At 44.2% G+C, this 72,089-nt stretch overlaps 1 long non-coding RNA gene across 2 annotated transcripts; it reads right to left on the bottom strand.

The window, feature by feature from the left end:
* Positions 1-20,545: 20,545 nt before the first annotated feature.
* LOC119453938 (uncharacterized) lies at positions 20,546-46,072 on the bottom strand. Of its 2 annotated transcripts, XR_007465046.1 has the most exons (4): positions 45,896-46,072; positions 44,554-44,582; positions 39,790-39,989; positions 20,546-21,309 (listed from the first exon to the last, which is right to left on the bottom strand). It is a non-coding gene; the product is annotated as an uncharacterized LOC119453938 (long non-coding RNA). The 2 variants fall into 2 exon arrangements; XR_005192508.2 differs by lacking the exon at positions 20,546-21,309 and having other exon boundaries at positions 39,788-39,989.
* Positions 46,073-72,089: the final 26,017 nt, after the last annotated feature.

The raw sequence follows: 72,089 nt of genomic DNA, 5'->3' as shown, positions 1-72,089 counted from the left end.
GTGGCAGCGGCGGTGGTGGTGGCGGCGTCACGCTGAAAAGTGGGCCGATCCTGGCGATAGTGCAGAAAGGGTCCAAGCTCATTAGCACTTACCAGGCAGAAAAGAGAGAAAATGAAAGAGAGAGCTAAAGAATAAAGAGAGAAAGAAAGACGAGAGAGAGAGAGAGAGAAGTAGAAAATCACCACGAAGGTCAGAGAAATAGAGAGAGAAAGGAAGAAAGAGATATAGAGAGAAAGGAGGAGAGAAGGAAAGAAAAATAAAGAGAGAGGGCAAGAAAGAAAATCACCACAAAGGTCAGATAGACACATGACAAGCGCTTGCCCCCATTTTCCCGACAGGGGAAGGGCTAGTGATTTTTTTTGGCTAAAATTTACAACACTTTCAGTTTTTTTTCGCAACAATTATAATTTCATTATGAGGCAAGCCGCTGGGGGGGAGATTAAAATTATGGGGTTTTACGTGCCAAAACCACGATCTGATTATGAGGCACGCCGTAGTGGGGCACTCCGGAAATTTGGACCACATGGGGTTCTTTAACGTGCACCAGATTAATTTTGACCACCTTGCGTTCTTTACCGTGCACCCAACGCAGGGTGTCCGAGCGGTTTTGTATTGCCCCCATCGTAACGCGGCCGCGCAGCCGGGATCCAACCCGCGACCGGGATCCAACACAGCTCAGCGGCACAACGCCATGACCACTAAACTTTCGCCGCGGTGCTTAGTTATGATATTACTGTAAGAGGACAGTGCGATAGCAATGGAGCACACTGGTGATCCCTGTTTAAAGGAAAGTAAGAACGCGAAATCTGAAAGAACGATAAGTAAAGAAAGAAGCGTGGTCACGTGGCATTGTGCTGCCGACTGGTGTCTCGACTGTGCGATGTGGTCAATCACCTTTCGGTGTACTTTCGCGCCTTTCTCCTCCCGGCGAGTGCTGTAGCGCTGAAATGTACGGCATTGTGCGCTCTTTGTCAGCAAGGCGGGAAACTGCATCGGCAATGAACACTGATCCAGCTTTGTACAGAAGTGACGCCGCACAGTGCTTGTGTTGCTTTATAGGTGGATAGTCAAATGATGCTGTCGTCTCTACGCCATTTCTGATTCGAAGCTTAGCTTTTCCGTTCCTTCGCCCAGCCTTCCGTGCAGTCTCCGCGTGGTCTCTTGTACACAATGTCCTGCTGTTTTCGAAGAAAATACGCTTTTGTGACGTATGTCGGGTGTTCAGCAATAGGGTCCCTGGCGAAAATTTCCTGCTGATTTCCTGCTGGGAGCTGCTGGTTTGTACTGGTATCTGATGGAACCAGCAAGTAATCTGCTGGTTGTGCTGGTTCCAGCACGGTGCTTACTGGTTTTCTATTGATCCCAGTGGGCTGCGTGCTGATCGTTCCAGCAAGGTGCTTACTGATTTTCTGCTGGTCCTAACAGGCAATCTGTTGGCTGTGCTGGTTCCAGCAGGGTGCTTACTGATTTTTTGTTGGTCTTGGCAGACTGCCTGCAGGCTTGCTGCTGGTCCCAGCAGAGGTACGAAAGATGCCTTTAGGTTCATGCGGACATCAGCTTGTTGCTTGGAAATGTTTGCAACATCGGTGACTTACAAGTCGGCCGACTGCTTGCAACCCTGTGCTGAAACCAGCAGCTATCAGTTTCAGCCACTGGTTCCATCACCTGCTGGTTCCCGTAGCTGCTGGGAATGTGCTAATAAACCAGCACTACTGGAACCAGCAAAAACCAGAGGAAACCAGCAGAAAATTTTCACCTGGGGTGCGCGAATTCTTCCGTTAAAAGAAAGAAAATGTATCACTTTCTTTGGAACGAAGCACGCAAGACAGGCCGTTGCCGTCAAACGAGTGATTGTGAACTGGTTACCAAACGTAGGAGCCAGAATATGTGAGTGTAATTGAGTCACGTGGATTTGTCTGATCTTCCTGCTTGGGCTGGCCTTCAGACGGTCTTGTGGCTTCGTTTATTGCGCTTTATCCGGGCCTAAATTGGCCTAAATTTCAAAGCAATTTCTACTTTTCTTTAACGCAGAAGGCAATAAGACTCTGCAAGCATGCATAATGGCTGCTAATTGCACTGGTTCCGCTTGTCCATGTCTCCATGGCGTAATGGCTTCAATATCGAGCTTCTGTTTTACAGGTACTGTGTTCGAATCCTGCCATCGGAGAATCTCAATGATGTACGAAACATGCATGGAGAGGGAACAACACATCAATTGATAAAAACATTTCCCGCATGCCACCGCACTTCCCTAGAAAATAATACACAAGCGAGGCAATCACCGGAGACTATATATTTCTAAAGTACATCTTAAGATACAACAAAACTGACCACAACTCTTGCAAATGCGGAAAACCTGCAAAAAATCGATGATCAGTTCACAGACGGCCGCTAACAAGAAACGAAACTCCTGACACGCAAATTTCCAAACACCACAGAATACAAACCTGAAATAATCAAACACCAGGGTACATGCCAAGCCCTTGAAGAACTCGTAAAAAAATCAACCAGATTGATCAAGCCTACCTGGCCCAATCTTTGCTCCACGGCAGCCAGCATTCGGTAAAGCTACTGAACGGAAACCTATCAGTCAGGGATAATAGCCTATCCTCAGTTCAAAGCTCTCTCAGTGGCACCAGCAAGACAGCCATAAATGTATATGAGAAAGTATTAAAGAAGTTCGAAACTTTATTGGGAATCAACCTTTCTATAGCTCTGTTTGGCCCAAGAGAGGAATAACTGAGGATGCTTCAACGCCCAGTTTACCACGCTGCAGGAGCAATAAAAGCAGCACAGGCTCTTTGTGACCGCTTGTCAAGGGTACGGCCTGACGCCTCATTTGACGTCCTATGGCAGCGGACGAACTCAAGAGCAACAGACTCAGGTCTAAATGAACCTCGTGTTCCCAAAGTTTCACAGCCGCCCAGAAGGCTTCCATTCGCATACAAACCTGAGGAGCCTGCAGCGTTTGACAGCAAGTCCTCACAGAGAAAAGTGTTTTTTCCCACGATCGATCGTATTACCACCGATATCCGACGGTGATTTGAACAGCCTGGCAATCAGCAGCTGAACAGCCTTGAGCGCATTTTGACTGACGCTGCTGAAAGCCGAAACTTCGCGGCAAGCGACCTAAATGAGCTTTTAGGTGCACACGCTGCAGATTTTGACATCAGCAGGCTTTCAGCGCAGCTCGCTTCTCCCAACGCTCCTGCGTGACGGGGGTCCACCCGCAAGTGAACGCATTTTACAAATTCTGCTAGGGAAGTCTGCAGATATGCGTAAGATGATGGACCAGGTTGTCCAGTACCTGCAACTCGTGTTTTCTGCACCTGCGTCAACTGTTTCAGGAGAGCGATCTTTCAGTGCTCTTATGAGAGTAAAACATTTTTGCCCAATCGAATGACGCAGCGGAGGCTGACACACCTTCTGCTCCTTCACCTGCAGAAGAAGACAGCTGCGGAACTGCACTTGGATACCGTTATGAAAGAGTTCGTGTCTACAACTGCAGAACGAACAGCTACCTTTGGCCTTCTTTGACAACCTCTCCCGCGCAACGCCCTAGCTTGTCATGCTGCAGCCATGAAGCTCGTCAATCTGCGATAATAGCTTTGTACGTAGTGCCTACTTTCTTGCCTACTTGCATCACATCTGAGTACTTGTGTCAGTTCCCATTTCCTTCACTGCGGGATAGAATGCAGAAATATTAAAAATGATTTTTCGCCGCTTTGGAACCCGTTTTGTCGTTTGCGTGGTCTGCGCCAGTTATCAGTGTATTTTTAAAGTGCATACCAATGCAGAATGAGCGAGGATACAAATATGCCAAATTTATTTGGGGGAAAATGAATTCAAAGAGTAATAATTGATGTCAACAAAATTATACGAATTACGAAAATACTAAAATGTAATGTAAATAAATACGAATTGAACACTGAGAAAAAAACCATAAAACAACATACAAAGACGACAATACATGCCCCCCCCCCCCCGCCCCATCCCAAAAACGTTCCGGGGTCCATGTGCCGTACAACCCATTCCACAAAGTCAAGAGTGGTCGGCTCAAAATTCACATGACCAAGTGCCGCAGGGAACACGCTCCGCGCCGCCTTAAGCCTTGCCCTTCCACCAAGGATCACATGGCGCCCGCCAACGCTGAAGACTACCAGAGGCACCTCGCCACCTGCCCGGACCGGTCGTCGACATTCTGCACAGCGACCAGGGACGATCCGGACCCACCCTTTGACCTCCGCGACCTCTGAGTCGCGCTTCTGCAGCGTCGACTACTCGATGAACAAGGCAGTGTCCCATCCCTGGCTCTGGGCCTCGGCGAAGCACGTTTCCTGCGCTGCCTGCAGAGCCCGTGAGATGCAACGAGGAGGTGACGATACCTGGATCCAGGCGTTCTTCATGCTGCGGTCTTCTTGCTCCCTGTCCGCCCTCGACGGCGCACTAGTGAGTGCTGGTGCTCGACGAGCTGAGGCGTTCGCGCAACCAGCATCTCATCGTTTGAGCACTGCAGCGAAGCAGCTGCTTCTCTTGCATCTCCTGGAAATCAGGTTGCTGCTGCATCGTGAGAGCAGCTAAGTCTTCCGGGAGGTTTGCCGTGATGTGGGATGGCGAGCTACTGGAGCCGCTGCTTGTCGAGCCGGATGACAGCTTGCGCTTCACCTTCCTTGTCCTGTCGCAGCTACGAAGTAGCGACGGTTGGCATAACCGGAAGCTCTGACGGAATAGACGAAGCTTCGGGAGCACTGGTTCGGGCAGCCAGGTTCTGATGGCAGACGTGGAAATTTTCACCACGAGGAGAACGTGCCGCTCGTGGCTGGCCAACGCACCCGTAAGGCAGCCAGCAGGCTCGTGAACACAAGCCGCGAGCCTTGCTACAACCTCGTCTTTCTTTTTCGTTGTCAGTCACTAAAATAGAAACGGGCAGAATTACAGAACATTAAAAGCCAACGCATCTTGCAAGTGCCTCCGAGTGGGTGCTAAATGCTGTTGTAATAAGGTTTTTGGCAGTTAATCACATACTCAATCAAATGAAATTGAGGGTAGGAAATAATTTTTTTTCGCGCAGCCACGTGCCACGAAAGCAGATGTAAAGGGGCGGTATCAAAAGCTTTCGTCCGCCTTTTTTAAGCGAAGCATTATAGGCTCACAAATTTCGGCGGCAGCGGCGGTGGTGGTGGCGGCGTCACGCTGAAAAGTGGGCCGATCCTGGCGATAGTGCAGAAAGGGTCCAAGCTCATTAGCACTTACCAGGCACAAAGAGAGAAAATGAAAGAGAGAGCATGAAAGAAATAAAGAGAGAAAGAACGAGAGTGAGAGAGAAAGATAGAACACCACGAAGGTCAGAGAAATAGAGAGAGAAGGAAGAAAGAGATATAGAGGAAAGGAGGAGAGAAGGAAAGAAAATAAAGAGAGAGGGCAAGAAAGAAAATCACCACAAAGGTCAGATACACATGACAAGCTTCGCTTGCCCCCATTTTCCCGACAGGGGAAGGGCTGGTGATTTTTTTTTGCTAGAAATTCCAACATTTGAGTTTTTTTTGCGCAACAATTATAATTTCATTATGAGGCAAGCCGCTGGGGGGAGATTAAAATTATGGGGTTTTACGTGCCAAAACCACGATCTGATTATGAGGCACGCCGTAGTGGGGGACATGACATGACAAGAACTTTATTTCAGTCCTGAGGAACTAAGATCTACGCGAGCCGAAGGCTCCCCCAGATTAAGTCGGTGGCTCCACCCACGATGGGACCGGGAGACCAAGTAACGTCGCGATGTCGTGGGCCCTCTGGACAGCCTGGTGTTGGATTTGAAGATTGCTGCTCTTGAGGAATTCCTCCCATTGCTCGTAGTGGGGGACTCCAGTAATTTGGACCACATGGGGTTCTTTATCGTGCACCCAGATTAATTTTGACCACCTTGCGTTCTTTACCATGCACCCAACGCAGGGTGACCGAGCGGTTTTGTATTCCGCCCCCATCGTAACGCGGCCGCGCAGCCGGGATCCAACCTGCGACCGGGATCCAACACAGCTCAGCGGAACAACGCCATGACCACTAAACTTTCGCCGTGGTGCTTAGTTATGATATTACTGTAAGAGGACAGTGCGATAGCAATGGAGCACACTGGTGATCCCTGTTTAAAGGAAAGTAAGAACGCGAAATCTGAAAGAACGATAAGTAAAGAAAGAAGCGTGGTCACGTGGCATTGTGCTGCCGACTGGTGTCTCGACTGTGCGATGTGGTCAATCACCCTTAGGTGTACTTTCGCGCTATTCTCCTCCCGGCGAATGCTGTAGCGCTGAAATGTACGCCATTGTGCGCTCTTTGTCAGCAAGGCAGGAAACTGCATAGGCAATGAACACTTGAACCAGCTTTGTACAGAAGTGGCGCCGCACAGTGCTTGTGTTGCTTTATAGGTGGATAGCGAAATGATGCTATCGTCTCTACGCCATTTCTGATTCGAAGCTTAGCTTTTCCGTTCCTTCGCCCAGCCTTCTGTGCAGTCTCCGCGTGGTCTCTTCTACACAATGTCCTGCTGTTTTCGAAGAAAATACGCTTTTGTGACGTATATGTTCGGGTGTTCAGCAATAGGGCGAAAATTTCCTGCTGATTTCCTGCTGGGAGCTGCTGGTTTCTACTGGTTTCTGATGGAACCAGCAAGTAATCTGCAGGTTGTGGTGGTTCCAGCACGGTGCTTACTGGTTTTCTATTGGTCTCAGTGGGCTGCCTGCTGATCGTCACAGCAAGGTGCTTACTGGTTTTCTGCTGGTCCTAACAGGCAACCTGTTGGCTGTGCTGGTTCCAGCAGGGTGCCTACTCGTTTTTTGTTGGTCTTGGCAGGCTGCCTGCGGGCTTGCTTCTGGTCCCAGCAGAGGTACGAAACATGCATTTAGGTTCATGCGGGCATCAGCTTGTTGCTTGGAAATGTTTGCAACATCGGTGACATACAAGTCGGCCGACTGCCTGCAACGCTGTGCTGAAACCAGCAGCTATCAGTTTCAGCCACTGGTTCCATCACCTGCTGGTGCCCGTAGCTGCTGGGAATATGCTAATAAACCAGCACTACTGGAACCAGTAAAAAACCAGAGGAAACCAGCAGAAAATTTTCACCTGGGGTGCGCGAATTCTTCTGTTAAAAGAAAAAGTATCGCTTTCTTTGGAACGAAGCACGCAAGACAGGCTGTTGCCGTCAAACGAGTGATTGTGAACTGGTTACCAAACGTAGGAGCCAGAATACGTGAGTATAATTGAGTCCATGGATTGTCTGATCTTCCTGCTTGGGCTGGCCTTTCAGACGTCTTGTGGCTTCGTTTATTGCGCTTTATCCGGGCCTAAATTGGCCTAAATTTCAAAGCAATTTGCACTTTTCTTTAATGCAGAAGGCAATAAGACTCTGCAAGCATGCATAATGGCTGCTAATTGCACTGGTTCCGCTTGTCCATGTCTCCATGCCGTAATGGCTTCAATATCGAACTTCTGTTTTCCAGGTACTGTGTTCGAATTCTGCCATCGGAGAATCTCAATGATGTTTTTTTAACTATTTACAACGCAGTAATATCTTAAAAAATGATAACTTTGCAAAGAAGAGATTTAAAGTGAGAAGGACGAAGTTTAGGCAAATCCCTGTACTTACCCAAATTGCCATGCTTGCGGCTTCCGCAGACACTAGCGCCACAGTTGCCTTAAGTCATTGTACGAAGCTCTGTGGTTTTACACAGGTCAGGGCAACTCACTGCCTTTCTTTGCTTGTAAACACGTTGAATACTGGAGCATGCTCTTCTCCTCTGCCAATCTGTGTTTTGTTTGTATGTTTTCAGCTAAAGTACTGGTTCAAGTGACTGTTATCTTGGTATTGCAGGTCTCCAAAGGCTGTGCTTTTGCTGTTTTGTCAAACATCGTGCACGTCTGAGACAAGGCAGCGAGGGATTCCCACTCGAGATACAGCTTTTTGCCCATTTCATACAGGTTTGGCTCAGCCTTCCCTTCAGGGGCCTGGCATACCGGTTAAACTTAGACCCCAGGACACTGAGCCAGAGCTTCAGGACTGTACTAAACATTGTGTAGCATCTGTCCAAACACTGGTTCCCAAGCCGTGCAGTATGTGAAACCTGGTTGGGGGAGGAGCTGAAGCATTTTCCTGAGCTTCGAGCAATCATTGACCGCACTGAAGTACCTGTGGTAAGCCAAGTATTAGTAAGCTTTTTTTGCCTAAAAATATTCCTTAAGAGAATTCATAATAAAGGCGCATTTTATTTTTTAGCACACAAAATTTTACGAGCTAGTTGTATGGAGTACTTATAAGTAAAACACTACTGAAGTACCTTCTTGCTGTTAATCCACATGGTGACGTAATGTTTTTATCAAAGCCATCTGCATGAAGAGTTTCTGATAAACAGTTCACATTGTCAAGTGGTGATTTAACACCAAACGTTATTGCATAGTACCTGCATGCAATACATTGCATGAACTAGGTGGCAGTCTGTGCACATGAGTTCTTCTCTTTTGTCCTTGTTAGTTTGCTCTGATTCATTAGTTGTCAGCACATTAAATACTCCACTTTACTACTCTGTTGTTGCACGCATTCCCAAAAACACAAATGTTGTGGCTGACACAGCATAGCCTAAGCTGCATTTGCACCAGGAAACTCACTTTAAGTAACAAAACAGAAATGATGATTTCCGAGCATTTATGGACTACATGGAAAGTAGAGACCTAGTTCTGCCATACCAGAGGTTTCTGCTATTCAAAGACTTTTATGCAAGAAATGTTAAACCATAACACCCAACTTTGTCAAGAGCAGAGTGCAGCTGCCAGGGCAGGAGGTCATGTCAATGAGGATTTCTTCGCCCCGTATAATCGTTTAACGTGCAATCAGCCCCTTAAAGAAATGGCATATTTTGATTGATACAGTGGGGCACACACTGATTGATGCCTACGACAAAATGGCAACTCTTGTTGCTACCCTGACGACCCTCTCTCCATCACAGTTCAAGATGGGCAAGAATGTTGACTCAACAATGCTTGTATGCTTTATGGAGAGAGCGTGTTGACTCATGGTCAAAATCTGACTATACTGCTGAAGTTACACCACCATAGAAAGTTTTGACTAATATTACGAAATTGGAAAGAAAATTTAATATTTTGTTTAGATTCATCAGTACCACCCTGGTGCCTGTAAGTTTGCGCATTTCAGAAAAATTGCATTTCTGAATCTATGTCGTTCAATGTAACACTTGGTACAGTTATGCCTAGTTCACAAGAAAAAAAATTCACCGACGATTACAATACTCCCCAATGCGAAATTTCAGCGCAGCTGTATATGTGCTTTCTTTCGCGATATAGTGGCTGGTGCCGAAAATCTGTCAAGCGGCATGTTGCAAACGCACCGACGTGTGGCGCTACTGCCGCACTAATCTGGAGATCGCGAGAGGACAAGCATCCTGACGCGTGGACGCGATTCACAGCAGCCGCCGCCACAAACCTACTAGACGACACGCACTCCTCTAGCGCCATCTCGTATAGCAATCGTCGCCGCACTACGCTTTTCGTATACCCTGCTCGGCTTTCAGCCTCATGGTTCCGCTGCACCCTCCTCTCTGCTTTCCTCCTAGCGTCGTTATTACCCCGCTGCAATCTTCGTTTGCCTTCATCTTTCGCTGTGCTCGGTCGCTCGCGGTTTCGACGGGCGCCTAAGAGCCGCGCTCTAAAGATGCAAAGTTGCCTTCGTTTATGGAGATGCAAGCTGCTGCCACGATGGCACGCAAGTATAAACTTATGTCGCCACCTGCCGGCAGCTTCAGATAGCAGTCGTTCACGCAGGGTTCCCATGTCTTTCGGAGGAGCGTGCAACATAAAGCAACCCTCCCTGACTGGCTGCATTCTGCAGCTGCTACTTAGGCTGGATATGAAACTAGGTCCATCCAACTGTATTTAATGGTGACCTTTCACTACGTTTGGATGCAGCAGTATGCATAAAATTGTTTGCATAGTTAATAGAAAAATATATGGCACATTCTTTGAAGAAGCAGTCAAGTAACGCTTTCTCATCTTTTTCAGTGAAGGCCTCACCCACTGCTATGGAATCTCGGTTGGAGTAGCACTACTAATGTTCACTTGCGTCCAAAAGTCACGGCCAAAACACAATGACACAGCATGACTGGATGCCCGTCTCAACCTGCACATGCAGCAGATGCTGTTAAAATTCATGAACTGTTTTCTAGCTTTCAACATGCTACTAGAGAAGCCATAACAGAACCAAAAACAGGAAAAGTGGGAAAAACACAGTATCATAGGCATCAGGTTTTGTATAGTGTATGCAACTTAGAGTATACGTAACCAGAATTGCAAGAGACATTACCCTGCCATGCACGTGCACCTGGGGTCTTGCATGTGGCCGTCTTCGGTTATTTACACACAGCACTCGTAGATGGACCCTTGCCTTTGCTAAGGGCTAACATGCGTGCCTGTACATTATACATATTTGTGTGTATGAAATCATGCTCACCAACTATATTGATTCTATAGCTATTCTAATGGGGACGTCCCTGTTCCACTCATAGGAGGGGCCATATGAGCCTTCACGCCATCTGTCATATTGCTCATGCACCTCTAAGTCCCCAGCTATATGTAGAGTGATTATAATTTGCCCCTCCTGACCTTCCACGTATGCCCCCATGGGAAATGTCGGATATATGGGTACGTATCTCTATTTCCGGAATTTCTAAAAATTGTGAATACCTCTCGTGGGCCTCAGACATCTAACCCTTGAATATACTTAGAAGAAGTATGGCTCCTCGGTGAATGTTTATACGGACGAATCGATCTCATCGTATGTGTCTGGTGCAGCTTTCGCCATGTGTGCGCATCAAGTCATTTGACCGGTTTCTTCGGCGCAGCAAGATGACACCAGCCTCTACGGAACTAGTGGCAATCAGAGAGGCAGTTCCCTATATTTCGCGACAGCCTGCTCAAATATGGACAGACTTAACTCAAGCAAAATTGGCTCTGCAGCTACTTAGAGTCGTGATAAAAGAAAGCTCTTATAGAGTGTTGGCCCTTCAAACTGCTGAGCTATACACTCTAGCAGACGAAAACGGCCACCACATTAGGTTTCAGTGGATTCCAAGTCAATGTGGTGTACACGGCAACGAACTCGCCCATACCGAAGCGAAGAAAGCACTCGAAGAAGCAGAGTCACTGCTTGCAATTCTTTTTTCAAGAGCGGACACCAACTGCCTTCTCTCAAGTGTATTCCGAAAAGCGACAGAAAAGCACTGCAGCAATCAGATAACCGCCACAGACGACTCCAAAGATTGGACCGTAGCATAAAATTGAGGCTACTACCAAAAATTTAACTCAGCTGTGCCAGCCTTCTGCACAGACTTAGGCAAGGGAAGCACTTGCGCTCGGATACGTGCTCCTCATGCGACCCAAGTCTCCAGACTGTGAGTTGTGCAATGCGAATGAGACTATATGTCGGTCAGTGTGGTTGGCTAGTCATATTTGTTTATAATGGCGTGTTGATTAGTATTCAGTTGAGTTCGATGATGGCACTATCCTTCGGGCTAGGAAATTTGGCTTTCTTCACTAACAAGGGTCATTGAAATCGGTAGTTGGCTAGAGTTAGCCTGTAGAAAGAGTAAAAAATGACAACAGATGTCCCCGATTCATGCTAAGCATTTCAACAGTTATATAGGCCCTTTGTTCAAATACTTTACATGGTAGTACATCCTGTATTGCCTCTTTATTGTCAAGAGAATACTGAGCGTGGGTGGGGCCAGTATAATGAAACGTGATCCGTTACCGAGGAGGCCCCTATGCAGAGGAAAATAACCTCGGAGCGACATTTTTGTCTTTATAGTTGCATGCTCTATGTGGTATACCTCCTATACCTGTCAAAAGGAAACCGTAGATGTGCCAAGTGCCCGTACCTCTGCACTGTAAGCGCTAATGAAAGGTGTATTGTCTGAATAGGTCACCACACTAAGTGTACACTCACTGTAGAATAATTATTTGGGCTATTTTGCTCACTCACACATATCTACTCAGTCTCGTCAGTACTCACTCATAGTGTTACTCGCACCCACACACAATCATGAACAATCACTCAGGTTCATTTATACACTGGCTTTCATTCAGCACCCACTAGCACTTACAGTCACGGACACTCATATTTACCAGCAATAACTCAAGTTTGTAATCGCGTGCAGCAATTCGCCCAAATTTATTTGCAGGAACGTGATTGACTACTCGAACTGTCACCAACTTTCACTGATACATTAACCAGCACTACCTCTCCTTCATAATCCTGTCTACTGAAGCTAACCACCATTCATTCCCATTATTACCCGCTACCAATCACACCTTCTGTCACTCGCTCACTTAATCCAATGTCTGTGAAATCGGGGTGTGGCGAGCATGAGTGCGTGTGCTCATGAGTCAGCATGCCGCAACCTATGATTTGTGCCTGGTGCTACGCTGTGGCCAAGTGTCAACGTTCGTGTAAGCTAGCGAGCGGAAACTGGTGTAATGCAGACGCCATGACTGCTCGATTCGTCTTCGCGTCCGGTGCCAGCTGGAAACTCGTTTCGGACTATCATGTGCGCACGTTAGCTCCCGGAGGAGACCTTACAGAGAGTTCGAGAAGGGTTTTCTATACTGTCGCCGGCCTGCCGCAGCTGCGTTTTATTGCCGGCAGCGCGCCGCGCGTGCTTTTCCTGCTAGTGTGTACACGCCTTTAGTCTCACCTGGAATAAAGTATTCTCTCTCTATTTTTTTTTTGCTATGCGCACAAGTGGAAATACTTCACTCACATCCAGTATGCTAACAAGATCGAGAACTTAGAGAAACCACCTCACAAAACAAAGCAAGTGGAAGGGTTATCCACCTGATAGTAGCATAAAATTTCTACACTTAGTCTTATAACTCGGAGATAACTAGCCTAGGAGAAACTGTGTACCGACAGGAAGCAGTTCCTAATTGCTCTTAATTCTCAAGACATGCCGAAGTAAGCTCGAGTTCGTTGTATGTGCATGTAGAAGAGCGGTACGAAAATGCTTTCATTCAAAAGTATGTTGCAGTGCATTGTCCTCACGAGCAACGCTAGACTTGCATGCTGTTTTTGTGCCATCAAGCCTACTTCGCGATTTAGAGTGTAAATGGACGTACGAAATGAAAAGCCAGGGGTGACACGAGCATGTTTTTGAGCTGTAAAACATGAATCTCTTCCAACTGGTCCAGTAGTCCATTCTCGTTGGCACTACTGTAGTGCACAGGAATATTGGGCAATGTTTCTAGCAGAGCGAGAAATACGCACTGGAAAAAAAACTAACCATCCCAAAAAGTGCTACAAACCAGTTAACTGATTATATAGTCTCAGGTTCTCGAATGATTCGTGATGTATACATGATCCACATACATGTAAATGGTATCTGCCTCATCTTAGCACCGTTAATTTTCCAAGCACCAAAGAAAATGATGAAATCTGTTAGTGTCCAGTAAACAACAGGTTGGCTTCTTGTCACGAAAGGACTCGGCGAGACGCAAATGTCAGAGATCTTTGCTGCATAGCAATGCAGAGGAGCCTTTTTGGCAAAGGCCCCATCTCGTACAAGCCTTTTGTATGAGTAATTGTCATGCTACGTTTTGAAGCTCTTGCTTCTGAATTCTTGGCAAGGGCTTTTTGACAGCGTGAGACTGTCCAAGACAGTGCATGACTGTTGTCCTGAAGGTCAGTTCGCAGCATTAATTACACCTGGTCAAGCTTACTGTCGCGCAGTACTTGTTGCGCCCTGGCATTTAAGGAGTCATCAATAGGAATTGCCATACAACAGAGACGGACTCGTGTACTCTAAATTCATAGTGCAGGACTGTAGTCCCATTCAGGCAAGTTGAGATCAGGCCAGAACAGAGCAACCGGTACCGTCTCACAGATGACTCCCAGTGGTTCTTAGCACATGTAAACGTATAACAAATATGTTTCAATTATATTTTATTCCAGTGCACACACACAGTTTCAAAAAAGAAAAAGCATGAGTGGAGGAATATGCATTGATTAATCCAGGACGGTGGCGGTAGATTCACTTCACACGTCACTGTGTGTGTGTTTGGCACACGATGGCAAGCATTTATATTGCACAGCAGCTGGAAGGCACTCTGCAAATTTTCCGTCCTCGATGTTGTCAGACAGTTTGCCTTGCTGCTGTGAAAGTGGGCTCTGCATCCTTTCCACCTGTCTCAGATACTTTCTTTCAGTGATAATACAAGTGACTCCACCTTTGTGTCGTACGCTAACTAGCTTCATTGATTGTCTCCCAGTAGATACATCAGGGAGGTCAACTTAGGTCTACTTGCCAGGTCTGCTGTCACATTTGGGTCTCGTTGTATGCGTCTGGTGCGCAACGTTGCTTCAGAGGTGAAAAATATTTCCCAATTCTTCGCTCTTCAGTACAGTTCAAGGGTTGACTGCTGCATCTAAGCTGCTACTTTAACCATGCTGCTGCAGTCATGGTACAAAGAAAAACTGTTGTGTTGAAGCCAGGTGGCAAGCATACATCAGATTCCATAACCAAGTTAGAATACGGGATGGGATAGAAAACAGTTTATGCAACATTTTATTAGAAAACAAACAAGTCCTTTACTGATACACAACGATTCCTTAATGATACACTTTAATGATACAGAAATGATTCTAGGGGTTGAAGGAGTCATGAACTGAGCAGAGTGTTCATTAAAATTTCTTTCCTAGAATCCTGGTTCCACTTACACAAAAGCAATTTTCCTGGGACATTTTCAACCTGTACATTGTACAATATAGATAGTCTAGTGAAAATCCATGTTACCCAACTCGTGCCCTAATTCTTGCACATAGTTGTGACCATCTGAGAAGCCTCAGTAAAATTCTATGAAATAAACCGGGGACGTTATCGACCACTGAATATCTGCGTAGTTTCTGGAGTAAATCAGACTGTGCACTATGATGAAGTCAGTGGGTAGCTTCTTTCCAATGGAAATAGTGAAAAGGACTTTTAGAAAAAGTTATACTAATGACAATCGGAATTCACAGCTCTATGCACACTTTTTGCAGATTCACAATCTTAACAGGTGGTAGTGGCTTGGTTCAGGCTGTCATATAAGGTCATGTGAGCAGAGATATGTATGCCAGTCACTGTCTTTAGAGGGTTGTTAGCAATGAGCATTGGCGCTCTTGAACTACTGGCTGAATCCAGAGCCATTTAAGGACTTGGAAATTCTTCAACCGCAATAAATATTTGTCGTGTTGCCACATGATTCATTGGTCACCTCCGTTACATGACATTGGGGCAGTGGTAATTTGCTCTCACAAAAGAAAACATCTAGCCTGCAAAAGTATAAGGAAGCGCAATTCCCCATGGTCACCCTGAGAAAGAATCTGCCATTTCAGAACCGGCACCAGGAATAACGCATTACCAGAGATAATTTTTTCAATGTCTTTACCATTGAGTTGCCAAAGAAGCTCCACTTTTGCAACCATAGCAATCTGAAACAGTCCAGTCCAGTACAGTTGTACATTATTTCTGTGGAATATTAGTCAAAGCTTATTGAGCTGCACAAGCTCGACACGTACAATATCTTCGAATTTTTAAACTGTTTGCTTGTTATGGCATCCCAAATGTGCTTCAGTCAGACAGCCAACGTTAGTTTAGTTCTACTGAATTTAAACAATCCTTGAGGGTATGGGGAGTGAAACTAAACTATTCGCAAAGCTACAGCGAGACTGAGAGAGCTGCTTAAATTGCGCACAACAAGCTACGGGTGTCACGCAATACTGCAGAAGCCTTCTTGAGACACACAACAACTCTTGGGCCTGAAGGATACCCTCTGCAGGGTTTTAAAGGTTCCCAAGGCAAAATTTCAAGGATATTGCAGGACTTTCCAGGTTTTTCAAGGACTCAAAGTGGCATCCAAAGTAGGATTTTTTCACTCAACATTTCCAAGAATGGCTAGGTTTATTGCACTAACAATAAAAAATGTATATCACAATTACCATAAAATGTCTAGCCTTCATAACTACTCAAGATCACAACACAAAATGAATGCTTACAACAGTGGCTGAGATTTCTCCTGTATAGGCTGGGTAAAGTTCGCTAAAAATATTCAAAACATTCAGCATAGGATTATTGCACTAAAATAAAAAAGAAAGAAATGTCGATTGCAATGATGTTAATAATGCCTAGCCTTGATTACTATGCAAGTTCACAACAATGCCAAAAAAAAGTTTACGAAACACAATGAGTGCTCCCAACAGCTACTCTGACTTCTCCAGTATTAACTGGGCAAGTTTACCGTACATTTCCAAACCATTCAGTGTAGTCTTGCTACACATCCATTATAATATAACCAATAGATGTATATTGCAATTTTGTAAAACGTGTTTTGTCTTGATCATTTCTCAAGTCCGCAATATAAAAGGTAACACAACGAACACTCAGAACAGCTGCTCAGGCTTCTGGAGTATGAGCTGGGCTGGCTCATCAAACATTTCTAAAACAGTCAGTATAGGTAATGTTATTGCACTTTTATTATCATAAATAATATTATAACAAACTTCCACGCAAAGGCACTGAGCATCAGTTAAAGTTGCTACACTATAGCTTCTTTAGCTTCACCTCGCGCGAAAGAGTGAAAGTGGGAGAAGGCATTCCAACGCGAGGAGTGAAACGTACGATAGGGTGAGGAAAGGAGTGTAAACACTGCCAGCCGAGCCAGCACCGAAGCTCAGCACAGGTCTGGCTCGGCTGATATATATATATATATAGGTCAGCCGAGCCAGCTGAATATACATAAGAAGTAGGTTATATATATTCATTTTACTTTGTAAAAGTGACAAAAAGCTTTTTCATTTCGTTTCACTAGGCCGAATTTGTGTTCTGCAGAGTATGTCACACTCAGAAAACTGGTATGTTTGGGGGTAATTCTTACACATAACCTAAACGGAACCTTGTATAAATTGCATCTGTGTCACAGTACAACAAAGTCTATTTTCTGGGAAGCTTTGGAAACCTCCCTCCTTAAGTAAAGTTAAATGCCTGCAGACCTCTTTTTTAGCCTGCCTCATAGTATGCAAATATGGTCGCTGCACCAGAAGCATTTAACCTGAAAATGAGAGAAATAAAAGATATAGCATTGCGACTCATGTGCTCAACAAGTCAAGCTTACAATCCTTCGTACTAGGGCAGATATAGTCATTTGCTCAGTGCTTAACTGTGTCGAGACTGAAGTTCTTAGACTGACTTTCCCATTGCTACTTCAACTTTTTCGTGTTGGCAATGGTGACCATCAATCCTGCTAAGTTTGACATAGTGTTCTGTTGTGATACTGGGACAAAAATTTTGCAAGTGTTTTCTTACCAATTACTGCATGCATTTCCCACTTGCTAGGAAGTCCCTCCATTGTAAGTATTGTAACATTTTATAGCATGATTTCAATATGATTTTGATAGTGCTGGTGTTACAAATTGTTACTTCTGAATGTGAAGCACCTTCAATCCTTTAAGTGCCATGCCCAAGTAAACTGGTCTGGCTGCCGATGCACACGCCTGAGTATGGCCAGCACAATTTGTGAATGTGAAACATCCATAGACTGGTTGCGCCATCTACTCAGCAGTTTGTTAAAGTAAACTGTTACAGTAGATATTATATTTTTTAAGACATATGGAGCAACATAGTGATGCCATCTACTGCCTTTCATCAGCATCTTACTTTTCATCTGTTGACTTGAGGTCGGGGTACTGGCAGATTCCTCTGCACCAAGCAGACAAAGAGAAAGCGGCATTTGTAACACCAAACGGTCTTTTTGAATTTAATGTGATGCCGTTCGGGCTCTGTAATGCATCTGCGACTTTCGAGTGCTTCATGGACAAAATCCTGCGTGGTCTGAAGTGGGAAGTGTGCATGTGCTATCTAGACGATGTAGTCATTTTCGGGCGCACGTTCGGTGAGCACAACGCACGTCTCGAACTTGTGTTAGACTGCTTGGAAAAAGCTGGTTTGGTGCTCAACTCGAAGAAATTCCCTTTTGGAGAGCGCCAAACACTGGTTTTGGGTCATCTAGTGGACAAGGACGGCATACGACCCGATCTAGCGAACACTGCTGCTGTTGAAGCCTTCAAGCAACCTCGCTCTGTAAAAGAGCTACGCAGTTTTCTGGGCCTTTGCTCATACTTCCGCCGGTTTATTCGTGGGTTTGCCAACATTGCGTATCCGCTGACATGCCTCCTCCAGAAGGGCATTCCCTTCGAGTGGACCCCTGAATGTGAGGCCAGTTTTCATGAGCTGAAGTTTCTTTTGACGTCCCACCCCATTCTCCGCCACTTCGACCATGCGGCTCCCACAAAAGTTCATACGGATGCAAGCGGTATTGGCATCGGCGCAGTCCTTGTTCAACGCGTCGACACCAAAGAACACATCGTCGCCTATGCGAGTCGCTCCTTAAGCAAGTCTGAGCGCAAATATACAGTCACAGAGCAAGAATGTCTTGCAGTGATTTTCGCAGTACAGCGCTTCCAGTCATACCTGTATGGGCGCAACTTCACTGTGGTGACAGACCATCATTCTCTATGCTGGCTGGTTCATCTTCTTGATCCATCTCGCCGGCTTGTGCGTTGGACACTTCGCTTACAGGAGTATGATTTTACCGTTTCTTATAAAAGCGGCCGACGGCACGCCGACTGCCTCTCGCACATGCCACTTCCAATGAAGGACTGCGATGCGGACAACTTCGACTGCTATATCGCATCACTGGAGCCAGGATTTCCTGATATTCATACCTTCAAGGTGGAGCAACAAAAAGACAGAACTTTAGAGCCACTGCTCATTACCGCAAGGAAATCAGCACCATCCTCTTGCTTCTGCGTTCGTGATGGGGTATTGTACAAAAAGAACAATTCTACTACAGGCCCACGATATCTCCTGGTGGTCCCAGAGAGCCTCCGTGTATCCATCTTGCGCGCTATGGATGACGATCCAATGTCTGGTCATTTGGGATCTGCGCGAATGCTCTACCGCGTACAAGAAAGGTTCTACTGGCCTAAAATGCGTCAGACGACCGACCAGTACGTGTCCAGCTACAACGAGTGTCAACATCACAAGTGTCCGATGAGCGCTTCTCCTGGTTGACTACATCCAGTGCCACCCCCAAGCACTCTGTTCGAGCAAGTCAGCATCGACATTATCGGTCCTTTCCCGCAGTCATCTGATGGGAATCGCTGGATTGTCATGTGTGCCGATCACTTGATGCGCTACTGTGAGACAGCTGCTATATCATCGGCTACTGCAACTGAAGTGTGTATTTTTCTGCTGCGTTTCGTCATTCTCCAACACGGACCTCCCAGAGTCATCATCAGCGATTGTGGCCGGCAGTTTACTGCAGACGTGGTTGAAGAGATGCTTCGTCTATATCCTTGAGATTTTCGACATTCCACGCCGTATCATCCCCAAACATATGGCCTAACAGAACGCACCAGCCGAACACTTACTAACATGCTGTCCATGTATGTTGCGTCAGATCATAAGAATTGGGACCGCGTGCTACCTTTCATTACTTACGCGTTTATTAAATCACAGCGCGAAACTACGGGCTACAGTCCCTTCTTTCTTCTGTATGCTCATGTGCCTTGTTATACGCTAGACACTATCTTCGCGTTTTCAAGCCACGATAATCTTAGTATATCCGAGACCCTCTCTCTTGCTGAAGAGGCCCGATGACTTGCTTCTTTATGCACTCTTGTTTCCCAAGACCGCTCGAAGGAATGCTATGACCGCGGACACGTGATATATGACCCTGGTGACCTAGTCTGGCTGTGGAAACCAACAAGAAAACGTGGTTTAAGTGAAAAACTGCTGGCCCACTATGTTGTACCGTATGTTATTACTGATTGTATCAGTGAACTGGCCTACCGCATAGCACGCCTCACATCAAATGGCCGACGGTCAGCAAAGACTGAACTTTCGCATGTTGCCCATTTAAAGCCCTTTGTCCCTAGACAACTTGTTTGATATGCCCGGCGGGATTCGTTTGCGTGGAAGGCAATGTGACACTCGATCTTAGGTGCATTCTGGGTTTACGCCTCAACAGGATGTGGGGCATCCAAGAGGTGGGAAGGAAGACGACGAAGTGCGGCTTGCTAGCCGAATCTCCATCGGCACTCTGCGAATCAAGGCCGTCGCGACTCACTCTACTTTCCTTATCAATAAACGCCTTTTGTTGGCGTAACAATAGCTTAGTGACCGCTAGTGTTGCTCACATCTCCCATTTTTCAACATGGCACAGTGGCACAAAAAGCCTGCGGGTTCTTCAAACGATGCATAAATTCAAGAACTTCTTGTAAACCCTTATTCAGAGGACCTCAATGTTGATTACAAGGTTTATTCAAGGGACAATGACTAAGAGGCCATCTTGCCTGAGCAATACCAGCTATCTTTATTCAAAAGATTCATTAGCGTTAAGTCTTAAACTTTGTTTGAACTTTTAGATTAAAAAGCTTCCAATATGTTCAGCAAAATATTTGCAGCAAATAGCGTTTTAATTTAAACACTTGGAATGCGTCACTTAAACAGCATTTAAAATTTTTCCTTTCGTAATAACACTTGACACCCAAATGGTCAAGCAGTGTCCTACATTGTTAGCTCCAACAGAAAGCGTCGTGAATGTGTCTGTTCATCTGTGGAAGAAAATTTTGCCACTACCGCGGCGTGACTGTTCATGGTTTACCTCATAGAACAGAGTTGATTTGTTTATGAATAAGTGAAGACTACATTTTTATTCATTAAGAAAGAATTGTATCCATTACTAAATTTTCCTTGGCTCCATGATGCACATATAAAGTCTCAATGTTGCCAGAGTTGCTGTGTTATTTTGGGCTCCATTTTTCTTCTTTGGATATAAACAAAGAATATTTTGTAGAAACGTTTCTTGCCATACAGATTGGTGAAGCTCGTGCAGTTAAAGTGTTCCAAAAGATTCCTTTTGTAAGTGCACTTTTCACACAACTTTCGAGGCAATCATGTCACAGTGAGCCGTGGTGGCAGCAGTACCTGCTGGGCTGTCCTTGTAGTGACCCCATTATGCGCAGGTTCCAGGAGCTTGAGCTTGCAAGGGACAGCGTGTCTGTGGATTCAACAGCCTCTTGTGATGCGACTGATGCACTGTCTCAGTGGTGCTATCCCTGCCGTAGTACTGATCCACAAAGAGTAGAGCAGCAATGGCTACCTGGCAACATTCGAGCTCCTCAAGGACACCCCCATCCACTCTGCTTTGGTGGTCAACCTGTCGGTGAAGCATAAGATACACAAATGTTTGTAAATTTTGTGTACAACTAACTGCCTATCTAGTGACTACATGACAAGAAAATCTGCACTTATCTGTCATCTTTGTATACGTTTACCATTAACCGGACCAGTAGAAAAAGGTGCATAGGCCATTGCTTAATACGTAAATTCACTCTAGTATAGCACCTAAAACTGCTATGGACTGAAACTTCACAGAGAAATGAACTCCCCTATGCAACTTCCATTATTGCTTTCAAACAAACCTTTCTGTTTTAGCATATTCTCAGTAAAGGTGGATTACAGACTTCCCAAGTGGACCGTCAGAGTTCGATTTTCGTACGCATTTAGGCCTCAAAGTTTCATTTTCCTGACTAAATTGCTCATTCCGAGCTACGCTACACAATTCTGGAGGCCGTCGTGTCGGATTTTCCGCTGGGTCGGCCAGGCTTGCCTTCCAGTGGGCCGCTCTAGAGCCCCCAAAAGTGGAAGGCGCACGCGCTATTGTTCAATCTCGGAGGCCATGCCCGCTCACCTTAGCTGACAAAATGGTCCAGGGTACGGCACTTTTTCTTTTTTTTTTTTTTTGATTCAGCACTATCGTCATAATTACTGCGGCATAAGTTTCTTTTTCTCTTAAAGTTTCGGCAGTTTCGGTTGCTATTTTGCACGTGGTGTCCACGAAGCAGGTGCGTCTCGGAGACATAACATCTTTGTGTGTTTGTGCAGCTTCGCATTTGTGTGATTGGCACCACCTCCTGCGCCTTGGGAAGAGCCAAGTGGTGCAATGTAAGGTGGCGATCTCCATGGCGATCTCCGCCAACCACGGAAAGAGTAGGAGAGGCCCTGGCCATCACGGACATGTTGGAGAAAGTGTGGCGGAAGTCACTGCTGTTTTAACAAAGGAACACTGGGTCTGGTACTCCAAATGTCAACGTTGCCATAGCAACCACGCCCCAGAAGCTCTCGCTGCTGCTCTCGCCTGCGAAAAGTAAGATAAGATTTTTCTGCCAGTGTCTTTTTCGCAGAACATTTTGTTCGCGAGACAAGCTGATTTTGGAGTGTCTTGTGAAGCTTGAAAGTTATGTTTTGGGTATTTGAGTGCGAGTGTCAGCCAGCAACAGAGACACTCAAACAATCACCGTGTGGGTTTTCGTCGTCTTCTTCAACGTGCCACAAAAACACAGCATCGTGTCTGCTTCACTGAAATTACAGAAGTTTCATAGGCTTTGTTGTAATGCGCATCAGCAGCGCACACTTGCGGCGGCTTGTATCAATGCAAGTTCAAAGCTAATGCCTATCTGCTCCAACGAGCTGATGGAGGCGCAAAGGGAGATGGCACACCAACATGGCTGCACTTCCGGCTTCAAATACATGACGTCAGGGCCTCTCTTATTTTGTTTCTTTCCTCCATGCCGTCAAAGGAGATTGCCAACGCAGTGATGCCCTTGCCGACTGTATATGGTGACGACGCCAGTCTTGCGCAAATCCCAGCAAATCTGATCAACTCCAAGCATAGCATGAGGCAGGGTATCTTTAGAGATAATTTACGCCACTCAAGTCTAATAAATTTTATTTTTTGCATCAACAAGTTTTTCGGACTGTTAGACTTTTCAAACTATTTTTCTGTCCCTGAGAGGTCCGCAAAGTCGGTCAGCAACTGTACTTGCAAGTGCAAATGGCTCTGTTTGAAATGAAAGCAACAAAGGAAGTTTGCAATGGCACAAGAGTGGTTGTCACAATAAAATCATGAGCATCACTAACCATAAATCCTGGGTAATATGCAGGATTATTGGTCAGTTTGGAACTTTTTTTGGGTAATTTCCAATCCTGGGTAGTACCTAGGTAAATGTAGCACTTAGTTTCAAAATAACTAAATATGTAAGTAATGACTATACCTGTTAAAAAAATAACTAAGTTAACACTCATCAATTCACAATGAAAACGTGCATGGTAATAGTGTAAATTAGGTGACAACTAATTCTCGGCTTGCTCATCTGTCATGACGCAAGGGCCCTTTCCTGTGTCCTATCTGTGCGTGACAGCGTTTGCACTTTTCTTCTATTATGAATACTGACTAGTTAACACTCCCTTTGTGCGAAATTTTGTCCAGAGCAGTAGAGAGCCTTTTCTTGCCTTTGGTGCGCAAAGCCCCACTAACTTTCAACATCTCTGAAACTCTTGGTCATTATGCCATAGTTGATGAGGAGCTCAACATTTATCAACACCATCTTTTTAGTTTGTAGTTTGTGCAGGAGGAATGATTTTGCTTGAGATGGTAAATTGCCTTGAAATTGAGAGAATAATTTTTTTTCGAAAGTGGCAGAAACAGCTTTTGCAGCAGCTTTGCAGCACATTACTGAAAATGTAGCAGGATTGAATTTTGGAGCAGTAATCACATCACTGGAGTATAGAAAAACTTCATTTTCAGTAAATGAGAGGGAAGAAATCACACCGCAGAGTAGAAAAGGAAATAATTGGAGTGTTTGCATAGCAATACTTTGAATGTTGTCCTTGGGCATTTAAATAAGTAAATTCAAAAACCTCCGAATGAAATTCAGTACAAATATTTAAAAAATGCCTTCTACACCAAATCAGTACAGTATATTTTCTAATTTCCAAACAAAGTGAAATATAAACATAGGCATGCGTACGTGTATTTTAGACTCTCGACTATACTCACTAATATGTTAATGCCTGAGCATTACAGGTATAGTGAAAAACTGTCCAGGTGAACTTTACTTAACATTTTACCACGGCTGCCAGATGTGTTTCTGATTTCAGAAGAGTCAACTCATTTTCTTTTTGACTACACTAAAGTGGCAGCATTAGTAAATGGAGCCGTCGCTGTCGTAGTTGCTGCAACGTTGACTGTGTATGAGCCTTAACCATGCAGAAAAGACAAAAAAGAACTCCTCACTTGCTTGAGCTTACCTCTACGTCTGAACCATTGCTTGGACACAAGTAACAGCAAACGAAATTTACAGTGTCTGTTGGTGTGAAATGGTGTGAAATATACTGGGGTTAATCTGTTTTATTTCAACACCTTCTGTGCAGGCTCGAGAAGATGCCTGCCAGAGCCTGGAGATCTGCTCATCATAGGCTGTGCACACCATGAACGAACACAATCCTGCTTACCTTGTTATCATGCGGGGCCTTGCGTATGGGCTGGGCCGTGTGCAGAATGGAGGCAATGCAGCTGGGCTTACGTGACCTTCAATTGACAACTGCTGCTGCTAGGACACACAACGTATGTCAAATATGTGTGCAACCGACGAGCATTGCCAGACGTTGACCAGTGCTCACGAGAGGCTCCAAAAGGGTGCCTGCAGGATACGCACATCAGCTGAGCCATCTGCCAAGAACCAAGGAAGAGGCCCCACTCCATCCAGCACAACATCAGTCAGAATGTATCTAGTGCAAGGCAGCACTGAAAAGTCCGAGCATGCAGCCTGGCGGGTTCTTAGAATGACCTCAGAACAGTATCAGTACCTCTCTGCCTACATCAGCCAAGAGTCAAGCGCCTTTTTGCATGCTTCATTCCACAGGAACGAAGCAAGGCTACATCACAGGGCTCTGTTTACTCAGACAAAAAAAAAGGTTCCTTTGCATTGCAACTTAAAATGCAGCACCTGAGCGTTTGAATGAGCATAAGGCTGAGGACACCAGCATAAAACTGTAATGGCTCCCTCGCTAAAGTTACTAAGACGCAACAATTTTACAATTGTTCAAATAGCTAGATCCTTAAACACTGTAGTAGGTCATCTTCAATGCCGACCGTGACGGAATAAGCATGAGCTCTTGCAAGGTGGATCAATTCTTGCCTGGACAAGTGTGCTGTGCTGCTCTTCAATGTGACATTCTTCAAACGCTTATGCTCCAGTCATTGTGAACATAGGGTAGCTCAAGATAAGCCTTTCTTGGAGCTCTAGGATTTTAGTTAAAAGAAAGTGGGCTTTTTAGTGCCTAATGATAACAATGATCTGGCAGTCACCACACAGCAAAATGACATAGTGATAATAAAAGCTGGGCTAATTGTTACATGTTGTACATCTTACAAAAACGGCGCAAACTATACGGCACAAAAAAGAGGAACAGATGGGACAAGCGCTGACATAGCAAAGGTAGATATATACAAACACAAAGAAGTACTCATGAAACATAGTAATTGTTATTTGGGACAATATGCACATGTAATCTAATTAAACGTTAAGTGAAGCCCAATCATATTTAACATAGAGTTACAGTGAAATTACAGTTAAGAGGTAGTGTAAGAAGTGTGGAAAGTTTACCTGAGCATTTGGTCTGGTATTCAAGTGCAACTAGGGCTTGCTATTAATCACGGGCCTGATGTAAGATTAGCATATTGTTTACAGAGGAAAATTACAAATGAAGCACTCCATGGAGATAAGCCAGGCAATGCTTTGAAATATAGGTATTCTGAGCAAAATGCATTTCGACAAACAAATTAGGTTTTCAAAAATTAGCTGGCTAGGGTAAGTATATGTACAGGAGAAACAAAACAACTCGCAGTGAAAAAAGTTAGAAGATAATTTGGCAGTTTGTATCCAAATGACGCACTGAATGGGCACAATTGAGAGGACACCAAGCCATGAACTGTGTTGAGGAGCAAAGAATGGGGAAATGTTTTTCACCTTCGAAGTGAGGGTGCACTCTTCGACAAAACCGAAACATGACACTAGACCTGGGAAGTAGACGTAAGTTGACCTCCCTGATGGATCTACTGGGAGACAATCAATGAAGCTAGATAGCGTACGACACAAAGGTGGAATCACTTGTATTATCACTGACAAAAAGCATCCGAGACTGGTGGAAAGGATGCAGAGCCCACTTTCACAGCAGCACAGGCAAACTGTCCGAGGACATTCAAGAAGCAAAAGTTCCAGAGTGCTATACTCCTGCAGTGCAATATATATGCTTTGCCATCGTGTTCCAAACCCTACTAGTACTGTGTGAAGTGAATCTGCAGTCACCGTCCTGGATTAATGCATGCACATTCCAACTCATGCGTTTTTTTACCGTGTGTCTGTGCATTGGAATAAAATTCCATTGAAACCTATTATATGTTTACATGTTCTTAGATTCATTGGGATTCATCTGTGAGACGGTACCAACTGCTGTCTCTCAAATTGCCGGCACTAAAGTCCTGCACTATGAATGCAGAGTACATGAGCCCATCTCTGTTGTATGGCAATTCCCATTGATGACTCCTTAAATGCCAGAGCACAAGTACTCCATGGCAGTAAGCTTGAGCAGGTGTAATTATTGCTGCCAACTGACCTTCAAGACAACAGTCGTGCACAGTTTTGGACAGTCTCACGCTGTCAAAAGAAGCCCTTGCCAAGAATTCAGAAGTAACAGCTTCAAAACGAAACATGGCAATTATTCAAACAAAAGGCTTGCACGAGATGGGGCCTTCGCCAAAAACCTCCTCTGCATTACTATGCAGCAAGGATCTCTGACATTGCGTCTGGCAGAGTCCTTTCGTGACAAGAAGCCAATGTGTTGGTTACTTGACACTAACAAACTTTATCATTTTCTTTGGTAATTGGAAAAATAATGATGCTAAGATGAGGCAGCTCCCATTTACATGTATGTGGATCATGTATACATCACAAATTATTCAAGAACCTGAAGCTACATTATCAGTTATTTACATGTTTAGAACCACTTTTTGGGACGGCAAGCTTTTTTTAATGCATATTACTCTCTCTGCTAAAAACATTTCACAATATCCCTGTGCACTACAGTAGGTCGTCGAGAATGGACTACTGGGCCAGTTCGAAGAGATTCATGCTTTACTAATCAAAAACATGCTGGTGTCAACTCTGGCTTTTCTTATTATACGTCTTTTTACACTATAAATTATGAAGTAGGCTTCATAGTTCAACAACATGCAGGCCTACCGTTGCTCGTGAAAAAAACGCTCTGCAACATACTCTTGAATGAAAGCATTTTGAGTTACCGCACTTCTGCATGCACATGCAATGAACTTGAGCTTACTTCAGCATGTCTTGAGAATTAAAACTGCCTCCCTGTTCGTAAACAGTTTCTCCTAGGCTAGTTGAGTGATCCAGTTATATAAGACTAAGTGTAGAAACGTTATGCAACTATCAAATGAATAACCTCTCCACTTGCTTTGTCAGGTGGTTTATCTGGGGTGTCTTGTTAGCATACCAGATGCGAGTCAAGTATATGCACTAGTGCTCGTAACCACAAAACATTATAGAATCCTCCACACACTTTTTCAGATCATATGCCTTGTTTCAATCAGCATTGCTTTAATAAAAATTGTCTAAACAATACCAATAAAACCAAGACATGTTCGTATATATACACCATGAGGAATGAGTCTGAAGACTACGCTCCTGTACCTGCTTTTATTTCACGGACGCCTTTTGCATCCTTTGTGATCTGGTAGGTATTCTTCGTTTTGTTTTTCTTCTTTTCGAGTGGGGGGTTATACGCATTTCACGATGATGAATGTGCTTTAAAGAACTTCTCCAAAATACTTTTATGTACTGCTGTGAAATTGTAGAGCAAGCGAAAATAAAATTATGTTCAGACGGAGGCCTCAGAGATGCACTGGAGATAATAAAAGCAACAACCGTGGCCCAGTGAGGTTTACAGTTTTCATAATAACGTGTTGCATGCACTGCGTAAGCACGCATATTATCTTTGCTTCACTGCAATACACTGATGCTTTGTTGCAATACACAATGTGTTGTGTTGAAGCCCTGAGAAATTACAGTTTTACTTTTTTCCATAACTTAAGAATCACAGAAGCCTACGTTTATTCTAATAAAAGACGAGACAATTATGTGTTGGCCAGGCGCTTTTCCTTTAATCCCTTTCCTTTAATCAGCAAGCCTATCGCCTTGCTGCTCACAGCCTATAAGCAAGTCATATCCCACGCAGAATGGGGGGTCAGAGCTAAAGCCGCACGAGTGGCAGCAGAAAGTGCTTATGGTTTAAGCATGGTTTGAAGGCTTATGGACGCACATCTGCAATATATGCAAGCTTCTCAAAAATATGAATATCTCAAAGCGACGGCAAACAACACTACCTTGGTTCTGTCCAGTTGCATGGCATTTGATTGTTTTTAAAACTTGGTGCATGTAGTTAGGGCACCCTGTATGTTGAGCAATGTTGAAAACTGCATTTTTCTTAAGATACTGCTTAGCTATGTTGTGTCACATAGCACTAATTTAGATTCCACGTTGATATAGTCCTTGCATAAGAAAGGACAGGGGTCAACAGCATGCTCTTGGATAGCCTGTAAAAGCCATATGGTAAAGTTGCTGGCAGAACCATTATGCCAGGTTTTCAATTGGCTTAGCACACCAAAGTCAATGCTCCTTCACTAAATCAACAGTTCAAACAGTGCAAAATTGATGCGGACAAAAACATTTCTCTAGGTGAAGTGTTTATTTGTAACAAAACAATTGTGTAAATGTACAACCATTAGCAGATTGAGAACACCAAAAACTTGTTTAAGACTATTGCAAAGTACAAATTGCCTGCAGCTTGACCCCAAAAGAAAGTTGAATACTGACAGATGTAAAGTCTGTGTCGACATTAGGTAAAATACATTTCCCAATAGAAATATATAGCAAAAAATAAGTAAGTAAATAAATAAATAAATAAATGTACAATCAGACTGACATGAGACTTCAGAGGAACACCAAAAAAAAGTACATGCTTTCTTTATTAGCCAGTGATAGTAACCATGGCTCAAATCGCATGAGCCCACAGCAGACACTGATATATCATCATCATCATCAGCCTATATTTATGTCCACTGCAGGACGAAGGCCTCTCCCTGCGATCTCCAATTACCCCTGTCTTTTGTCGGAGTCATGAGGGAGGTAGTGGCCGAATACTGCACCAGGAAGGCCAATTCCTGTTCTGGTGAGGGAGTGACTTTGATGAAGCTTAGCGGGCCTGCTTGGTTTGGTTGCACCTGAACTAGTATAGCCCCACTAGCTCTCGGCAATATGTATTTTTTTTTCTTTGCCGGTGTCAGGCACTGATATACGGGGTGGTAATTTTTAAGTCAATAAGGTCTTGATGAGGCCTTGTTGGTTCATATTTAGAACTGAGGTTTTAACAGCGCGAATAAAACAAGGGCACGAAGAAACAAATACCACAGACAAGCGCTGACTGCCAACTGGATGTGTATTTGAATTTCATCAGCCATTTATACTTTTTCCACCATAGGCATGCGTACGCCCGTCACATAAACATCTGCAAAATCTGCAATATCATATTCTATCATGCAAAAATGCTATTTCTTGCTCCGAAAAAGCGAGAGATGAAAAATTTACACATTTGTCTACTTCCTTTCGTATGTAATGTGCCTCTATTAGTTCTCCTTAATTTCCCTGTGAATTTTGTCTTTTCAAAAATAGCAGTGCATCGTCACTTTTTGCAATGTCCCGCCAAATGACTTCCAAAGCCATTCTTCACGTTATTGTTGTGCTCACGAGCTCTATCAGTGAAACACTGTCCTGTGTGTGCAATATAGGTTCTGCCACAGCTCAGCGGTATCCTATAGATAATGTTGCAGGTGCAATCAGTGAAACGAGATTTATGATCGATGGTGCACAGGCACTTATTGAGTGTTTTCATACGAATGCATATCGAGGAAAGCTTGCATGGGGCACTAAAATAATCCTAGTCCTTGCACTAGATTATTCAGAGAGGCAGACATTACTTGCACTAGAAATAAAAACACATATTCAATTATTTAACAAAAACAGCCTATTTTTAATTATTACCTTACAGCTCCTATTGCAATTTACGATGTGTATCCAATGGGTTTACAAACTTTATATACATAGAATGGCCTTGCAGAATGACACCAGCTTCAAGATATATATAGGCCATCAAACTGGCTGTAAAAATGCATAGTTCAACTTATTCAACAAAACGCTCTTTTACGCATTGAAGCACAAAAGTAACTGGAACGCCAATATATTTCATCCCATATTATTGGCAATATCTCGAAACTGGTGTCATCCTGGAAATTCACTTCAAGTAGATACGTCTTGCAAACTCACCGGCTACAATTTATAAACTGCAATATGTGCTGTAAAGTAAATAAGTGTAATATAAAAGAGAAATATTTTCATACACCCGAATGTAGCAAGAAGCTACAAGAGAATTCGACACAAGAACGCTTCACAGTTGAGGAAAAATTTGTCCTGGTCCGGGATTCGAACCCGGGACCAACGCTTTTATGAGTCAGTCACTCTACCATCTGAACCAGGAGGCAAGTAGATCGCAGCACAAGGCCGAATCAATCGACAACTCAAAGCATAAGGGCATGGGTTTCCTTTGTAGCTTCGTACTGGATTCGGCTGCATGACAATATTTCCTTTTCATTTTATTTCCTTCACTTTGCGGGATTCGCAGAACTGATTTGCCTTAAGTGTACAGTGGAATCGCGTTGATACGATCTTCACGGAAATCGGAAAATAAAGCATATCATCAGAAAATCGTATCATGCAACGTATTATCCAACCAAATCGTATTTTTCAGGGAAAGAAAAAAGAACGTATCATCCCCAAAAACGTATCACGTGGAATCGTATCAACGACGTTCCACAGTATTAGTAAATTTGTGAGAATTAGTAGAATATGTGTTTAAATTTATTGTACATCGCTCTGAATATACCAGCTCAAAAACAAGATTTATGCTATCTGCCATAGGCAATCTTTAAAACTTCTGTAAAACTCAAAGATGGTAATTTTGCATAAACCTCTTATTTAAAGGTTGAATGATGTGTGCCAATTTCACTAAACATTATGTACCTCTGAAACAAGATGACAATTGCAATAAGTGATGCCATGGTAGCACTTTATTGTGCTGCATTGCTTGTTGCATGATCCAGTTGTGTTTTCTGCCATGATTACTAGGTTCCTGAGCAGGTCATTCCACACCGACTTATTTGAGTACTTTCAGGGCCCATAGGGCGTTACAGAAAGGAGTGGCAACAATACAAAAAAACACAATGTGAATATCAGGTAACATATTCAAGTGCATTCTTAAATTCACTGGCATCCGTAACAGATACAATAGAGGCAGGCAAGTGGTTTCAAACATTACAAGTTTGAGGAATGAAAGAATTCTTTCTGGTTTCTGGGGTTTTACGTGCCAAAACCAGTTCTGATTATGAGGCACGCTACAGTGGAGAGCTCCGTTATAATTTTGATCACCTGGGGTTCTCTAACGTGCACTTCAACGCAAGCACACGGGCGTTTTTGCATTTCACTGCCATCAAAATGCGGCCGCCACCACCGGGATTTGATCCCGCAACCTCTCGCTCATCAGCGCCTTAGCTGACTGATCCACCCCAGCGGGTGAGGAACAAAAATTTCGCAGTTTCGCCCGAAAGGCGAAGCATCAATTGCGATAGCAAATTGGTAGAGAGCTATTCGGAGTAGGGATAGTAGAGTAGTTTTATCGGCCGCATAAAGTTGGACACATTCGCTTTCTAACTGAATTGACAAGCGTGGTGTCATCGCACACAAGCAAACATGAATAGATCACACTGAATGACCGCAAACAACGACTGTCAAAACGATGGCAGCAAGCGCAGCCGCTGCAGCCAGCGGGCGAAGAGTGCGGTCTATCGCTTCAACGGAAACTGAGCGGCATTTACAAAGGTCAGAGCCGTGTGGAGATAAGAGACGGTGCGGGCAACGGCCACCATAGCCAGTGCAAGCGTATTTGTTGGCAGAGTAGAAGCTGCTCCCCCCCTCCCTCCGGCGCTGCCTCCCCGCTTTTTTTTTTTTTGCTTTCGCGTGGGAGATTGCGTTGCCAGTTCCCCTTGCACTGGGTTGCAAGATAAGCATTTGGTGCCGTAGCACAGCGTCTCCCCGCCTCCCTCCCCCCAAAGCCCCCCCCCCCCGGCCTTTCACGCGACAATTGCATTTGCTTGCTGCCGTGCGTTGGCTCTCCGTGATAGCGCGCGTCCCCCGCGCGCTTTTACTCGTGCATACGGCGTGCGGCGACGATTTTATCGCCCTTGGAATCTATACGGAACCTGACGGATGGGAAAGTACTTCATTCAATGTTATTCATTATGACTACTCAGATTTTTATATGAAAAATTATGGATATTAGTGACACGCTAGAAGATTAATATTGTTGCTCATGTGAGTTGAGTTCGATTTCAATTTTGTTCAGTGCCACAAAAAAAAAGTTAGAATGAAAGAATTCACACAAGATCTGGTTTAATGCACACATGAAAGGCACATCATTGACATTACGGGAGAGTGTTTGTTGCACTTCAAATTCAAGCTTATACCTTTTAATTCTTACTCACGCATTGGGGACAGCAAAACAAACCATTTTGCGAACTTATGTGAAATACAGTTTTTATCTAACAGAACCATTCTGACAACGGCACTAATGCACTTGCAGGTGTATGTATGAATCCAAAGTTTTCAAAAATTTTCGCAATCTACCTACTTTTGCTCCATCAAACAAATTTGATATGGTGTGCCATCATGCAACAGTTTTGAAAAAACTGGGTTATTTGGCATGTAATGACCCAAGATATCAAAAATATAAAAAAGCAAGGAAACACTATCTTTGGTGGAACTATATCGAAAATTAACATAAAAATGTTGCGAAACATTACAAAGCATAACTCCAGTATGCTGCTTTAAACCATCTAACATGTTAATCAACATAAATAATAATACCATAAACATGTCAAGATTTACAAAAGCACATTTGTATGCTCATATGAGAAATCCCAATAGACCGATCCCACCGACCGATCTGCGCATGCGCCGGTTTTCCGGAAGTAGCACTGTCACCATCTTGGTTGTAGTCAACTGGTCACCCACACCACCGCGGTACAGCCACTGTAACCGCTGTCCGCGCTCGTTGAGTACAGCGCACGAGCTTCGCAGACATCTCTGCGACTCCACCACCGAGAAAAATTCATGTATTTTAGGAAATGACATCGGCTGTTCATTGTAGCATGCGAGGCGAACATTGAAAAGTGCCTCCTGCTCTTTCATTTCGGATGTTACCCGCTGATTACGCGTTGAGTATCGTATTTGTTCAAGCTTTGTACGCGGTCGTTTTGCGTTACTATTTTTGCACACGTGCATCTCGGTGACTGCAACGTTATGTTTGCTTAGCGATGGACATAATAGGATTTGTATACCTGTTGGAGACAGGTTTGAAATGCGGCGCTGAAACCTTTGTGCCCTAATGATGCTTACCTACAGGGGTTTCGCGCACGACTTGCAGACTTCAGTAACAGCGATATCTAGAAGTTGGGTAAGCTAGGCGGCGTTTTTAACATAAAAACGCCAATAGCCAATGATCGCAGTCATCGATAGCCAATCAATTGCTAATCGATAATTGATCAATAATCATAAATTCCGGAAAATTCTGGGGATGACGTGGTAGTACTTAGCCTAGCCCAAATATGTAACCAATACCTTGCGATAGCCAATCGATAGCCAATCAATAGCTAATTGATAATCGATTAATAATTAATAAATTCCGGAAAATGCTGTGGATGACCTGGTAGTTCTTAGCCTAGCCCAAACGTGGCCAATACCTTGCGATAAGCAATCAATAGCTGATCGATAATAGATCAATAATCAATAAATTTCAGGGGATGCTGGGGATCACTTGGTAGTGCTTAGCCTAGCCCAAATACGCGGCCAATACCTTGCGATAGCCAATCAATAGCTAATTGATAATCGATCAATAATCAATAAATTCTGGAAAATGCTGGGAATGACTTGGTAGTGCTTAGATTAGCCCACATACGTGGCCAATACCTTACGATAAGCAATCAATAGCTAATCGATAATCGATCAATAATCAATAAATTTCAGGAAACGCTGGGGACGACTTGGTAATGCTTAGTCTAGCCCAAATACGTGGCCAATAACTTGCGATAGGTAATCAATAGCCAATCAATACCTAATCGATAATCGACAAATCTATAAATTCCGGGAAATACTAAGTACATGAATGTTTTAGCATTTTGCCCCCATCGAAATGCAGGCCGCTATTCGTCCCCGTGTTTTTTCTCACGCTGTGTACTACAAGTACCACCTATTAATCCGTTGGATCTACGTCTCTTGAAGCTTTCGCTCTTTATAAAACACAGAATCCGAAGCCTTTGTCCCTTATGTGGTTGTTGTAGCACCCAGGAACGTACAGGTCAATCCTCCCATCGCACGATGGCTCAACACGAACCATAATAATTGCCAAAAAGAGTTCGGAAACAGGACGCACAGGCACACTGGGCCGCTGGAGCGGCCGGATGACAAGTACCAGCATGCACCGCGGCAGCGGTGGCGTCGTGAAACTGGTAGGTGGGATCGGTCTATTCGGCTCTAAGAGACTAGCACAGCAAACATAAATGAACGTAAAAATGTCAAGATTTCCAAATGCACATCACTTGTGTTTTGGCTTGAGCTGCCCAACTTGGGCTCTTCAGGAGATTTTAAGTCCCATGTGAGAAGCGAGACCAGGGTGTTCTTTTCATAGGCCACGTTGGTACAAGGAAACTTGTCATAGGTGAAGCCTGGAAAAAGAACAAAAATTCAGAACAAGTTTTAAGAACCAAGTGCAACATGCAAGAGTGTGGCATACAGTACACCCTCGTTATAACAAAACTGATTTATCTTTTGCTTTATTCAAACTTTTCGCGGGCACAACTGCAGAGCATGGCCAGCTTATTTTATTCAAAGCAAAGTGGCACGAGACTCCACTTAGCATAAATGCATAAGAGGGCACAGAGAAACAGCACAACTTTATGAATATCCTCGACTTCAAAGGTGTGAACTTTGCTTGCCTAAAAGCAAGATGTGAAAACTTCATGTCATTCATAAAGGAATCTTGGAGGGGACTACTGGCAACTAAAATTAATTTTTTTAACCTTCCTAATTAAAATGTACAGAACTTTATTAAAAAATTAAATTATGGGGTGTTAGGCACCAAAACCACAATCTCACCATTAGGCATGCCGTAGTAGGAGACTCTGGAATTTTGGACCACCTCGGGTTTTTATCGTGCATCTAAATCTAAGCACACGGGTGTTTTCACATTTTGCCCGCATCGAAATGTGGCCGTCATGGCCGAGATTCTGTGCAGTACTTTATTCCACTCTTTATGCTCCATATAGAATGCTGTTACGTCACTAGAAATAGGTGTGGCTTCATTTGAGCCTACGATCACATGGAATTGTAGTGCACTTCTCGCCCTACAATGGTTGGTATAAGCAGTATTTTCTTAAAGTAGAGAGTCCTCACTCTACTTTAAGAAAATACTGCTTATATTGAAGTTTCCTGCCTCAATGACTGCAACAACGAAGATTCTCTGTAATTGTGTGCCAAGCTAGTTACACTAACATATGATGCAGAACATGACAATTATAGAAAGAAATGCTCAGTCTTCTTAAGAGCCACATGCAAGTGGACTGGCTTCTTTAACCCTTTAAGGTCTCTGCCGTACATGTATAGCGGCGACGACACAAAAAAAAACGTCATTTCAGAATGAAGCGTTGCCTAGCATCACGCTGAAGGTGCTGCAGCCCTCTGGGACTTTTCTAGAAAAAATTCTCATTGTGCTATCACCCCTTGGCTTTCGTCAAAACTGATTTTTTTCTTAGCTCTATGTGGCTGTCAGTGCAGTAGTTTAGGACTATTCCCGCTTCATCTAGTTTACTAAAATAAGCTTTGTAAATTTCGTTACATCAAAGAAATTTATGCTACTTTATCTTGCATACAATGATAAAGCACGTGTAAATCTGCGAATACTCAAAAAATTTTGGTTGACTTATTGTCACCTAAATTTTACTTGCCTACTTCTCGAAAAGTCACTCTGAAGAACATAAATCTGCCATAAATATATTAGTGGTGTGCGAATAGTGATTTTGAGACCAAACGAGTACAAATCAAATAAAAGAAAAAAATTTATTTATAGAAAGGCAGAGAGGTCGGGCTGAGCTGTAATTTGCACTGGCCTGCTACTCTACACTGGGGAAAAGGGATGGGGAGGAAAAGGGTTAATGAATGATGGTGATAATGCCAGAAGCGAATCGTATAGAACATTGAATAGTTTTTGAATAATGAACAGCTCTTATAACAATCATTATAAAATGATGTTCACGTACTAATATTTAAGAAGTTAGCAAGTTTCTGTCATTGCGTACTATGTTATGAGGTATAGGAGTGCATGGGCACTTTTTGCAATGTCCCGCTAAATGACTTCTAAAGCCATTCTTCCCGTTTTTGTTGTGCTCACGAGCTCTATCAGTGAAACACTGTCCTGTGTGTGCAATATAAGTTCTGCCAAAGCTCAGCGGTATCTTATAGATAATGTTGCAGGTGCAATCAGTGAAACGAGATTTATGATCGATGGTGCACAGGCAGTTATAAGTGTTTTCATACGAATGCATATCGAGGAAAGCTTGCATGGGGCACTAAAATAATCCTAGTCCTTGAACTAGATTATTCAGAGAGGCAGACATTACTTGCACTAGAAATAAAAACACATATTCAATTATTTAACAAAAACGGCCTAACTTCTAAATTTATCTGCGGCGACGCACACCGTATGTGCTAGTGAAAACATGCGACGGTGAGCCAACGATGGCGGCTCAATATCGCTCCCGCAAGGGATGAAAGCGGGAAGGAAGCGTGCAATCTCTCGTCACGCGCAAGGCACTGCGTGGAGTGGAGGGAGGGGTCTCTGGTAGCCGCGAGATCCCTATATTGAAAGCGATCAGCAATTTGGACAGAATGCGAGTGCTGATAGCTTTGTGAGCACTGTTTTCGGTGCTTAGTTCACGTTGAAACAAGAGGCAGCACGAAGGCCAATAAACATGCTGCTGCTGCCGTGCTTTCTGACAGCGACCTTCCGCAGTCATTGAGTGGGACATGTTCATGTTTGCTAGTGCAAGCGACACAATGCTTGTTAATTTAGTAAGTGAATGTTTACAAGTTTAGAGGGCTGATAAAACGACTACCCTTACTTTGTATAGCTGTCTACTAATTTACTATTGCAATTGATGCATCGCTTTCGAAAGTGCGACTTTTTATTCCAAATACACCATTAGCCCATTGTGATAGGTCCAAATAGCTCAGGCCGCACCTCTATGGGCACAAAAATAGATTGGAATAGCTTTACGTTGTACCAGCCCTGGCAACAGAGACGCCTTCTGGCTGCACCCACTGCAGATCACACCTTCCTAATACCTAGTTCACTCGGAGTGCCCTCAGCCTACTTTTTGTTATTTTGCACCTCAGCTAGGGACCACAGCACCGCTCGGCCCACTCAAGCATATTCTAGTACACTCGAAGTACAACCGGCCTGGCCGTTCCAACAGCAGCAGCTACAGCTGGGAGTGGCCACGTGCGCGCCGGCCACTTGCCAAAAGCACCAAAACGTCCAGTGTTATGAACACGAAAATTACGAGAAACTGTGGGAGGAGCCTTCGCACGGTGTGCAAATGTGAACGGCTGCACTCTTTTCGGAAAATGAATCTGCTCGCTGTTCGCGGCCACTGCCAGAGCACACATGCCGAAGCCCTTCTGGCACAGTGTGGCGAAATTTCGGTCAATTTTCTCTGTTTGGCGCAGAAAATTGCGTTTGTATCAAAAATGGCACCATTGGCGCAGGAATCCCACCCCTGCATTAGGGCTTTTCCAGGTCGACTTCCTCTTGCAGCCCGGGCTTAAAGCCTCCCTTCAGTGAAAGGGCGAGCCTTATACTGTGGCGACCACTATAGCACGCACTCTCACAAACTCATATGTTTATATATATATACATAAGCAAAGCCTTGAATTACAGGATCACGCAGTGAAACAGGTTAAAGAATAGAAGCACATAGAAACGTTCACAAGTTCCCAAGCTGGTAGCTTCACGCTCAGGTGGCTCATGAAACAGTATGCTGTGCTAAGAATCTTAGTCAAACAAGTGTGGTGACCATCATGTGCAGTGCTTCGGGGAAATGCATGCAGCAGTACAACAATACCTGCTATCTTGTTTTTGCTCATGCCACATGAACCGATTATTTGCAATTAAATCATGAATCAAAAAATTGGAGAGTTAGAATTGTCCTGCACAAGGCACTACTAGGAAAAAAATGGTTGTCACAGTGCTGCAGCTGACCTGCTGAGGGGGGGCCGAGTCTCCCCACGACTTTAAGCACTGGTTGCAGCGCTTCCTGCTGGAGGTATTCATTATTCGCAGTCTCTTTCTTTCTGCGAATTCTACCAGCATCTCTCTTCTAGTGTTCCTAGAATCGATGCCATAGATTGCAATTGCTTGTTCACCAGCCAGTTCAAATATTCACCACTTTGAATATTCGCACACCCGTAAAAACATATAACACCTAAATTGGGAGACATATTACCCCAAAAAATGTAATCCGCAATGGGTTAAACATGAGGAACTTGAGAGCATATTCATCTTTTTGATAAATTTAAAACCATAGGCTACTTGATCAATGGTTTATAATAACCTTGCAAACTGCCAAGTGCTCCAGTCAAGTAAGAAAGCCAAGAGAAACTTCCAACAATTTCAGATTAACAGTTGTGGACTTGTCCCATAGCCTGTAAAAAGCTTTAGACAGTAGTCACCGAGAGCCTATTCAGTGCTGCTCAATTTATTTAAACATCTGGCAAAAAACCACATAAATGTATATTTTTTTACAATATCTTAGAATACTAAGTGATAAAGTGTATGTTAATAAAAAGGTTAGACGCTTAAAATGAATGAGAGTTCACTAAACATAGTATTACAGTCATGCTGGCAACACTGTCCCTATTGTTGCTTTGATGGAAACAACCAAGCAAAAATGCCACACAACTTATGTTCCTTCGGTTTAAAGGCTGCTGTCTGGCACCACATGGAACTCTTTCAAGACAGGAGCAACTTTAATTCAATGTGGTCCGTCAAAATATGTGAAACCACTCTGTATTGCGTTACACAATCGCGAGGGCCGTTTTGATTGCTAAAATTTGGTGGAAGTGCTGTCCCTCCAGTTGAGCACTAACTGCACTTGAGCATAGCTTCTCCACAATTCCTATATTATGACAACACTTTCAGACTACTTAAGCACATCCTCTATGCCCCAAGGTTGGTAGCGTGCTTCACAGACAACTATTCATTGCAATGACAGTCAAGTAGCAGAACTAACACACAAATGCACATAATTTTGTCTGGTGAAGCCGCCAAAAACATCTGGCAGTTGAGGCTGCCTTTAAAATTTAACAGCATTCGAGTATGGAGGCGTCAGGCAGTTAAGATCATATGAACAGTCATTCCAAATGGTAGGCTATTGTAGCACGCAATTGCTGATACAGGCTACTTGAAAGTCTATTGTTTTGCTAATGTCAAGTTGATAATTCAAAATACGAAATGTGGATGCAAAAATTCAATGGGAAGGATGTACGCTACTTGCCATTACCAGCCTTGACCCTGACGGGGTCAAGAGCCTCTTTTTACCCCTTGGTGTTGTTTCCAAAGAGTGAGTGGCCCATGAGGTCTTCCTCTGTGAACGCACGGTGAAGCAAGACGCTTGCAAGCTTGCCTGGTCCACCATGGCAGGCCATGGTAAACTGTGCCAGGATCTTCTTATCAACGAGCATTCCTCCAACCTATGTGAACCTGCCCGTTTAGGTAAATGTTAGCAAGGTAGTTTTAACGCTTTGAAGCACATATACACAACAGCCGTACTCCAAATAAATCACAATTGTACCTGTTCCAGACCTACAATGCTAATCTTACTTGACTAGTTTCATAACTTGTTTTCCTGTTTGGATCCCATATGCATTAGAAAAACAAGGATTTATCCAGCACAAAAACAAATGTAAACCAAAGTACTGAAAATGTTCAGGATTTTTCAGGAATGCGATTAGCATTCTTAGCATAGTTCATGTACGTTCGGGTGTCTGCCTCTAGCAATTTACCCACCAATTTCGCATCACTAGGTAATCCACAGTCTAATGGCTAGAGTATTGGGCTGCTTTGTTGAGGGTTCATAACGAATTGTCGGACCAACTTGGGTGACTGGCTACGTGACCCTGGGTACGTGCCACTCTTCAATGAACCTCTTTTACGCCATCTTGGGCAACTGCTGTTTGTGTTGGTAAGCAGCAGCAGGAGCTCGAAGAGGAAGATAACTGTCGACGTTAATGCGATTACCAGTGCTCATCACATTTGCTTGCTGTGTTACAAAAGTAATCTGCGATATCTTACTCAGCTGTATGAAGTGTAAATAAGCCACAAAGGCAGGGTGCGCCAACCGCCACCTAATCAATTAAATGAATCGACTTGCAAAGCACAGGCTGCACAAGATCACGGAGCAGACTCGGAAGTTTGTGGACAAGCACAACTCTGAGAATCACCGTCGAAGTCAACTTGCCCGATGTCCACGTCATGGACCTCGTGGGAGACTCGGTCATTTCCTCGATGGGCATCGTCGCACCCTCGTCAATGTATCGCAATTCTGGCTGTCTCGTTTCTTCTACCATCATAAGAATCCTCATTTCGTATCATCACTAATTACACACTGATCGTAAGAACGGTAACTGCATTAACATTGCCAATCGTCTCCAAAGGATGGTTGCACTGCCATTTTTTATAGTGGAAATATACAATGCTCAGTGATGCCACTGACGAACTGAGATTTGGAGCAATTTTTGGAGCAGCAAAATCTTCATTTTGAAGCAGTTTGGAGCATTCAGATACAGATAAGCTATTTCAAACACTTAAAACTGACAAGCGTTATTCCAAAATGTATTTGCTTGCTGTAAAACAATGTTCCTCTGCCTCTGAATACATGGTTCCCTTTAATTTAAAGACAACAAATTTGTTCACACAGTGTGCTGTAATTAGTTTATTTCAAGTTAAGTGAAGCTGCTCAGTTGTTGCCTTTTACATCGTATGATTTTTTCATTGACAGTTGACACTTTAGATTTTCAGCAAGGCTCTAGCATCAGTCAGAAACACCTGGGCAGACTGTAGTCATCAATGCTCTTCTGAGCCAGGCCAGCCTTGATGAGCCCCTCGTAATGCTCAGTCATTGCTTCAGACGACACCAGGTACTTTTCAATGGTCTGTTCTTTCTCGTGAAGTTGAAGCCTCAGTTCAGCAACACTGGCCAGTTCATAACTTGTGTAGACCGATTATTTTGACACCAGCAATTCAAACAAGCTCGATGATTCGGACTACTTTGAGGCATCATCACTGGCCCATAAATTTAAAGTATAAGTACAACCAAAATTTTGGACACCTTAAGGTACGTCATTCTTCATAATTCGGCCGCCGTCTGCACGACTGCGTGCTAATTTGACCACCGAGTTGAGCAGAAATAGCAAAAAATTAGAGGACGCTTCACCTTCGCCTTTAAGAGTGGAACGCAACAGCGTTATCGGGCACCGATCGCATCGCATTTTTTTTCAGTGGGTTTCACTGCAACACAGAACGTGGGAAAGCCAGCTTACAAAGGCCAAGTTTACACCAGTACCCTTAAAGCCAGCTTCACTGTTAAACAGAAATGCATTGCTGGGAAGACAGTTTTCTAGAGACGATATAAGTAGTCATATTAAAATGTGAAGGCCCTAGCCTTTTTTATATTTTTATTGTTTGATATTGCCCCGACGTGCGCCCGTGTCCAAAACGCATTAGGCAGGCTAAGTCCCAATTTAACCTGCCAAGGGTGCGAGCGCCATCTGGATAGAAGTTTCGCAAGTAAACTACCCAAGTGCACCGCTGTTGGTATGGTGGAAATGCTGGAAAATGGGTTTGCATGCGAGTTTCCTCGTAAAAGAATTGTTTTCTAATACATTCCAATTACACGCTGACGCCACCATGTCTATAGGTTGTGGTTAAGTCAAACTTTACCATTTTTCTGACGGATTTTACAGTGAGTAATTGAATTTTTGTTCATTAACACCTTGCGCCACTCTGCGTAGTCGGGGTGGTTCAGGATTTTTCACTGCCATGGACACCGACGGCAGATTATCTGTGGTGCGTAGACGCTGATGGTAGTGACGCGAAATCCCGCGAAAGTGAACGTATCAACGAAAATGGTCAACCGAGAATTTGGTACTTTTTTAGCCACTGGCAGAATAAATTCAATTTTCTGGCCAAATTTGGATATTTCCGACTCCCAATTATTTGGACTTTTAGGCGGTCCCCATCGAGCCGCAATTATCGGTCGCTGACGTAAAGATAAATTGAAGTTCTATTTATGAAGCTGCTTTATTAATGCGAGCTATGCCCGTCTGCGGCCACACACGTAATGCGCAATCGCTAATTTTGGTGCACTTCAGCGCAAAATCATGTATTTTTATCAGGATGGGGCAGGAAATCTCGTATGGTGCAATCTGGCGCACTTGGCACAGAAGTGGGAGCACTGAATGGTGAAACTGAAAAGCATCTGTGGTGCTCTACTAATGAGGCCACGACAGCAGCTCATACCTGAACTTTGGCAGACACTTATATCTACATTAAGAAGAATACCTGGAGTATGAGTTTTTGCAGAGATAATCAATGCTACAGTCTAAAGGAGCACGAAAGAGAAATTAAATAAACACTGGGGTTTCATATGCCAAAACTACGATCTGATTACGCCGTAGTGGGTGAGTCCAGATTAATTTTGACCAGCTCGGGTTGCATGGTACATGGGTGGTTTTGCATTTCACCTACAACAAAATGTTGTTATTTGATTCGCAACCTCATGCCTAGCAGCACAATGCCAAAGCAACTAAGCAACCATGGCGAGTGAGCACTAAAGAGAAAAAATATTTCAGACATATTTGTAAATCACCTTCCTACGTATAGAAAAGAATTCACTTCTACGGTGATAAGAGGTAGAGTAAACTGTAAAAGATGCAAGACGAAATGGTGGCACTGCTGCCTTAAGTTCCCAGACAGCCTTGCTGTGACGCCATGCATTTTGCTGGTGTCTGCTCTGGTTTAGACAATTTTTTTTACAAAAGATGGTGTTCTTCATTGTACTACAATAGAGCCAAAGAACGAAACTAAGCAGTGCCAAGAACTTCTACTGAACTAAAATGAGCCAAGTTCATAAAAATACCTGAAATTCATGATGTCACAATGAGGTATCAGCACTGGGGTATTGGGGCAATACTCAGAAAATGGAATTTTGAGCTTCATTTTCGCATCTATAATCAACCTATTGCCAAGAAATTAACAGAAATAGAGATCTAGAACGATGCTTATTCAGTTTAAATTGATTTAGGCTGTCTTTAGTGTCTCCTTATACAAAACATATGTTATCCTATTATTGAGCCAAGTGTGTTTCTTGTTCAACTTCAACAAGAAACACACTTGGCTCAATAATAGGATAACATGCATCACTGATTCTCATTAAGGTGGGATTGCCAGTATAGCAGAGGGCATGCACTGGCTGATGCAGAGAGCAATGTCACCTCCCCCCTCACCGCCCAATTACGAATTGTTTTATGAGCAGCGATCCAGTTTCTACATCTTAAGAGACACAATGTCAAGGAGATTCATGCCAAGCTGGTTACAGTATGTAGTGACCAACACTGCACATCGTGCAGCTTGACATCCATCTCTTTGGAATTTTGTGCTTTAAAATGCAGAAATGCTTGATCACTGCTCGTTCTTCAAACAAATTTCTCAATGCACTGTGCTGTTTTTGCTTAGTGGTGATTTGCAGTACTACATTGGACATAATATATTTATTCCGTTAAAGTCAGAAAACCGTGCACTCATGTTGACACCTAATGTGTAGACCTGTATACACATATATACTTTAGGAAGAATACCTTGAGCATGAGTTTTTGCAGAGATAATCAATGCTACAGTCTAAAGGAGCACGAAAGAGAAATTAAATAAACTCTGGGGTTTCATATGCCAAAACTACAATCTGATTACGCCGTACTGGGTGAGTCCAGATTAATTTTGACCAGCTGGGGTTGCACAGTACATTCTGCTACTCATTTGTTCACAAGTGACACTGAAATTTACTCCCAGTCACGGTGCAGTTGGAAAGTCTCTGAGCCGGGTGATGAAACTCATGTCTGCTACTGAAGGCACTGTGCACCAACTGATCGGTGGAAGAAAATGCTTGCGGTTGCATCAGCAATGTTTTTCTTCTGCTCCCTGCAATACATTCTCACGGCATCACTGCATTTGATCATGGTGATGCTAGATGATGAATGGCAAAAGATATTACCTTTCCCGTTCTGGCTGTGGCCTCTGAATCTGGAAACAGATGTCAGTATTAAAATGTAAAGCCACGATACGTCAAAATCAAGAATTGAAAGATCTACATGGACCATTAAACTGACATGAATGAATGGATATAAATGACTGATCGTAAACAATAAAGTGTGGCTGCTCTTGCCACTGGCAGTGTGAGATGGGCAAATAATTTATTTTGAATTCCTCTTCTAAATTCAAAATTGTTTCTGCTCACCCACTAAACTGTTGTGGCCACTTGTTAAAGGCAACTCCTTCAGATAAAACCACAGTGTAGCATTAATTTTACTCCCCGTCAAGTTGCTGCTACTACAGTTTGCTTAGCTCTCAAAGAAACTATTCCATAGAACTGCACCACCAACAAAGCATTAATCATTCCAAGCTCATGGCAAAACATCATGTAGTTAACAAGGATGGACTTCCCTTTCACTCTGTCCTCATTATAATTGTGTGAATTCAAAGAAAAAATAACGTATTGCCATACCACCCCCCCCCCCAACTACTTCTATACCACAAAAAACTTTGCTAATTTTTGACGTTTATATGTCGATAACGCATAGGCGACGCTGGAAGTACAGTGGGACGACACGGCAGATATGCGCAAGTATATGTCGTACTTTCCCTTACCGATTTTCAAACATTGCTGCTGCAGTGCCAAAGGCTGAAATTTCACGCACTCACATTATTTGGAATGTTCTATCCGACTAAAGTAGAACCTAGAATGCCATGGAATCTGCATTTTCCGTGAATGCAAAGAGCACCTACACGAAGTCGTTTGCGCGAAGCGCTCGATGGCGTCGAACGCAAACGTAGAAAACAAAACACGCGTCGTTGGCAAATCACATAACCCGATGAACTCGCAGCATTCGCTGGCATCACCCCATCTTTTATCTTACCTATCGTATAGAATCGCATGTACACCCTCGTATTTCTTTATTATTGCGCCATATCCTCCTACATGTTTTCTGATCGCGCGAGCGTCGACCGCACGGCGAACAGCGCAGCAGAATACATTCGAATTGCAAATCGTCCCACGCATATTTTCGGCGACCCACCGACTCTCGCTGCTACAAGGCGCTGACACGATATGTAGTTAATGCACGTCGCTGGACGGCGTGCAGCGAACAAAATATATTTGATTACAGAACAGTTCGAATGATTTCACGTCGCATTGTTTTCCACCAAAACGGCAAAGCAATCGGTGCTCGAACACCGCACCAAAAATCGTGGCGCCCAACATGTGCTGTACGCACTTTCAGGCATTTGTTCATCGCGTCGCAATGACCGCGCAAGGGGAATTCGAAACAATCACTCACCTTTGATGTGGCTGCGTCGGAGGCAATCATGATGATCTTCGAGGCAACAAGAAGCCCGTAAAAAGCGAGCAACAAGTGGGAATATACCAGGTCACGGTGAGACAAAGGGCGCGGACAACGTAGGAAAAGGAAACGCCAAACACACGCCGAACACCCGAACTTCCCGTACACTTTACCCGAACTGAATGCGCCAGAGTCAACAGCGCAAACGCGCATTCATACAAGTACGCGCATACAAATACAAGCTTTAATTTAAATAAATTGTAATATTTATTAACAATTAAACTCTGTAATATAAAGGTACTGCACAACAATTTCTGTGGTTTTCAAGTGCATGAAAGTTTTCTGCTTAGCGTCTTTGATGAACTATTTTCTTTATCGCGGTAACGCAGTGCACCGGCCGGCCACGCACGGATTGCGCGGGAAATGCTGCAATATTCAAACGTCGCAAACCTCGCGCCCGGTGTGCGCGCACAGTTTCCATCAGTTGGGTTATCTTTAAAACATCATGAAATACGTGAAGCAACTGACGCGAACTGAACTATTGACCAAAAAAGTACACAATTGTCTCTGTTTGCGCTGGTTAGTTCGACATCATGACAAATCGTAAACGGCATGTCATCCCATTCTTTTAAACGTTTGTGCGTGAGCGCTCCAATTTGTGAGCTCCAAGTATAGAAGCTCAGATTGTGCTTGGTGGCGAAGCAGTTTCCCAGCACACTGTGCAGCACCCCCTGTTTTACAGAATAGAAATTGGCCTTAATGTAAAATATGGGCACCCCGTCGCAGATATCGGCCAAACATTTTGTCTAATTCTATTGCGCGCTAAGGGCTAACAACTTTGCTAAACACACTCTTTAAAAAGCATATACATCACGTTACCCGCCATCGTGCCCATATTTAACTTGGAGGCAATGCCGTTTTCTAACACACAGCCTGGGCACTGGCGACTTGCAATAGATTCCGATGGGAATCCAGGATGTGTCTAATAATCGGACTTAGGTCACTGCTTGTAGGGACGTTTGTCTTCTGCTCCAACTGTGTGTTTCTGTATGTATGTATATATATATATATATATATATATATATATATATATATAATGTGTATGACAAGGACAGCGAGGGGGAGAATTGTTTTTCAAGTGGAGTATGACCTTTTCAATTATAACCTTGCGGCAATCATATATGCCTCTGCCTTGAAGTCATATAGTATATATATGCAGCGCGTTTCACGTAACTTGAACCATGGGTGTATCTACGGCGTGGGCAGGGGGAGCACTTATACTGTCGTAAAATATTTCCTGAAACGAAAATTCTAGGACCCTGGCCACATCCGTCGGTGGCGCAGAAAGTTTTTCATGCCCTAATGCAGTTCTTGAGCGGACTCAGTGACCGATTTTAGTCGTGCAGTGCTTCATACTGTGTGTCACTCCCTCGCTCTTTTCCTCTTACTGTTACCCTTTGCTTTATGCCCCACGGCAGGGTAGCAAACCGGATGCTTGTCTCCTCCCTCACTTTCTTCTCCTCGCTTTATCTCTTTCACTCTTGCGCGGTTTGCGCCACGTTCGCAGGTATCGCGAATGAGTGCGTGCGGTGAATTATTTTAGGACACTGCCTACTCACTTTTGTTCGAGGCATAGGCGGACAGTTTTTATACTGCCGGGGGGGGGGGGGGTGCTAACCAGATTTCGAAGCCCACCCGTGAATGCATATTGCCGCGACGCTATCTGTGCCCAACCACGCTGACGACTAAGACGACGACCTCGAGCTTGCAAGCGAGGTGCTAGAGAAGACGAAGTTTTGAACTGAGCGCTTTGTCCTCATTGCCTCAATTAAATACCGCTCTTTGCTCTTGTCTCCAGTGAGCCGTGACAATATATATATATATATATATATATATCCTTTAATAACAGTGACACTGGAAACTTCGTGTGACCTCGAAAGATTGTTCACTAAAGTGACGAGCTTATATGAGTATTTGCAAGACCTCAGAGTAGGAGACAATGCAGTTTTACAGCCTCAGTCCCCTCGCACCGCCAAGAGACTGAGGTCTCTTGGTTGAGCCATGCGACAAGCGGATTCAGTTAAACACGCTAGGGAGATACATGTGTTTTGTGCCTATTAAGTCGCACAAGTACACATCTGTGAAAAAGAAATGTAACGCCTTGTAAAATATTTATTACAAAATATACATTCAAGCAATCTTTTCCTGACGAAAGGTCAGTTATTGAGAAGTTAAGACATTACATATATAAAAATTAAACGATATATAACCATTTCTGAACACAACTTATGACTAAAATAATTTGCATAAGTATAATGTGAATAAATAACGCCATAGTTTCATTACATGTCAAAGCATGCCTTATGCCACTGGTTTCGTTTATTTTTCGGAGGCAGAACAAAGGATTGTAGAGTAAAAATTGTCAGGTGCCTAAATAAACATATTAACAAATAAATAAATAAGACAGCGATATCTCAAAAGCGCCAAAAGACACGATAGCAAATATAGAAACAACGTGGATTGTGTTACTGAGAGGCAAATGCAGCATACGACCAATCAAAAATAATAAGGAAAATGCACAGATAGACTAGGGAGTTTTACAAACAGCCCAACCGTGCACGCGTCTTTTCTTACCCAAATGCCGTCACTCTGCTTGCGCTGTTATGGAGCCCATTAACGTTCCCTTGTATAACTTTTTGCGTTGTTTTCTAAGCCAGGTGGTTTCCTTTGACTTGTAAGTTGGTGCCTTTCTCTCTCCTATTAAAGACATCAGTTCGTTGGCTGATGTGGTGATTTCACCATCATTGAAATAGGGTTCGTTCAGGCACTTGATCTGGAAATGAAGTCATCGGCAATCTTATTTAAATTGATTTTGCGGGAAAGTTCATTGTGTGCGTGCAAAATAGCCAGATGGTTCAAACGGGCTTGTCCACTCGTCGAGCGCAAGTACATTTTCAGTAGCCGAAGGCAAGAAGACCTCTAGGATGTGGTCGACGAGACCGGTATGGCAAAGGCAATTTTTTTAGCTTGGCCATTTCCGGCAAAAGATTTCGCAGGTGTTCGCCCTTGCCGCCCGTAAACATGTGCACGACGTCCCCAAATGTGTGCAATAATACCGACCTTTACTGGCGTAAAATGTCAATCACCATATCTCTGTGCAAAATCAGGCCTCCTGGTTCAAGGTCGTAGATGTAGATGTAGAGTCTTGGTTTTAGTGGCACATACCCAGTCTGAGGCATTTGCCAAGAACTGGGTAGTTTCATATAACAATGAGAAAGGAGTTTTATCAAATACGGCAAACATAAATTTGAGAATACGTACGCATATGACAATAAATAGGTAGAATATATCACATGACTTGAATAGAATAAAGGAATAAATGAAGACTAAAAAAAGAAATAAACAGCTAGTCATCAAATTTGTAAATATATTTCGGAACCCTAAGCCCTGATTTTATCATCTAAATCTTTCTGACCCTGCAATGCAATCCTGGATGGCATCGACAACCTTCCTGTCGCTGTGCCAAGGGTAGAGGCCCCCAATGATAGTAAATTTTGAACATTTGAACTAATGCCGCATACTGCCTTTGGCGCCGTGCCAACTGAATACTGCATTCAAGGTCAATATGGGCCTGCCATATAGAGCACTGTGATCTGAAACCAATTTGTTTTGGACTCAGAATCGATCGCTCATTAAGAAAATTTACGACACGAATATTGATAACTCTTTCAATCAATTTTACGAAAGTTGAAGTTAACGCGATTGGCCTGATATATTGTCTAATATATAGCCATCAGCCAGATTTTTAAGCAATGGAATGACCTTGGCAATTTTCCACTCCAATGGAACCCATGCCCTTCTGACGGAATAATTGATGATGTCTAATAAACATTCTGGTGATTCTTTATATAAAATATTTAACATGTTCGAAGTGATTCGATCGGGGCCCGGAGCCTCTGATGGAAAGCTTAGCAAGACATCTGATAATTCAGCCTTCGAAATTTTGCGTGAAATCTTCCTCAGATAGGGATAGCAATGGAGCTAATGGTTTTTGGGAACAAAAGCGACGTTCTAGCCCTCTAGCGATTACCTCCAATGAATCCTTCATTTCTTCTAGAGACAAAACTGCGGATTCTGCATTTATTGGTCGCGGAATCATTTTCTTGGCGCGTAGAAAGCTAAACGATGCGCGTTTATTATTTCATTTAGAAAGAAATGCAGATTGCTGGGTGTCGTACACATCTTTAGCCTTCAACACTGTCTGTCTAAAAGCACCTGCATAGAATTTTTAATGCAGTTCAAGGTCGTCAGCGTAGAACTACGTTATATATGCTTCGTCTTCCTTCCCTATAGCAAGCTGCTCAATGTGGGACTTATGCTGCCACATATCAGGTTGATACCTGTTGTTTAACGAATACAGCACTGTGTCAAGTATACTTCATAGAACCTCTGGCGGTACACGTCACTCGCTGATGGAAACACGTGAGCTGAGGAACCTTCTTGATAGCGGCCTGGAGTCTTCTTTCGCCTAGCGGCTAGAACACACGGGTCCTCAACTTCTACTTTTCCTGCCTCTGCCATACATATGTGGGTCACGTGCTTTATTTTGGAGTTAACCTGGGCCGGGAGTTCAAGCTTGGGCCATCCGAGATGGCTGGTTGGTCGCTTCGCGTGCGCTGTCTCCCCGCGGGGCCGAGTGTTATGTTTCCGCTGTTGCTTATACGGTGGAAAATACGCTTCCTTTTCAGCGTCAGACGGGTTCTTTCGAAGTACCGATAAGCGAGGTCCGCACTATTGGTTTTGTCGTTGGTGCTCGATCATGCTGTGTTTGTAGCCGGTGCATATTGCAACGTCCGCCGCCGCTGTAGAAGCGAGCGCGCCGCCTGTTTTCTATTTCTCCTTTTATAGCGAGAGCACTTGTATCGACACTCTAGGTACATTTTCGCTGTCGTCGTCGCCGTGAGGTTCCGTATAAAGTCCAAAAGTGATATGAGTCAGCGACCCATATACCACGGGTGCGATAAAAAGCCCGTAACGTTGAGGCGTAACACTTCCAACGCGCTCAATATTCAGGTTAGTTGGAGGTCACGTGACAAATGTGTGCATGGGGCGGAGAGCACGCGTCTTCTCATCTAGCCCTGCCGCAGCTGCAAATTCCTGTGTGCGGTTTACGCTTACGCGGCCCGCGTGCCGTATCCATTTGTTGGTAATCATTGGGGGGGGGGGGGGGGTGCAAGATCTCTGGCGAGCAGGGATGGCTGCTAACTTCGGCGTACTGTCTTCCTTCTTAGGCTGTTTTTCCGTGCCCCAAGAGTTGCAGATCGCATAGTCTAAGTTAAGAGACAGGGGTAATTGGAGCTCGCTGAAAGAAGCCGTCTTGTAGTGGACATAAAAATATGCAGATGATGATGATGAATCTAATTTTCGAAGTCGTGGTGATTCACATGGCTTTACGAATCGTTCGCCCCCGCTGCCATCGTTCATAACAATGCCAGCGTTGTGACATCGACTGCTCGTGGTCATCGAGCGGGATATTTACAGGTTGACATGGTCCATGCATTGTACGATGTTTGTTAGTTTAATTAGTGAGTTTAATTAGTGAATTTTAATTACACTTTACACACATAAGCGAACACCGTGGGTGCTTCGTAAGTATATGTCCTAAGCAATTTCTTACGCCACGAAACATGCCTAGAGATGTAAAATTTCCGAAAATTTTGGAGACAAAAAAGACAACAATCATGCGGTTCCCAAGCGCTGCGACAATCGATGTAAGCGATGGTATTTGCTTTGATTGACGATAAATTAGCGGTGATATTGACTGCGAATGTTTAATTTCTTTCAGGCTATTTCGTGCAATGCTAGAATGGTGAGTTATGTTAAACGTTACCTTGCGCGCACCACTGCTGTTTGTCTGCGTATAATACATAGAACACTCATGGAGACGTGTTTGCTTGAGGCGTTGTTGTGCGCAAATATTTATAACATCCGAGAAGGTTAGCATTGTCATTTCCTCACACGGCACATCGCATCATGGCAAAAAAATGTGCTTGATTTATCGCCGATATGACTACGATTTCTAACCTTCATCAGCTATTCTTGCATCTAACCGACAACCACTCTCACTGCTCTGGAAGAAAAAGTCATTAAGGTTATTACATCGCTTTATCAATTATCTCATTCTACTACTCTAATAGCCCTCTCATAACTTTCGCATACCAATCTGATACTCCAACTCCACATGCTCTCATTATTGCCCCTCTATATAGCAACGCACCGACATGTTCAGCTTCTTTTTTTTTGCACACGATTGATGATTGGAATTTATTATCTGCCGCAACTTGGTAATTGTCATTGTTCAAATTTGTAAATGCACTAGCATAATACTGCTAAATGTATAACTACTTTAACTAGGTACCATTTCTCTTGACACAGTTTGTGGCTTTGGATTTTCTAATGTCAATAAATCTGTGCACTGTGCGGTCTCGTTTGCTTGACCATTTAATACACATTCCCTGTTTGTGTGTTTTTTCCCTCTTTCTTCATGTGCTTTTTGTCCATTACTGCTGCAACATAACGTATATGCTGCAGAATGCGTAAATAAATAAATAAATAAATAAATAAATAAATAAATAAATAAATAATTTCATAATGCATACCACGTCATTCGTGCACACTAACTCGTTGAGATTATTTCTGCGAACGTTTTCGATTTTAGTAAACATAAAACCTACGTTTTCTCGCTGTCAAGAACTATGTGGTCCCTTAGATGTGGAAGCTGCTTAACACCTGGATTCATCACTCGCGCAGATTTCGTTAGCTTCACTTGACTACTATTAGAGTCATTTGAATAGTCGTCGAACGAAGCATGTAACACGTATAGAAAGTGCAAAGCTGAACGGCTGCTTTATAGTATGCTGCCCGCTGGCACACCATTTCAATGGTTCAATAAACGAATATGAAGAGAGAATTTTACGAGGTTGCTGAAGGCTGTATGGTTGTGCTGCTGAGCGCGATGCAGCAGAATTCATTTTCCGGTCGCTGGGGCAACGTTTCCATCCACTTGGAATGCAAACAATTTCACTTCCTGAAATTCCTGCGCACGTTAAATAATTCAGTGTGCTAAAAAGAGATCCGAAGCCATCTGTTACGTGTGCCTGCTATACCTCCCGTGTAGCTCACGGATTTTAAGCACCATCGTTAAATTACCCTCTCGAGGCTTTTACATAAACTGTAGTGAACTTTCATTGCTCCTCGAGGCAGTTCCTGGGCTAGAATTTCCGCAAGAAACCTCGCAGTCGAAAATCACGGGAACGAAATTTTCGAATCACATAAAATGCGCGGGAAATTGATAAATACTTTGTAATTGCACCCTACGTACATCGCAAGCTATTCAGTACGGTGCTGCTTTTCAATGTGATGAGTGAAGCACCTGGCACAACGCAGGATAATGCATCAAGGCTGCTTCACGCAAGGGTGTGAGTAAAATACCGTCGGGCGAGGCAAGCAGTGTCATACCATTCCAGCAGAGCCGAAGCTTCGAAGGATATGGAGTCGTGCTGCGCGCCAATCACAGCCGACATGGGTGCCGTAAAAGCGTGATTTTCTGTGCTCCGAACACTTCGAGGACAGTGACTATCAGACGAGCCCTGCTTTGCTGGTACCTGCGGCCTGTCAGCGGAAGGGCGCTGTGGCATCGTAGTAGCAGGGTTCTTCCATACTTTTCATCTGGCCATGAAACTTCCGCGTATCGCTATGGGATAACTTCATACAGCGCCCGTAGCGGAAGCACCACTGCGCTGGCCCAAGCAGAAGGTGGACTGGAGCAGACGCCGAACGGACGCCACAGGCGTTCTATGCGTACGCTCGCTATTGCGCAAAGGTCGACTGCCTGTACCGGCGTGTGTATATTGTCGACACGACGTGCAAATCGCCGCCCTGTATCTCTACACAGGAGAGAAACTTAAACGCAACAATTTCAAAACAACTTCAACGCCTTGTTTCAACGCCGGCTGCTACTGCTAGAAGCGGGTACACGTGACGTCACCGCGGTCGGAGCGTAACCCCGCGCTTGCCGGCGTACAGCCGCCGCGCGCTCACAATCCACCAAAAATACAGCCATTCGTAGAAAAATATGCGAAATAATCACTGCGTAACGGAACATGTCGCGTCTTCCGAGTTGAATTTTGATGCGTTGCGCATTTCCTTTTTCATATATATATCTGTTCAGTATGCCTTGAAACCACGGCATATTAAACGCGATAAAAACACCCAGGTTTTTGTAATGGGTCACATTCACCAGCGAAAGCTCCTTGGGACAGTAATTAAGAAAACACATCGGATTGTAATGTTGAAATTGCCGCTAGTGTTTCGGTTTTTCTAGGTTATTATTTATTCAGTAACCACAGGCGCCACAAGGCTTTACAGTGGGGGGGGGGGGGGGATTTTACAAAACATAGAAACGTTCAGAAAAGATACACGACGTGTGAGGAAAAAACGAACAAAAGTCCAACAAAAGTTACAGAACTTTCAAAACAGGTTAATTTATACATAGGCAATCGAACAAAAAGGTCAAAGAATCTGGGTAGTTCAGTCACTTCATCAGGGTAAAAAATACATCATTTGACACGACGTTCACGACTCCGGAAGGTAACCGATTCCATTCTTGTATAGTTTTGAGGGACAATGATTTCTTATGCAGTTCTGTCTTGCACGGAACTTCTCGCACCTTTAGCGTATGGTCCACGCATTGTGACCGGCAATGAGGCGGCATTTTATAATGGTCCCTTTCTCTACCAACTATACCGTAGTATATGGAATGAAAAAGCTTCCAGTTGCAGCTTTCTGCGTCTTTCTTCTAAGGTATCCCATTTAAAGTCTTCCTTGGCATTCTTAGCGCTGTCATTAAGTTTGTATCGACCTCACACGTATCGCACACCTAGATTCTGTACCCTGTAAAGTTTATCAATGTCACGCGCTGTCGGAGGGTCCCAGGTTACACAGGCGTACACAAGGACGGACCTAACGTACATTTTGTATAGCAGCTCTCATGTAGACTAGCTGAAAGCTATGCAGTTCCTCCGAAGAAAACCTAGCATTTTCCCTGCCTCATAGCGGTATCATAGTTGACCGATTCCTGCGATGATAATTCTGGCGTGTACCAAACACACAGGTATTTAAAATGCGTTACTTTAGCTAATAAATTGTAATTCAACGTGTAAGAGAAATTTATAGGGTTCTTCTTTCGAGTGAATGTCATGTTGACTGTTTTGGTTAGGTTTATTTGCATGCTCCACTTAGTGCACCATTCACTTATTGGATTGAGGTCTTGTTAAATCAAACTGGTATCATCGACACTGCTGGTTACCGTGTATAACACGCAGTCATCTGCAAACAGCCTTAACTGCGATATCAGACCTTCACAAATATCATTTATATACGATAAAAACTGCAATCGCCCTAGGATGGAGCCCTGGGGTACATCGGGTGTACTTTTTTTCCGGGTGCGTCTGAACCCCGTTTACAACCACGAACTGCCGACGCAAAGTAAGATATTATTTAACCCATGAGACAACCTGCGGGTAATTTTTATATTTAAGCATTTTTTCTATGAGCAATGAATGGGGTACCGTGTCGAAAGCCTTTCTAAAATCGAGGACGATATATTCAACTCAAAGCCGTTTATCCAAAGCAGAAGCAATATCGGTTGCGAATTCTAAATTCTGCGTAATAAGAGAAAACCCCTAACGAAATCCGTGTTGGGAGGACGTAATTGCAAAATTAGTATTCAAATGAGCTACAATGCTCGTGAATAGAACTTGCTCTAGTATTTTGCATGCGATGGATGTCAGTGATTCTGGACGATCGTTTGAAATGTCGATTCTAGGGCCAGACTTATGAACTGGGACCACAACACCTGTTTTCTAGTCATCAGGAAGGGAGGCTTTGAGCAGCGACTTGTCGAAAATTATCTTCAAGTACTTAGAAAGCGATCCAGCGCAAGATTTGAACAGGAAGTTGGGTAAGTCATCAGCACCACAGGCTTTAGAACAGTCGAGCCCTCGAAGCAACGATTCGATGACGCGCATGCTGATTACAACATCATTCATGTCACTTGTCGTTTCGAGCAGCGTTGGCTCGTCCGCAGAAAGCATTGTTGCAGGAGTGAAAACTGAACAGAAGTATAGCGGTGCAACAATTCTGCTTTGTCAGCGTCGTCATGAACTGTGACATCACCGGACACGAGAGGGGTTATATTTACTACATCCTTGCCGTTCTTTTTCACGTGTCTCAAAATTCTATTGGTTTATGTTTTAATCGTGACTGAAATGTTTCCCAGTAGCTGTATTTACCGATTATTTAACTTCTCGAGATATTTCTTTTAGGTTTTGCTATCTTTCCCTTGATGGTGTTCTGCAAAAGGGGCGATAAATTCTCTGCCTATTTTTTTTTTTTTTTTTTTTTGCGAGCTGGCGCAACCTTGCTTGCTTGCTTGATCCTCATCCGTGGCGCTTACCAACTACGGGGGATTGGCCAAGAAGCCGGCGGTTAAAGGTTAAACGGAAGCGGGAGATGAAAAAAATAAAAACTAGACGAAAAAGTAAATCAGGGTGATGTATAGTGTTTATGATAATTTGGAAAGAGATTTACAGAGCAGAGACAGAATTAAAATCATTGTAATTGTATAAAAACAGCACAAAATTTTTGGTGTTATTAGAATAATTTCGAAACAACAATGTGCGATTCAATGAGTTATCCAATTATTTATTTCGAGAATTAACTGGGTAGTCTTTTGTGTCACGTATATAGTCACAGAGCGCCACACAGATGTTCCTGTGGCTAAAGCCCATTGAAGAAGCCCCGAAGGAGAGGATATTTTCAGTAGTTAGTGAAATACCGAATTTACGGAATGAAAATTCGAATTTCTTCCTCTGATTCCTAAAGCGATGACAAAATAATAGAAAGTGGTCAATGTTTTCGGGTTCCTGGCAGGTAGGACACAGAGGGGACGGTGCCAGACCGGACACCATTTAAATTTAAAGGTAAAAATTTAATGGTGGGATTCGGCAGCGTAATTTTGTTATGGCGATCTCTAATTTACGTGTGGGGCAAAACTTATTGTCCCACGGAAAGTACAAATGATTAAATTCCGACATTTGGATTTTCCGTTTTGTAAAATCTTGTAATAGGGAAAATTTTCTAAACCTAGCCGCAGTGACATAAGCCGAACTAAGCATGACAGACATAACTGGTCCATCAAGAGATATCCGCGCAAGTGTGTCAGCCATTTCATTTAAGAATATACCGCGATGGCCTGGAACTCATACCAATCGTACCTGACTAAGTTAGGAGGGGTTAACAATTTCAATGTATTGGTTACAGTGGTGTCTGCAGATGAAGTGAGCGATGTACATACTGACAGTAAATTAATCACTATAACCACTGTTGAGTAATTTGAAGGAAGTTTCCGCAGAGCTACGATAATCGCTGCTAGTTCAGTCAAAAATATGGGTGTGAAATCCGGAAGGCGTACTGCATAAGACCAGGATAGTGATTCGGAGAAAATACCCACACCCGCTTTCTCTTCATTCATTGACGCGTCAGTCGCGATCACGTGATCTATTCCTAGTTGCCTTAAATGATCTTGTAACATGCCGTTTAAGTATGAAGTGGGCAGGAGTTTGGCATTCGATGGAAATATATCGTCAAATTCAATCATTATATTAGCTTAGGGTTTGTCTGAGCAAGCGATCTCGCGTATATTAACATTTAATGGATCGAGCTCAGCTTGTACAAACAAAACTTGAGGTCGAAGTAGGCGGGACCAATGCTCATCGAAGAATGCCCTCATTTCCCTAATAAATACAAATTGTGATCTTCTCAAAGAAGATGCATAAATGTTTAAATATGTTTTTACCGTTAGAATGCGGAATGTGCAGGGAAGTGTAGCCAGTCGTGCTTCTTGATATAAAACATTGTTAGCTACAAATTTTGGCAAACCGAGACAATTCCGAATTGCCTCCCGCTCTAGAAGAACCAGGGGGTTAATTTTGTACGCTGGCCCACCAGAGAATAGCAAGCACCCAAATTCCAATATCGGACGAACATACATACGATAAATCATCATTAAAGTGTCTCTGCGTAGCCCAGAGCGATGTCGGCCAAGTTTGCTTATCATGCGAACCGCGCGTGTCGCCCTAGATTTAACATGATCAATGTGATTTCGCCAGCTCAGGTTTGTGTCGTATATTACACCGAGATATTTGATAAAGTCAACTTGCGGAATAGTTTCCTGATGATATTGGAGAGAGATATTAATTGGTATATTCAATGGAAACACAATCAAGGCGCTTTTGTTGACATTGAGCGACATTCGAATATTCGCAAACCAGGCTTCAAGTGTTCCCAAGTACGACTGTAGTGTACTCTGTAATGAGTGAATATCACTCGCAGACGCAAAGAATGCTATGTCATCTGCATAGACATATACTTGCACACTACCGCACAATGGGATTGAACTTAATAAACTGTTAAACAAAATAGGAGAAAGGACAGATCCCTGGGGAACTCCTCTTGTTTGACTATATTTATATGTCACCAAGCCACGCTGAGAACAATAAAATTTTCTATCCTTTAAAAATTCATGTATCCAATTTATAAAATATCGAGGGAAATCCATGCTATTTAACACGTTTAGGAGTATGATATGTTCTACACTATCGTAGGCTTTAGCTAAATCAAGGGTCACTAAAGCTGCATACTGCCGCCTGTGCCATGCAAGCTTAATGCGTTCCTCCAAATCGACATGGGCGCACCATATCGAGCATCCGGGTCTAAAACCAATCTGACATGGGCTCAATAATGTATTATCCGTTAAAAATTTCATAATACGAATGTGCAATAAACTTTCTATTAATTTCATAACATTTGAGGTTAATGCGATTGGTCTTATATTATCTGGGTCCAATCCTGCTCCTTGGTTTTTGAGCAGGGGGATTATTTTTGCGAGTTTCCAGTCAGGAGGAATCCATGCGTTCATGAGGGAATAGTTAACGATATTGGAGAGGTCTCCTGGGGAGAGGTCGAACTATATTTTTAACATGCCTGATGTAATGCGATCTGGACCCGGAGATGTGCCAGGGAGCAGCCGAATAACGTGCTGAAGTTCTTCCATTGATACCTCTATAAAGTCATCCCCTGATAGAACCCCTACGAAGTTTACTTACAGCTGAGTTGTAAAACGCTCTTCTAAGGCTTTTGCGACCTTATTTAATGATTCTAATAATTCTTTTGGTGACAGAACCACTGAATCAATATTTATGGGCACTGGAAAGGCCTTACGTGAGCGAAGAAACCTAAATAATGCTTTTTTATTATCACTTTTCGATAAAAGGTTTTGCGTAAACCAAGGTTTGTTTTTACCTCTTCCCTTCGTCAGTACCGAAGATTGGGACAAACCGCTCACGCAGTTCCAGTATTTATTTTTTTTTTTGGTTCAATAACTGCACAACTTGGCCACACTCTTACTGTCCTACACTCGGCTTCTGTTTCTAATACTATAAAAAAGGCGTCTAACGCTTGATTAATACAATCTAGATCTGCTTTTTTATAATTGCACATTCTTCTTTTAATATGGGTTGCGGCTTTAACATAGGCAAGTCACATCGTCGACACGACAGCCTGGTGGTCACTTATATACCAGGAATCACGAGTGTTGAATGCACAAGATAACGTCGATTCGTTAACAGCAAGTTTAGAATATTGTTTCCCCGCGTTGGCGAGACGGCTAGCTGGTGCAGTGCATACAGATTAACCATATCCATCATTTCTGTATTGCTTATTCCAGTAACTGTGATAGTATAAATACAATCAGGGCCGGAGCCCTTGTCAAGCTGCTGGAAAGCAGCTTTTTGCTCCAGTCCTGGCATTTTGTTTTTGTAAAAACTGAATGCGAAATAAACTGTCTGTCTGTCTGTCTGTCTGTCTGTCTGTCTGTCTGTCTATTCGATGTATCCCATTTAATATTCGGTAAATTGAGGTATCCCCCAATTACCATTGTATCTGTATGCACTCCATCAATTATGCTTTGAAAACTGGTGAGAACGTCTGGTGATACATTGGAGGACGATAAAAGCTACATACTCTTAATATATCATACGGATCCGAAGTTCTAGTTTGCACAACACGGCTTCACTTAAGCCAACATCCACTTGAATCTGAGAAGAATCCACTTGAATCTGTTATCCATGAGAACGAATGCACCGCCTCCATGACAATTTATCCTTTCTGTGCCAGGTGTCCTGCTGGAAATACACTTCATCACCAATGTTTGGACCTAACCAGGATCCCGTCCCGAGAGTCACTGATGGCTTAGTTACTGTTAGTTATATTACGGCTAAATTAACAAGTGATGCACCCTTTGCAAAAACATGCGAATCAACTGTCATATCGCTGGTGGTCATGCGAAGAGGTTTATCGATTCATTCACTTCCGTATGCAACACTCTGGATATGGGAGTCGCTGTAGTGGAGGACATCGAATTAATTGTGACCACGGAAGAGGGAGGGGAAGTCTACGTGCACCTAAATTAAAGTTCACGAGCGTTTTTTTACTTTGTTCCCACGTAAATTTTGCCGCCGCTGCTGTTAGGAATTGAACCCGCGACCTCGTGGTCAGCAGAAGAACGCCATGGCCACTGTGCCACCAAGGGAAGTCATTGGGAAAGGTAACTACTACATCGTGCAAACCGCGGCCCTGAGCGTAGAGACTGATTTGAGACGCGTGATTAGGGTGGTGAGTTGTTAATGCAAAGCGAAATATAATAGCGAACCAAGCAGTGAGCTTTCGGGAGTACTCCGAATTAAAATGATCCACATCATCTGAGTCCGCAGAATATAGAAAAAGAAGAACGTAAACTTTATTATCTAATCGATAAGATTTGAGTCCGGCGTATTTTTAGTGGGTCTGGGCACCCGCCGCGGACGCGGTTCCGAGACCTTGTCTTGAAGCGGCTTCCTCGGCTCGCTGGACGGCCCAGAGCTGTACTCTCAGGTTCGAGCTGAGCAGTGCGGTCTTCCAACGCGAGCGGAGGCTGGCGGTGGAAGAGACGGAGGTGTCCACACTGCCCGAATTGTTTGTTATGTCCTGACATTCCCATAACATGTGATTAAGTGTGAAACCTCGCCACAGGATGTGCATCTGTTTGTAGTGTACATATCTGGATACATGGCGTGCATGAGTCTTGGGTTTATGTAAGAATCAGTTTGTAATTGCCTGTAGTGTACTGCTTGCGCCCTGTCTAACCTAGCGTGAGGGAATGGGTATACGCGTCTCTGTAACTGATAGTGTGTCGTGATGTCGTCGAACCTGGTCAAACAATCCTCCCACGCCCAGACGTTTGCAGTACCCCGCGGGGGCTCTTCCTCCGATGATGCTCGGTGAGTGAGGCCTCGAGCAACGCGGTGAGCCGCTTCGTTGGGGGTGCTCAGTCCAGTGTGTGCCGGGATCCATAGCAAGTGCCTTCGGTTATCGACGTCGGCCTCTCCCTGGTGTATGGGATGTCGCTTGAGTATGTCATACGCCTCTTGCGATATGCGCCCATTTGCAAAATTGCGAATTGCCGTTTGCGAATCGTAGATCACGTATGTAGCCTTGGTTTGTGTGAGGGCCAGTGCTATGGCCGCTTCCTCTGCCGCTTCGGCATATGCCGTGTTCACGGTGACGCTCGTGAGGTGGTTACCTCGGTGGCTAGTAACTGCCGCCACGAAACTCTTCCTGTTTGGATAACGGGCTGCGTCGGTGAAGACTGCCTCCTTGTCGTTGGAGTGACTTTGGTTCATGTGTTGTGCCCTGGCTTTACGTCTCCCCGTGTGGTGTTAGGGGTGCATCTTGCGAGGCAATAGGGGCACGTATAGTTGCTCGCGCAGAATATAACTCACAGATTTGCTCCGCAGAATATATACACACAGATTTTCTACAAGTAGCATCAGCTGGTTATGAAAATGGTTCTCTATGATTTGGCAAAAATGTTTGCTGATTATATGGTTCTGCAGTTTGCAAGAAATTGTTTATCGCCTTTGATGATGGCTATTGTTTCTTCAGTGATCTCAGAAGCAACCTGTAGCGCTGATGAGAGAGAGAAGAGAGGAAAGGCAGGGAGGTTAAGCCGACGCACGTCCGGTTTGCTACCCTGCACTGGGGAAAGGGGGTATAGGGATGATAGCACCTTTAGCGCTGATAAAGGTTACTAAGTGGTTATGACTATCCTGTTGAACACAATATCGCGGGTTTGAACTTCCTGCCTCGGTGGCAGCATTCCAATGACAGTGAACGGAAAGACGCTCGTATATTCATTTTAGAAACACGTTAACGAATGACGTGTGGTAAAGAAGAATGCAGAGTCCCACACAGCAACCCGGTCTCATCCCCGAAGACCGGGTTGCGCCGTGGTGGCTGAGGGGCAATGGCACTGCGCTGCGCGAAGCACTAGGTCCTGGCTTCAATTCCAGTCCGCAATGCGATGGGGGCGAAATGCAAAAACACTGGGCTACCTTGCTTTGCGTACACTGTAAAATAAACTACGCCAGCCGTACAAAATTATTTCACAGCTCTCCACTACGGCGTCCCTTACATCACACTGTGCCGTTTAGGAATGTTCAACTCCACAATGCAATTATTCCACTCCAGCGTCTCTTCTAGTCCCTGTATGCGTTGAGACGACGAAAGCGTTCTACTAACCCCAACTACCAACCATAAATTATATATCACTCAAGTGATTGTCTGGGGTTGTCACGAAAATGCAACATATATATGCTGATGTGCATCGTGTACAGGATGGTGTCACGGCAGGGTAATGTTTTCTGATGGCTGCAGGCTGGTTGGTGCATCCACTAAAACATTACGGCGTAAGAACTCGTCTCACGATGACTGTAGACCATAATGGCAAATGCATGCGCGAAATCTAGCGACAGGCACTATTCCTGAAGTTACGTTTGTTTGGGACGTGTATTGGGACGTGTATTCTGAGTCTTTCTTTGCTTCGGCTATATTAGACATATTCCGATATCGCCCCACTTAGCTACGGCACTCGCTTGCCAAGGTCGGGCATACGAACGGCGGCATGACGAAGAATGGATGACGCTGACGCAGTGACGATGAAATGACTAACAAGGAATGATGTCGACGGAGCGGCAAAGGTGGTATAATGACGACAGCAGGCTAGATTTAGACGTCGATTCGTAAGTTATGCCGATGGTGCAACAACAAGTCACAATTGAATGACGATAGCATGATCAGGATAGAATAACAAACAAGGAATGACGTCGATTGATCACGAAGCTAATGTGACTACAACGGGATGACGACAATGGGAAGACATATTGAAGTGATGAAGATGGTGAAACAACGTCCTGACAGCGATAGCTCATGACGTCGACATGACAGGAGTCGGATATCGAAGTTACAATGACGACGTCGTAACGACCACGACAGCATTGCGACGACGGTATGACAACTGGTACATGACGACGACTGTAAGACGACGTCGCAATGACGGCGATGGCGTGACAACGGCATGCGGAGAATGGGCGGATGACAAGTGTATGATGGTAATGGCATTACGATGACTGTATCGTGAAGCCTCCTTGACGAAACTGGTGTGACGGCGACGGCACGAGCACGACGGCGGGACGACGACCGTCTGAACACGGGTACATGATAGCGACTGTCCGACGCTTACGGCACGCCCAGAACGGCATGACCATGATTTAACTACGTCAGTATGATTAGAATATAACGACGAAGCAATGTTGACGTCGATGTAACCACGAGACATATGACGACGACAGTATGACGGCAATGGGATGACGTTACCGAACTGATGACAATGATGAAACGACAGAGCGACGATGATGGCTTGACGATGACTGTGTGACGACGATGGCCTAATGACGACGGCATGGCGAGACTCGGGTGAAAAATCTGGAATGACGACGAAGCAGCCACCACGAAGGCATCCCGGCTAAGGTCCCTACGTAGTATAAGTACCGCCATCTACTCTTTCCTCCGCCATCTCCTCTCCTAAAGCACTTGTTTCCTTCTTTACTTTTTTCTTGCGAAAGCAAGTGGATGGTGGCGCCCTTAGAAAGTCAACGTTGAAGCTTTCAGGCCGGGGGCGTGCCGCCGCCGCCGGCGGCGGCTGTGCACAGTGACTTTCACATGGTTCTGATGCGAAAAAACAAAAACAAAAACTAAATATAAAGTGAAAGCACGCGCTTTCATCATCCGCTCGGAGATGCAGGAGAGAGCGAAGCGGCGTTGATCACAGGATGGTGGTACTTTTTTTATATTGACCCTTTTCGCGGAGCAGTTTGTTTTAGAGAAACGAGATGGCGCTCACGGCAGCGAGCCATTTTTAAACTGTAGAAGGGAAGCATCCTATTTGATCAATGAGAAGATCAAAAGAAAGGGGAGCCAATGGTTGTCAGAAGTAAACAAAAAGGATAGAAAAGCAGCGAAGAAATTTTGGAAACATCTCAACTCCTTGAGTAATAAGACTAGCCTAGAGCAGAGGTTTATAGTTACAGCTCAAGGTGTTCGACTAGAGGGAGTAGAGGCAATGGAACATATAAAAACAATGATGACAGAAAAATTTAAAGAACGAAACATAACATGTGCTCAATCAGGTGAGGATGGACTAGTCAGTGCAGTGGCTCCACTGGCACAAAGCGAGTGGGAAAGGGCAGAGAAGAGGGTTCCTAGTAGCACGTCGACAGGTCCTGATGGCATCCCAATTATGTTGATAAAGACATTGGGCCCAAAATCTAAGAAAGTATTAAGAGAGGCAGTGAGCAAAATGATAATGGACGGTAAAGCCCCCGAAGGGTGGAGACTGAGCAGGATGAGCATGATATATAAGGGAAAGGGGGACAAAGCCGACATAAACAACTACCGTCCCATAACAGTGACGTCAGTGGTTTACAGGGTGGTGATGCAGATTAGAAAGGACAGACTGCAGGCATGGGTGGAGAGCGAGGAGGTGCTGGGGGAACTACAAAATGGGTTCCGAAAACAAAGAAGGTTAGAAGATAATCTGTTCTCATTGACGCAGTGTATTGAAATAGCAGAAAAGGAACACACTGCAGGCCCCTATGGCTTGCATTTCTGGATATTAAGGGGCCTATGACAGTATAATCCAAAGGATTTGTGGGACCTACTGGGCACTCTAGATGTGGAAGATGGAGTAAGAAATATTTTAAAATATATCTATAAAAGTAACAAGGTGCTTATAAAATGGGAAAACAAGGTATCTGGGCCTATAGATATACAGCAGGGGCTTAGGCAGGGGTTGCCCTCTGTCACCTCTGTTGTTCATGCTGTATTTACAAGGATTAGAGCAAAAATTAGAGAGGAGCGGACTTGGCTTCAACCTTTCCTATTTCAAGCAAGGAGAATGGATTAAACAGTCATTACCAGGACTGATGTATGCAGATGACATTGTACTTATGGCTGACAGCAAGGAAGACTTGCAGAGATTAATGGACATCTGTGGTAAAGAGGCAGATAGCTTAGGTTTGAAGTTTAGTAAAGAAAAATCGGCAGTCATGACTTTTAATGATAATCAGGGCAGCGAGCATAGGATACAGGAGGTTACGCTGGAGGTGGTGGATAAGTACAAATATCTTGGAGTGTGGATAAAACAATGGGGCTGAGTACCTAACGGAACATGAAAAATATGTGACGGCTAAAGGTAGCAGAAATGCAGCTGTGATGAAAAATACGGCACTGTGGAATTACAATAGGTACGAAGTGGTGAGAGGGATTTGGAAAGGGGTGATGGTCCCTAGTTTGACTTTCGGCAATGCGGTCCTGTGCATGAGATCAGAGGTTCGAGCAAGGTTGGAAGTTAAGCAGCGAGGGGTAGGTAGACTGGCTCTGGGAGCACACGGAAATACACCAAATCAGGGGGTACAGGGTGACATGGGATGGACGTCATTCGAGGGCAGGGAAGCCAGCAGCAAGATAGAATTTGAGGAGCGATTGAGAGAAATGGCAGAAAAGCGGTGGGCAAGGAGAGTTTTCAGTTATTTGTACATGAGGAATGTTGATAGAAAATGGAGGAAGCTCACCAGAAAACTGTCAATCAAATATTTGGACTGCAGGACGGGGTGCAAACCAGGAAACAGCGGTTAAGAAAAAGGTTAAGGAAACAGAGAGGGGTCTGTGGAAAACGGGGATGCAGACGAAATCAGCACTGGGAACATACCAAACTTTCAAGCAAGAAATTGCCAAAGAAAATATCTACGATAACTCTAGGGGAAGCTCTTTGTTGTTTGAAGCCAGGACGGGAGTATTGTGGACTAAGATGTATCGAGTCAAGTACCAAGGTATAGATAGACACGTTGTGCTGTGCGTGTGGAGAAGAAGAGGAAACGGCTGAACACCTCATACTTTTCTGTAAAGGGCTTAACCCTACAGTGCAAGGCAACGGGGCTGATTTTTTCAAAGCATTGGGGTTTAGGGACAGTGAAGGCAAAATAGACTTTAAGCGGGTAGAAATAACCAAACAGAGGTTATCTGATTGGCGGATAAAATCAAGGCAGGGGTTAAATTTCACCCACCACAAAGTACAAAATAGGTTAATAGTCATGGCTAGGTGGCGTATGCCACCGCCCGGTTAAAAGGGTTCAGCCTCATCCATCCATCCATCCATCCATCCATTAGCGTGCCTTGATGCCAGCGCCGCTGTTCAGGGTGGTGACAACCCCGCTGGCGCCGCCATATTGAATCACACGAGCTCATCCTCAGCTACGCTTGCGTTCATAAATAGTGTTACTTGCGGCGCACTTCCAAGTGCTTTGCCTTGATGAGGATTTTTTGATCGGTATCGCATCTGCACATTTTTATAACCAATAGCCGTTAACTCATCGAAGGTCGAAGACGTAAATGTATGGCGCCGGGAACATGCCCCAAGTTGCCTAATTCAATCACATTTAATATGCCGTGTCAACGCCTCATCTAGAAAGAATCCTGCGGCGTCGCTCGCTCACCCATTGTAACCGTCGCGCCTTGAGTTGCGGTCGGTTGTCGAGAGATGGCGCCAGCATCTACCCTATCTCCGCAGTGCGGTGTCACGGCGGTAGCGGCGTCGGAGGCCATGCGGTGGTGTGCGCATGCGCGCATGTGTGTTGCAAGCCATCACCGCTACGATCGCTAGCTTCTACCTCAAGTGGAAAGGAGGAAAAGGGGAAAGGTAAGGGCAGCAGGTTTTTGGCGCACGCGGCAGGCATCTTTCTAGAGGAGGCGTTGGCCGTGTGTATGTTTGAAATACGCACTATTTTTTTTGCGCTTCGATGCTTGGTATATAAGGTTTGCGACCCCCTGTGTGTGGAAGTTTTTCTTTTTCGCTGTTGTATTTTGGTTTACACGTCACGCCTCCTTTACCGTACCCAGCCACTCGCGCACGGCGGTTAGTTTCCCTTGCGTTGAGCGTGCTCTTCGCGTTCGTTGCAATTATTTGACCATATCTACGCGCAATTTTGCTTTTTTTGCCCACAAAACTGTGTGCTGACAGGATTAAGCTGGTGTAAAAATAACTGCGATGTGAAAATAAGGTTTATTTAGTGCTGTAGAGAAAAATGTAACGTAACTTGTCTGTGTCAATCTTGCGTAGTACGCAAAAGAAACCAAACGATGCACAAATACATTTACGTAGTAATGTCTAGTACAGTCAATCATGAAAGAGATATGTACAGTACTCACGGATTGAAATGCGACAATTTAGGCCTAACCAATGCGCTTGCTTTCGTTTCCACCGTCGGTAGTTTGTGTGACATCGGCGCAATCGCGACTCGTACGCTTAGATAAGAGTCCGCGTCACCTTTCGTGACCATATTCGAAGCAACATGGCATGGTACTCTCGAGTAATTGCACAGAATAAGCGTTCTACCCAAAATTTGCCTGTCGCGTTTCAATCCGTGAGCACTGTACATGAAAAATTATATGTACTGCGTGGCGCCTGAAGGTCATTCCGCGACTAGAGCAATTTATGCGACAGCTAACGGCGAGCGCCGGAAACTTCGTACGGAGGTCGGAGCGTCGGAGCAGACGCTCCGTCCGTAGCCTTCGCCTACCTTCGCACGGCGATCGAGTGCGCGCCACCATCTACGAAACTCCGCACGGCCGTGGAATTACGCTGTGTTTTGCAGTTTTGCGGCACCGAAGAGCCACATGGATTGCGAATCTTATCATAAGCTGCGACAACGGCAATTGTTGTGTTCTCAACATCTGGCTCGAGAAAGTTCTCTCTCTTTTCTTTTTTTTTCAGGCGAGGGTCGGTTTGTTGTTTGTGTGACAAGAACGCGATCCTGTTGCTTGTACTATGTTTGCAGTAAAGCGCTACAGCGAACTTCAGGAAGTTTGCGTTGAGGTTATTACTGGCATCGTGATAACGTTCAGCGTATGCGTGCTGCAATATGCAGTTTCATGTGATAGCTGGCGTGGTAATGTAGTTTATGATGCAAATGTCGCCGCGGTACTCAAGCTTTCCTTGGTTAAAGCTGTTCTATCGGACGCATGTGGCGCACAACGTGGAACTACCGAGTATGGTACATCAGCAAAAATAGGTACATCGGAGTTTCAGGTACTCCCGGGTAACGTCGGTAAATCGTTCCATGTAAGCACAACATGCACGCGCCAGCGTGCAAAATAACTATGGGGTGGCATAGCGGTACGCCTTCCTTGCCAACTGGACACGCTACCCGTGTAACTAGTGCAAATTAGTAGGCGCTCATTTGAAAATGCGTAATTTTCAAAGCAATTGTATCCCGTATCAGTGTCTCAAGGAAATTGGCAGTTCAGAGGCGAACACAGTTTTGGCCACAGAAAGTGCAGGATACGTAAATTACAGAATAACATGGAAAATTAATTAGATTCATAATGCAGTAGCTTAGTTAACATTATTTACAAAGAAACGTTTATTTCCTTACTTTACACAGCAGCCGTAAGCGACATGTTCGTAGACAGCGGGGAGTAATCAATCATGGTCAGGCCACGCAGCAGAAGCCATACATGTACCTTGTGTGCAAATGTGTTTTTATTGTAGTTAGATCTTTCGGGTTTCTTATTTATGGTTTTGGTCTCTACGAGATAATCAATGCGCCAACTACTGCAATAACAACAGCTAAGCGAAGCAGCCGCCACGTTGCGCAAATCTTGAATGTAAAATAGATAACAGCCCCCGGCGCGGCCTAGACCCAGGCCTCAATTTGCAGGATATTTATTAACTTTGTCTCACACACACACACACACACAACAGGAACGCAAAAGTAGCGGGAAAGGTTCGCTACTTTTGCGAAAAGAGCGTGCAGAGTTCGCGCCTGCGCCGAACGAAAATGTGTTAAGGCAACAACAATGAGAAAGTGCGCACCGGCTGCGAATTTACCCGCATGAACAGCGGCAACAGCTGATCGAGCAAGTCGGTGCGCTGCTGCGGGCCATGTTAAACGTGCCAAACTGATCAGGTTGTAAGATTTCGGCAATCCTGGCGAGGCCAGCGTGACGTATCCAACTTCGCCGGCCGCTATCTCGCACGCTCGAAACACCGGACTATCTATCCGCGCCTTAACAGTGAATCAAAGCAGCAGAAACATGCTTGTACTTTTCAGACTATTCAACAGTGCACGAGTACTTGGGTTCCACGACCAATGGGTTCAAGAATACATCGTCGATTTTCATGAGAATCTCGTGCGGGTCCGCTGTCACGCCTGATGTTTCCACACACCGTGTGATCACTTCAGCCTCATTACCCAGTGTGCCTCTCTCAGATCGGCTAAAATGATTTGGTCGGCGTAAGATACTTGCTTACCTTCCACAAAACAGCGCAAACCGGCTTCACACTGCACGAAAATCATCAAACTACAGTGTACTGTACATCAAACACAGCGGTTGCGGCGACGCGGGGACCTCCGTATATCCGCCATGTTGCTCAATGTAGCCAGACGCGGCCAATTTTTGCAGCGGCCCCTGCAGTTCATTTGAGTTGCGACTGCGCAATTTGCTTTTTTTTGCCCACAAAACTGTGTGCTGACAGGTTTAAGCTGGTGTAAAAATAACTGCGATGTGAAAATAAGGTTTCGTTAGTGCTGTAGAGAAAAATGTAACGTAACTTGTCTGTGTCAATCTTGCGTAGTACACACACGAAACCAAACGATGCACAAAATACATTTACTTAGTAATGTCTAGTACAGTCAATCATGAAAGAGATATGTACATGGAAAATTATATGTACTTTGTGGCGCCTGAAGGTTATGTTGAAAGACGAGATAAAAAAAATCGCAAGGTAAGCTCGACACACACAATTCGGGATAGGGAGAGTTTTCTTTTAATTTATTCAATACATGGGGGGGGGGGGGGGTTCGAGTGAGTACATCAACCTTATTACACAAAATATAAATCAAAAACAAGAATACAAACAAGAAAACACAACCGTGGGTAATATCAATCAAGATATCCAGCCAGAATACATCAGCTACCATCGAATACGTCGCATCAGCCAAACACATCGATGGCGAGTACAGAACATTTTATAAATAACCATTAGAACACTGATAACTACATTGAAAAAATAAACAACACTGCATACATATCGCGTACAAAACCCGTAAATAAAACTAAGACAGTTAAATACAGATTAGCAATGTTTTTCACTTCGAAAATATAGTCCATGATGATGTAGGGCTGTTGACTTTAACAGACGGCGCCCATCCTGTCGATTTCCCTCGTACTAGTCCTCTTCAAAGTGTTTCTAAGTACAAGTAAAACAACAAAAGTCATTATTGATATGAAAAGTTGCCTTGTAAATACAGAGAACCCATTCCAGTGCTTAAAAATAAATTTTCGCAGAAGTAATGCTGTATTACCTCGCATCACACGTTTCGAAGAAATGCACAGGCTACAACAGACACCATACCAGAAAGCGCCGAAACATTTTGATCCCATGATGCCCCTTAGCTCTACTACACCTGGGCATACAATGCACATGCATTTAAAGACCGTCACAGTACCCACTACGATTGGGAATGAGCCCGAATGACCATCGGCTTACGAGCACCACGATACAAATATATTCGTCTAAAAAATCAGCTATATAACGTAACAACCTGAGATCCGCAAGATATCTGCTGAGAAATCAGAGAAAATCACAATGATTCGCTCGCCACGTACACAACAGCCGCTCTCCCCAGAAGAAGCACTGCGTTCTTTAGTCCCAAATAACCAGTAGCGAAAAAAGAAACTGAGGAAAAAAAAAGAAACAAGAGACACACGATGTGTGCTTCCCGTGAAAAAGTAAAATAGGTGGTTTACATGACGATTTGTAGCTAATGTAAGACTATTTCGCGGCGAAGCATTTTCGTCAGTCCTTAAAATAAGGGTACTACTCGCATAGACTGCGCCGATCAAAACGGCAAAAGCCTATGCGACGCGCGCTCGCAAACCATAGGCTACTCAGCATCGGTGCAATGCTTAGTTCGTGAGCGAATGTAGGTACGTGAGCGAGGATCAGAGAATACTTTCTTATTTAGATGAAAACACGGTGCGATAGTCTAAACTTTCTTGACACTTACCTCGCAAATGTAGGAGCTATCCGTTGCCTTCCAGTGATACCGCTTTACTTGGGCTTCCCATTTCTTCCTTCGCTCTGGGTCCAGGGGGAAGCGTAAACAACGAAGCCCTTTACGCGTCGATCCGGTGCACTTAGGAACACAACAGCCCGTCATGTCGACTCGATGCACTTGACAAGCTTGTCATTCATGCGGCTGAACACTGTCCAGCAAGTAGAAGCGTCAGCGAAGCATCCGCGCGCACTGTGTCTCGAACTAAGCACCGTCACCGCCGTCACCGAGCAATCGCAACCGCTCGCTGTGATTCAAGATGGCGTCGCAGCGAGAAAGCGGCGGCGCGGGGGCGGTCAAAGTATGGCACCAACGTTACTAGATTACCTCTTTCAAAGTAATCTAGTAACGGTGGGATGGCACCATAGAGTTTCTCACTATAACACTGTTTTATAGCGTGAAACTCTATGGATGGCACCACCCTGAACGGCGGCGCTGGCATCGAGGCACCCTACGCGCCATACCTCTCCTCAGCGACCACGCACGAATACGAAACCACTACCGCTTCTACCTTGCTTCTG

This window comes from Dermacentor silvarum, chromosome 1, assembly GCF_013339745.2.
Source record: "Dermacentor silvarum isolate Dsil-2018 chromosome 1, BIME_Dsil_1.4, whole genome shotgun sequence".
NCBI classification, from domain to species: domain Eukaryota; kingdom Metazoa; phylum Arthropoda; class Arachnida; order Ixodida; family Ixodidae; genus Dermacentor; species Dermacentor silvarum.
Note: the sequence above shows the minus strand (reverse complement) of the source record. Positions and strands in the feature narration are given on the sequence as shown.